The following is a 72,089-nucleotide window of genomic DNA, read 5'->3' as shown; positions in this document are numbered from 1 at the left end:
GAAAGACGGCTATATATTATACATGTTTGGTATGACTTAACAGAAAGACGGCTATATATTATACATGTTTGGTATGACTTAACAGAAAGACGGCTATATATTATACATGTTTGGTATGACTTAACAGAAAGACGGCTATATATTATACATGTTTGGTATGACTTAACAGAAAGACGGCTATATATTATACATGTTTGGTATGACTTAACAGAAAGACGGCTATATATTATACATGTTTGGTATGACTTAACAGAAAGACGGCTATATATTATACATGTTTGGTATGACTTAACAGAAAGACGGCTATATATTATACATGTTTGGTATGACTTAACAGAAAGACGGCTATATATTATACATGTTTGGTATGACTTAACAGAAAGACGGCTATATATTATACATGTTTGGTATGACTTAACAGAAAGACGGCTATATATTATACATGTTTGGTATGACTTAACAGAAAGACGGCTATATATTATACATGTTTGGTATGACTTAACAGAAAGACGGCTATATATTATACATGTTTGGTATGACTTAACAGAAAGACGGCTATATATTATACATGTTTGGTATGACTTAACAGAAAGACGGCTATATATTATACATGTTTGGTATGACTTAACAGAAAGACGGCTATATATTATACATGTTTGGTATGACTTAACAGAAAGACGGCTATATATTATACATGTTTGGTATGACTTAACAGAAAGACGGCTATATATTATACATGTTTGGTATGACTTAACAGAAAGACGGCTATATATTATACATGTTTGGTATGACTTAACAGAAAGACGGCTATATATTATACATGTTTGGTATGACTTAACAGAAAGACGGCTATATATTATACATGTTTGGTATGACTTAACAGAAAGACGGCTATATATTATACATGTTTGGTATGACTTAACAGAAAGACGGCTATATATTATACATGTTTGGTATGACTTAACAGAAAGACGGCTATATATTATACATGTTTGGTATGACTTAACAGAAAGACGGCTATATATTATACATGTTTGGTATGACTTAACAGAAAGACGGCTATATATTATACATGTTTGGTATGACTTAACAGAAAGACGGCTATATATTATACATGTTTGGTATGACTTAACAGAAAGACGGCTATATATTATACATGTTTGGTATGACTTAACAGAAAGACGGCTATATATTATACATGTTTGGTATGACTTAACAGAAAGACGGCTATATATTATACATGTTTGGTATGACTTAACAGAAAGACGGCTATATATTATACATGTTTGGTATGACTTAACAGAAAGACGGCTATATATTATACATGTTTGGTATGACTTAACAGAAAGACGGCTATATATTATACATGTTTGGTATGACTTAACAGAAAGACGGCTATATATTATACATGTTTGGTATGACTTAACAGAAAGACGGCTATATATTATACATGTTTGGTATGACTTAACAGAAAGACGGCTATATATTATACATGTTTGGTATGACTTAACAGAAAGACGGCTATATATTATACATGTTTGGTATGACTTAACAGAAAGACGGCTATATATTATACATGTTTGGTATGACTTAACAGAAAGACGGCTATATATTATACATGTTTGGTATGACTTAACAGAAAGACGGCTATATATTATAAATGTTTGGTATGACTTAACAGAAAGACGGCTATATATTATACATGTTTGGTATGACTTAACAGAAAGACGGCTATATATTATACATGAGTAGCCCCTGATGTTGCTGTGACAGCACACAATGGTGTACCGTATGTTACCTATTAAAGGAGTGTCCCATCCCTTGTAAATACACTCTATTCCTTTTTCTGGTCCAAACATCCCATTCATTCCCAATGATTTATAGACTGCCTTGAAAAAGTATCTATCATGGCTATGCTGGGAAAACTTTAGAATACTTCACAATCATTGTAAATTGTTTCCAAGGTGCTTATGATCAGGTGGAATCTGGAATAAGGCTATAAAATATTTTTTCAGTTTTGATGAGATTGCTGAGAATAAAATGTACTTTAGGAAAGTGTTAAGTTTCCAGAATTATTTAAAAAATTTAAGTCAAAGTTCTTCCAAAAAATTTTAAGGATTCAATAAGAAGTTTTTCTGTCAGAAAGCACTAAGGAGACATGTACATTCACAATAGCTTGTTTAGAAATGTTGCTTGGAAGTATTACAAATTCACAGCTGATAAACTAAACATGTACTTTTAACAGGTCACAGGGGGCAGCAAGAGCTATCCACAGAACAAATGTACGCCATGTCTCGACATGAGGGGTTCAATGAAGTTGTCCGTGGCAGAATATTTGCTGGAAATTTTTTCCTGTTAAGGAGGTACTGTTATATGTCTTTCTTTGTTTCTTTTGTATTTTAAATTTCTATTTTTTGCATTATTTTATGCAACAACATTGACAAATACATTTGAAGCTTTCATAATCCTGTCAAGATCTAGTGGGAATATTGTAATCACACTTCTGTCCAACTAATGCTGTTTCTGCACAATAAAGTTCAAGTAATTGCCATATCTTCTCAACACTTTATACAGTGCCTCCTAACTGAAAGGAATTGCTTATGATTGCCTTAAGATCCAAAGGTCATCTGTCAAGGTCACTGTTATAATTGATAGATCAATTGCTTAACATCTAATATCAAAGGTCAAGTTCACTGTGACCTTAAATGTAAAATTGGTTTCATTAAGTAAACTCATTTCCCATGAATTGATAACACTAAAATCTTATCAACTGCTTCCTTATCAAAAACATGTAATTGTAATCGCCTTTCAGGTCCAGAGGTCAAAGGTCAAGGTCATTCTTACAAGCTCAAGTGGGCCAATCATACTAAAACTTCATAAACTTCTTCTTCACCAAAAATACTTGCTTTAAATTGCTTTTCAGATTACGATGACAGGTCAAGTTCACTCACTATAGAGCATTTCATTCTGCACCACACAAATATGTTGGTATCACAAATCAAACTCCAGCCTTTAATTGTACCGTGATCCTTTTATTACAGATGGTATATTCTGTTTGTAGGAACTATGAGCAGTACTTCCTGAAAGCTCAGCGTGTTCGTCGTCTGATCAAAGATGACTTTACTCGTGTGTTTGATGAAGGAGTTAATGTTCTACTGACCCCCACCACACTTACAGATGCACCTCGCTATGACTGGTTCACTGCAGCCGATAATAGAACCCGGAACGAGGAGCAGGATATCTTCACACAACCCATCAACATGGCTGGTAAAATCTTCTTTGTTGGTTTGCTTTGGTTTAAATTTCCCAATCAAAGGCATCAAACCCTTAATTCAGCAAAATGAAAAAACATCCCTATACAATGATACATGTTGTGCATGGTGATGTCAATCTGTCTGCCAATTAGTTTTAACTTTGAAAGTGTTCGTACAATAACCTCTGAACAGATGAAGAGAATTTGATGAAACTTGGTAGAGATTGGTTACCAAAAGCAGATGATTTATCAGATTGGGAGAAAAACTCCCCAAGTTTGTAGTTTATATATAGGATCTTACATGAGTTTCCATTTCATATGAGATTTATGAAACAAATCTGAAGAAATTTTCAATTTAGCAAGCCTCTGGTGAGCTAAAAGGAAAAATTTGTGATGAGTTTCATAAATTTCATATGAAATGATAACGAGTGTAATATCCTTTTTATCACATAGTTGTCTTAGACTTGACGTTACAATTGAAACAATTGAAACTTACAGCCAATCACAGGGCTGATAGGTCATATAACATGGGTTAATACGCAAAACAAATATGACATGAGTATATTCACTGGATAACACAGTACATTATGTGATAAATTGTAATAAGAATTGTGTCATGAGATTTGATATCTTTCTCAATCAATCTTCTATTGGGTATTCTCTATAAAGTGGATGATATTATTAGGAAAGCTTCTAAAGCAAACTGATAGTCAATTTTAGTAATTGATTTTTTTCCAGGAATCCCTGCGGTCACCGTACCAGCGGGCCTGACATCCAACGGACTGCCTATAGGTCTCCAGTTCATAGGCCAAATGTTCAAGGACAAAGAAATGTTGACTGTTGCTAAATGGTTTGAACAACAAGTGCAATTTGAAAATTTAAATCTGGATCATCTAGACAATTGAAATCACGATATTATGACTTTAAATATGTGTTTATTAGTCAGTTGAATTGTACAAATAAGGAAGGCGAAATAAACATGTGTTTTCTGAAACTGCCTTGATCATTTGATGGTATAGTGCTGCAAGATTTTAACAAAGAAAAATACTTCAAACTCAACTCCAACATGTGAAATAGATTTGGTTTTGGTTGGAATCTGCAGGGCCAGATGTCTGAATTACAACAGATTTTGTCTGGCAGACTGGGCCAGATATCTGAATAATACTAGAATTTGTTTGGTGTCTGGTAGACAGTGCCAGATATCAGAATAATACTAGGATTTGTCTGGTAGATGGGGCCAGACGAGACATCTGAACAACACTAGATTCTGTGTGGCAGACAGGGCCAGGTCAGACATCTGAACAACACTAGATTCTGTGTGGCAGACAGGGCCAGGTCAGACATCTGAACAACACTAGATTCTGTGTGGCAGACAGGGCCAGGTCAGATATCTGAACAACACTAAATTTTGTCTGGTGTGTGGCAGACAGGGCCAGGTCAGATATCTGAACAACACTAAATTGTGGATGGTGTGTGTCAGACAGGACCAGGCTAGATATCTGAACAACACTAAATTTTGTCTGGTGTGTGGCAGACAGGGCCAGGTCAGATATCTGAACAACACTAAATTGTGGATGGTGTGGGTCAGACAGGACCAGGCTAGATATCTGAACCACACTAAATTTTGTCTGGTGTGTGGCAGACAGGGCCAGGGCAGATATCTGAACAACACTAAATTGTGGATTGTGTGTGTCAGACAGGACCAGGCTAGATATCTGAACCACACTAAATTTTGTCTGGTGTGTGGCAGACCGGTGTTATGCATAAAAAGTACCCCCCTATCAAAAAGTATCCGGATACTTTTTATACCCCTACCAAAAAGTACCCCCCCTGTATAAAAAGAATCCCCCTATGAAAAAACCAAATGTTTCAAAAATTTTAATCAATAACAGTTAAGAAGTTGATGAGAAGGTTACAGTTGCATGTTTATCACCGCTACCCCACCAATCCCCACCCCGGGGCCCGGAAATTATGCCAATTTTTTTTTTAGACACTGGACACAATAAGGTTTGGGGACTCAAGTAGAAACATTTACATTTATGTGATAGTCATTACCCAACCTATATTCAACTCCTCACCCCCCCGGATACTTTTTATACACCCGACCAATATGTACCCCCCCAGATACTTTTTATTCCCTGACCAAAAAGTACCCCCCTATGAAAAAATGATTTTTCTCTTTTTTTTTTATCCAATTGAGTTCAGAACTGGAACAGGACATTACAGGGGAATATTAATCCACCCCTACCCGACCAATCCCCACCCCCGGGGCCAGGAAATGATGCCAAAATATTTTTTAAACACTGGTTTGGAGAGTCATGAAGCAACATTTACAGTTATGTTATAGTCATTACCCAACCTATATTCAACTCCCCATCCCCCCGGATACTTTTTATACACCCGACCAATATGTACCCCCCCAGATACTTTTTATTCCCTGACCAAAAAGTACCCCCCTATGAAAAAATGATTTTTCTCTTTTTTTTTTTATCCAATTGAGTTCAGAACTTGAACAGGACATTACAGGGGAATATTAATCCACCCCTACCCGACCAATCCCCACCCCCGGGGCCAGGAAATTTTTTCATAGGGGGGTACTTTTTGGTCAGGGTATAAAAAGTATCCGGGGGGACATTTTGGTCGGGTGTATAAAAAGTATCCGGGGGGGGGGGAATTGAATATAGGTTGGGTAATGACTATCACATAAATGTAAATGTTTCTACTTGAGTCCCCAAACCTTATTGTGTCCAGTGGTTAAAAAAAAGATTGGCATAATTTCCTGGCCCCGGGGTGGGGATTGGTGGGGTAGCGGTGATAAACATGCAACTGTAACCTTCTGATCAACTTCTTAACTGTTATTGATTAAAATTTTTGAAACATTTGGTTTTTTCATAGGGGGATACTTTTTATACAGGGGGGGTACTTTTTTGTAGGGGTATAAAAAGTATCCGGATGCTTTTTATTCTGCATAAAAACTATCCGGATACTATTTAAGCAGGAGGTACATTTTATGCATGACACCGGGCCAATTCTGTGTGTCAGACAGTGCCAGGTCAGATATCTGAACAACACTAAATTTTGTCTGGTGTGTGGCAGACTGGGCCGGGCTAGATATCTGAACAACACTAAATTTTGTCTGGTGTGTGGCAGACAGGGCCAGGCTAGATATCTGAACAACACTAAATTTTGTCTGGTGTGTGGCAGACAGGGCCAGGTCGGATATCTGAACAATTTGTCTGGTGTGTGGCAGCCCGGACTAGACCAGATATAATCATACTAGATTTTGTCTCGCCTACTGAAAGTCCTTGTAGATTTTATCTGGTGTCTGTTGGGGCTGGATGTCTGAAATTGTTGCAAACAACTACCTGTAACAATTACCACCTTTCACGTGGGATTGTCATTCTGCTTAATGATAAATGATAACACATTTTTTTTTCTTTCAAGTTTTAATTAGAGCATAAACAGATAATCACAGCATGTATATATATATATAACAGAGATAACCATAGAATCACCATGACAACTATAACAGTTCTGAAAATGCAGACCTCTCACAAATCCCTGATCTGCCATTTAACTTAATGATCAAATTTAAATGTATTGATTTTTTTGTTAAATTTATTCCTTACACATTATCCTGGAATTCTCTGATCAGTTAAATACAAATTCATAGGGCCAAACGCCCTAATTGGAAGAATCCAAGACATTTCTGCAAAACTATGTGAACCCATGCATAATATGTATACAATGAAAACCTATCTTGTGGTGAAGATTTTTTTTTATTTACCTATATTCTGTTCATAAAACTGCATGCTCATATTTATGCCAGTAAAAAGATACCATGTGCTCCTACGTAATTTGAAAACAAATGTTATCTACCGTGGATGTGTCTCACGATAAGGTAAGTAAAGGGAGGTAACTATGGCTTCTTTATTTGCCATAATTTCATTCTATGTACATGTGACAACTTGAACACCTTTTGTATGAGAGTATTATTTCTTCACTATTATTGCTGTTGTGGTTATGAAGAAGGGACAAATATTGAGAATTGTTTTTATACATATACAATCTATCAATTGGGGACAAGTTTAATATACAGAACACATGTATAATACAGTTATATTAGATAACTACCGAACTATACTGGAACAAAGTTAGCAAGGGCTGTGCCAATTCTTATCCAGAACAGTCACTTAATAGACAGGAAGGGCATTGCAATGTCATACCAGCATATATATATATATATATCACACAGGTATACGATACCACATGTACTAGCCTTGTCTGTCAGTACACTTAAATATAAATGATACTATAGTTTAGGTGTATTGACAGATGAGACTAGTACCAGTAATCTCTCAGACAGGGATATCCCATGTGATACCCTGTGCTTAATTTTTCTATCTCCTCAATTTTGTCTTGCATCGATTTGTGACATTTCCTAGAAACTTTCACACAGGGATGTAATCATCCTCACTAACGCTCAACATTGACCATTCACATTATAGATATTCTACTGTTGTAATATGTATTTTTCTACTTTGTTGTAATATGTATTATTCTACTTTGTTGTAATATGTAATATTCTACTTTGTTGTAATATGTATTTTTCTACTTTGTTGTAATATGTAATATTCTACTTTGTTGTAATATGTATTTTTCTACTTTGTTGTAATATGTATTATTCTACTTTGTTGTAATATGTAATATTCTACTTTGTTGTAATATGTGTTATTCTCATGTTGATAGATTCCTGATGTTGTAGATAAAACATAATCTACACTGTACATGTGAAATATATGCTTTTACTTCTTTGTAAGGAGAGACTACATTGTTTACACAGAAGCATTTAAAACATAGCTTTAGTACTGAAGAGGCTTTCTTTATACGAGGCCCCAGACAGGATACTTGTAGATAATAGCAAAATTGTACAGGTTTTCTAACTAAAAGGTATGAAAAAAATTACATTACCTGTAACCTAGCGAGATCAGGTTAACGTTATCTCAGTCTCTGGTAAGATTCTGTAACATTCCAACTACGGCTTAGGCCTTGGTTGGGATTATGTTACAGAATTTTAGCCCTCATTCCAATCTCCCTCAACTACAGGTTAATACAGATTTTCTCCCTCAACTACAGGTTAATACAGATTTTATAAGTCTTCATATATATATTTGTATGTATCAATACCTGTTGTACTGTATGTGTGTATGTATGCATGGTATTCATGATTTCTACTCGTACTAAATATTACTAGATAGAAAAGAATCTGATAGCACATCTCAAACTGAAATTAAAAATTACTACAACACCTATCAGCTTGTAATTACATGATTTAATATATAAGAATAAATATTTTGATGTTTAATTTGCATGCCCTAAACAGGAAGTGTATAACATAACACATCTTACGTGTCACACCACTGATTAGAAGATTATTTTTTATTAATTTCAATAAACAACCAGTAATAACACGAGGCCCAGAGAGCCTGTATCGCTCACCTGGATAATAAAGCAATCCCTTAATCCCTATGGTAGAAGAAGAATTTTAAAGGTTTTACCTCAATTCCCCTATTCGGCCACACCCCTCTGCCCCCTGGAGGGCAACATCCACCGTTTAAACAAAATTGAGTCCCCTTGGTCTAAGGATGCTCCAGGTTAAATTGGGATAAAATCCTTTAATCCCTATGGTAGAAGAAGAGTTTTAAAGGTTATACCTTTATTTTCCCCATTGGGCTCCGCAACTCTGCCCCCAGGGGGTCCACACCCACCGTTTATACAATATTGAGTCCCCTTAACCCAAGATTGCTTAAGACCAAATTAGGATAAAATCCCTTAATTCCTACAGTAGAAGAAGGATTTTCAAGGTTTCACCTCTATTTCCCCTATTCGGCCCCACCTCTCTGCCCCCAGGAGGGCCACATCCACCGTTTATACAAAATTGAGACCCTTGGCCTAAGGATGCTCCAGACCAAATTTAGTCAAAATCCACTGGGCCGTTCAGGACAAGTAGCTTTTTAAAGGAAAAGTTGACGGACGGACGGACAACGCCATGGCATAAGCTCACTTGCCCTTCGGGCAGTGTAAAAATAATAAGACATCACAGTAAGTAAAATGTAATGTGATTCTGGATATATGGAATAACAACTAGTATCCTGTACAATTAAATAGTCAAAACAATTGAAACGCTCAAAATAAATATTGTGCAGATTTGGCCAAAATTGTACTATCCCAACACAGACCTTTACTAGATGTATCAGCAGATACACTTGTACTTGTTGCTCCTACAAGTGTAGACTATAGCTACTCTGTATATTGCATAATCATTGATAAGGGAACTAGACAATTATATTGCAGACACAGAAGATATATAATTATGTATAATAAATATGACTAATGTATATATAACATGTAAACATGTTTGATTGATTCTATGCAGGTCTAACGACAAAACTGATTAACATAACAGACTTGTTAACTTTTTCTAAATTGGATTTTAGTATACATTGAACTTCAATTGGATTTTAATACAAAATGCCCATCTGAAATTATTTTTTGTGATTTATATTTACATGTATATTGGTAAAGAATATAACAGCACAGTGAAGAACACATTTACTGCACTGCCCAATCCCTTTAGTATAAATTAGATGCAAATAAAAATATTTTTAAATCAAATCAAATACAATGTAGTACACACAGGTAAATTTTCAGTAATGATTTTCAGTATATGGCTGAATTGTATTATATTTTTGTATACCTGAGTGATACGTATATTAATGCAACACCTACATAAGCTTGATTATTATTTTAAAATATTGAAGAAGTTTGAGCAACCATTTCAATTTCGGCTAGTTATATACATGTAACAGCTGGCTTCCCCTCAGGGTATGTTAGAAATTTTACAAAGGATCACCCATTGTCATAACATCTTATCAGCATTATACATCTGTATATATGTACATTATCATAAACTAGTGAAGTTGTATGCAATTCAATCAGAGTTGAGATACAGTGAAAAAAATAGAGGCAAATTAAAATAAAACATTGAGATTTCAATAGAAAAAATAACAGTGAAACAGAGTAAAAGTTCTGTAAACATTTGTGACAGCATGATAAAACATATCTACCTATTTTGAAGAAAAGTGAGATCTTTTAACTCTAGATCCACTTAAAACATAATCACTCAACACAAATGATACAGCTCAAAAGTCAGACTGTGTTGTAAAAAATAATGAATATAAATTAAAATATACATGTACAATAGTTTAATATTTAAAAGTGTGTAATTTGAGCCCTATACAGACTAAGAACAACCCTTACAGCTAAGAATCTGAAAACTTGAGCTTGGTATATGGATTTCTATTTCACAAATTGTAGAAGTTTTAGATCAAATTTTCATAATCTGTATGGTAATTTAATGTTATAATACATACGCTAGCTGCATTGGTTTTGCGTATAAATAAAATGAAAATCGATCAACATTTTTTTATTCTCTCATCATCATAAATGGCTTGTGTATTATAAAGTATACAGATTTGTGAACAGATTGGTGGGATCTCCTCAGGGGCCTTGTGTGCTTCTCCTTCTGATTATCTCCGACAGCTGTACACACACAATGTATAATCTAGGCTAGAAAATACACCAGCTGTTCACACATTCTTATCTATGACTTCTTTAAAAAAAATATGTGATTAACAACAAGATACCCAGTACATTATACATGTAGTCGGGACATATACGGGCGGATTGGACTTTTTTCTAAATAACATAATGTTCATTAGTACCAGATCTTAATTAAACAGGTAACATAGTTATTATAGATAGAAAAGCAGTAAAATTACATAAAAACTAAGAATCGGTCTACAAAATTGTAATGCTTATATTTTATATTGGTTTTATTCACAATGAAGACAATAAATATAAAGAGAGGATGAATATGTCAAAAAGTTTTTATCGTATAATGAATGGGACATTAATTTAATTTCCAAACTTGTGTAAGACCCTATATGTACTGTTATGTTAATCCTCTATTATCTTTCTGAGGTGAGGTGAGGTGAAGTATAAGTATTAACACACAAGGGAAGAATTCCATCCCATCATATTACACAAATCTGGAGAGATCATATTTGAAAGACTGATGTTTAAAATGCCAGAAATACCTACTACGGACATGTAATGGAAAAACTTGATAAAAATATATGAAAGGGATGGCATCGTGCATTAGATATTGTACAAATTAAATAACAAAATTGTTCAGTTGGTCAAATAGGAGTCGTGCACTCTAAAAAACTATTTGCAAGAGTTTCCTTAATTCATAGGCTCTTGATCAAAGAGTTTAAATAAATAGGAATTACTGCACATACCTGGGAGCCTATACCTGTAGGCTGTATCTACAGAAACATAATACATTGTAGCACAGAATTCTTGATGAAGCTTTAAAATATATATGTTCCATCATTATCACATCAATTTCTACTGGAGGAACATGACTTCTGAAAATTCTTGTCTGCACAATATACCTACATGTATATACAGTTCAAAAAATTCCAACAGAAATCATGACTTAAAACACTTGTAATAAATACCCTTTTGACAAATGATAACAATTGAAAAAACATTGGTCCCTTAGATGTCACAAAACAACTTTAATGCAATTACGAAAATATAACAACCATTTTTTTCTGTTCCTGTTTTTTCTCATAACTATACAATTTGATATGGCTTATAACTGCATTAAACACATCCTCAACTAAAACCTCAATCTTTGTAAAAAAGACAAACAAAATGAATATAACAAAACAGATCTGTGATTTTTAAATCATAACATAAAACGAAATAACTTATGATTCAAGATTAATAGCATCTTCCCCTACCCTGAGGGTGTGACATAGAAATGTTCAGTAAAATGTACTGAGCAAGGCTATACCATTACACCATTACAGTGGTACCCCCAGCACACACACACACACTCACACAGGTACTAAAGAGGATTGTGTGGTAAGATGGCTGTACCATTACACCTATACAATGGTACCCCCAACACACAAACACCATCACACAGGTACTAAAGGGATTGTATGGTAAGATGGCTGTACCAATACAATGGTACCCCCAGCACACAAACACCATCACACAGATACTAAAGGGATTGTGTGGTAAGATGGCTGTACCACTACAACAATACAATGGTACCCCCAGCACACAAACACCATCACACAGGTACTAAAGGGGATTGTGTGGTAAGATGGCTGTACCACTACACCAATACAATGGTACCCCCAGCACACAAACACCATCACACAGGTACTAAAGGGATTGTGTGGTAAGATGGCTGTACCAATACAATGGTACCCCCAGCACACAAACACCATCACACAGGTACTAAAGGGGATTGTGTGGTAAGATGGCTGTACCACTACACCAATACAATGGTACCCCCAGCACACAAACACCATCACACAGGTACTAAAGGGATTGTGTGGTAAGATGGCTGTACCAATACAATGGTACCCCCAGCACACAAACACCATCACACAGGTACTAAAGGGGATTGTGTGGTAAGATGGCTGTACCACTACACCAATACAATGGTACCCCCAGCACACAAACACCATCACACAGGTACTAAAGGGATTGTGTGGTAAGATGGCTGTACCAATACAATGGTACCCCCAGCACACAAACACCATCACACAGGTACTAAAGGGGATTGTGTGGTAAGATGGCTGTACCACTACACCAATACAATGGTACCCCCAGCACACAAACACCATCACACAGGTACTAAAGGGATTGTGTGGTAAGATGGCTGTACCAATACAATGGTACCCCCAGCACACAAACACCATCACACAGGTACTAAAGGGGATTGTGTGGTAAGATGGCTGTACCACTACACCAATACAATGGTACCCCCAGCACACAAACACCATCACACAGGTACTAAAGGGATTGTGTGGTAAGATGGCTGTACCAATACAATGGTACCCCCAGCACACAAACACCATCACACAGGTACTAAAGGGGATTGTGTGGTAAGATGGCTGTACCACTACACCAATACAATGGTACCCCCAGCACACAAACACCATCACACAGGTACTAAAGGGGATTGTGTGGTAAGATGGCTGTACCACTACACCAATACAATGGTACCCCCAGCACACAAACACCATCACACAGGTACTAAAGGGATTGTGTGGTAAGATGGCTGTACCATTACACCTATACAATGGTACCCCCAGCACACATACACCATCACACAGGTACTAAAGGGATTGTGTGGTAAGATGGCTGTACCAATACAATGGTACCCCCAGCACACACACAATCCCCTTTAGTACCTGTGTGAGCGTGTGTGTGCTGATCAAGAATGGCTGCTCTCTCGAATGTACGTATCATCCATTCAATGTACGTATCATCCATTCAATGTTAAGTACCACGGAGTAATTTCTTTAACACTATACCTATGCAATGCATTAAAGTATTACAGATCAGATGCTATATATGATATAACTTTGAGTAAGTTTTTTGAGACCATACCTATGTAATGTATAAAAACAGATTAGATAGGTATGGTCTCAAAAAACTTACTCAAAGTTACAGCATTTGAGACCATACCTATGTAATGTATAATAACAGATTGGATTCTATACTGTATAATGTTGTGTAACTTAGAGTAAGTTTTTTGAGACCATACCTATGTAATGTATAATAACAGATTGGATGCTATACTGTATAATGTTGTGTAACTTTGAGTAAGTTTTTTGAGACCATACCTATGTAATGTATAAAAACAGATTAGATGCTGTACTGTACAATGTTGTGTACCTTAGAGTAAGTTTTTTGAGAATGTATTAAAATGCTACAGATCAGATACTATATAATATATAACCTTGAATAATAAGTTACTTAAGATTATACCTATATAATGTGTTAAAATAGTAACATATCAGATGCTTTATAATGTTGTGTAAGTTACTAGAGATTATACCTATACAATATATCATAAAGATAATCAAGTGATATAAATACAGTACAATTTGTTCTGAACAAATAACCAACATATAGTTCTAAATGTGATTTTAAAATCGTCATCAATTTCTCCAATCAAAAATTATACATGATATACTCTATAAAACTTGTTTGATATGTCAACCAGCTAAATTTATATTGTATACTCTGAAAAAAATAAAATTATTATATTATTATTATGAATAACTGTATCAATGTACAGCTAATCAGTTCCATTTTCAATATAGTTCTCTTTCTGTGTAATTGGTAAGCATTAACCCTTTCACTATACTGTAGACTATAATGGACTCATCTAGATCAATGCATGGTAGCTAGAGTCTATTAAAGTGACATAGGGGTAGAAGGGTTAAAGAGACGAGAGCTACATTGTACGACAATGGAGCTGTTGGACACAGCTGGAGTCTATATGTATGTCAGTAACTTATTCATTAAACCTGTGATAATTGGAGATTTTGATATGGTTAGAATTTGTTTGTCAAAGCCAAAATGGGGTGTTTATAAATTTCAAATCTGGCATCAGATTTTGAGTGAATTTTTCCTATTGGTTTTTAAGTGTATCAGATGATATTATAAATTATAAATTTAATTGAAATGTATCTGTCCTATATATGCTGTATAACAACATACATGATCAACAGGTGCTTTGTAATATTTATTCAGTTGTCTACCCTTACACACCTGTATTATATGATCTACCTGTATTTACACATATGACATACCTGTACTATTTATACATATGTCCTACCTGTATTATTTATAAATATGACATTCTTGTATTATTAAAACATACTTGGTTCTGAGGTATTAACAATACTATATAGTGATTTGGCAGGCTGTCAGCTGCACAAAACTCATTTGACCACTAGAAGATTTACAAAAACTACTTAAGCTACAGGTTATAATGAATACAGTTATTCTAAGAACTAGGACTCCAGATATTTTCAAACTATATCCATGCATCATCTCTCCCTATAGACAGTACTGTTTATCTAACAACTTCTATGTATTGATACTGCATATTCTTTATCTTATTACATTTACAATATTTCAATCTACAGTACAGACCCGTTCCACTTTCAGCGTACCGTTTGCGTAGCATTTCCGTACCGTTTGCGTAACACTTGCATACCATTTCTGTACCATTTGCGTAGCACTTCCGTACCGTTTGCGTAGCACTTCTGTACCGTTTGCGTCCAAGGTGGAACAGCGAACGTGTACGGGTCTGTATCTCAGCTAAACAGTCACAAACAACTACATCTATCATTATAATTATCATGTATTACTTCTAGGACTGTTTATATGGCATACCTGGTTTCTCTAATATGTATTCATCAACAATAAATTATCTCAAATTGCCATGCTTTTTCTATTTGACCTAATGGCCTAGGTTGTGTGTGAATAAATATTATACATGTTTTCAAACAAGGTAACAAAGGGCCATTATTGGTAATTTGGATCTGTATAAAGAGCAGATTTCAGGACATGACATTCTTCCTTAGCAAGAGGTACACACTTAGGTTCAAATTATGTGTGACTGTAGGCGACATGATTTAAGAGATATACACCCAAAAAGTGATTCAGGGTGAACAAAACGACATAAACCCGTACAGTACGTAGTGGGGTCCGACTGACTGATGAACAGACAGTACAAACCTGGTCCCCTTTGGTAGTACCAGAGGGGAACCAATAAATAAAATACAAATATGAATAAAAACTACACGTGTATATGACAGTGCCTTAACTTCAAAACCAATTAGAGTGTATATGTGCTGCGCTAACTCACCATAAGCAATTTAATTTGTTAAATTTGTCCGTTTTTTCAGATTTTAGAAAATGTTACAAAGTTTAAGCACACAACACTAATTCATTTATAACGATCTACTTACATTGCCATCATTCATTTGTCCAGCAAATAAAGGACATTATATGGGGGGCTGTTGAAGGGAAAAGTAGGGAAACATCTATAGAAATAGGTTGAAAGTTGAACTACAGTACCAGTACTATAAATCCAAGTAAACGTTCGACACAGGGAGAAAAAATTGACATCATACTGAGATTATTATATTGTGAAATAAAATTCATGTACGTACCGGTTTATGAATTGTAGCAAGTTTTCAATATATTTATATCGATACAATAAGCATCGCATGGGACTACATTTGTGTCATTGAAATATTTGGCAGGGAATCCGTTGAACCCAAGCATGGACAACAGGAAATAAATTCTCATATCTGTTTACTTGCACGGAAAATCTGGAGAAAAGGCAGAATACTTTCATGTTATGATTTTCATTTCAAACCTGTTTTATGGCATGCTAAAACTTAAAATTGATCTGGACAGACAACCGTGATACCGAAGGTACATCAGGTAAAATGGAATTGTCATAAATTAACTTACCAAGGCCTATATTCGTGAAACCATTCTCATGCTGTTACACAGATTCTGGGCTCGCATTCATGAAACAGTTTTCATGCTCCAACTCAGATTCTGTGCTCAAGCCGTTTTTTTCTGGTGATAAATTAATGAAACTGACATTTTATCAATCATATGGACGACATTGAGGAGATATTAAGCCAAAACTCGTTTTGTTTGAATTTGAATTTTTGATCCTGTGACATGAATTTAACCAAGCACATAACAAAATGCATGCTGGATAATGAAAATGGTTTCATGATCTTTTCTTAACTCAAGGGAAATTGTTGGACTCAGCCAAAACGTTGGTACATGACTGAACATGCTATTTGGATTCAATTCTCTCTAAAGTTCCTGCAAATCACTGGAAAAATGTTGAACTTGAAAATTTAACCCTAAAACAAGGAATAGGGTTTGAGCACAGAATATTGGTTTGAGCAGGAGAATTTTTCCATAAATATTGGTCAAAAAAAGAAGTTTCTTATTCAAATCAGAAAAATTTGAGCCTCATTTTCTATGTGTTTCTCTTTTTTCTTACCGATAATTTTCTTTTTGAGAAATAGAGAAATTCTTCACCAAAGAGTTTTCTCCCACCTCTTATCCTATATTTTGTTAATTCATGACATCAGAGATGCAAATTATACAGTACATATAGAGCACAATTTCTGTATAATAAACATATAAACTAATAACATATTTGAAAAGAGCAGAAAAAGTATGATATATCATAATTATAGCTCAAACATAAAGGAGACCTTCAGAGTAAGCTTGTACATATACACGAATGATTATTTCTTAGGTTGACGTCAGTTGCCAGGCGACACTATGACAATTGTCGGTCAAAAACATTTCGATAGGCTTTCAATTTTGTGATATGATATTGTAACATCGTTGTCTGATGCAATAACAGTAAAGATGACTGACTGTGGGACACATACTCATAGGAGTGTTCCAGATGTATATTAAACACACATCTTGTAAACATGGTAGAAGTGTGAGACAGGATTGGAACCAGTAGTCAGTCACATTGCTCCTTGTCCTTGCTCTGTGTTCCTGGAATGCAATATATGATTTGGGACTCTTGAGTGCATACCTTAGGGAAATCATCCTGATTGGTAGCTTGAAAACACAGTTTTGACCTAACCTGGTGCAGAAGTCGCATCTGTTGGCTTTGAGTCCCAACAAAGATGAAGGACAAGCACTGACAGGTCAGTCTAGATATACCGACACATGATAAGGCCTCAATCAGCTTCGTTTCTTGAACATAACAAGGCGGCAATGTTGTTCACATAAACATCAAAACACCTGTCAACTTGACATATAAATAAACTGGATAGATATTGATTCAGATTGAACACAACTTTGCAAGCAAGTGCTGCTGGTGTCCACAACAACAAGTTGTAACTGGGTTTGCAAGTCCTATTGACCCACTGCAGACTTCTGGAACTCTATCTCACTGTCACTATCGTCGTTCATACTGATCAGAGTCTGTCCATTGGCACCTGTATGTATCAACCGTTTCATTGCCATTTCATTTTCATTGAAATCTTTAAATCTTTTATGAAAACATGCCACGAAGCCTCCTATTGCTAGCATTGTTAAGAAAACAGCACCACAATGCCAGGTAAAGAACATTGTCGCTATCATCAATGAATCGTGGTCCTCTGGATTCCACTCTTCTGCAGCAGGTGACGGATTGTAAAGGATAAAAGCCACCTGCCAAAACCATGTTCCTTGTAAGAAAATGAAATAGGTTCGTGCCAATGCGATGAGAATATTGTTCCTCCACTTCATCTCTGCTGTGAGTGTCAGCAAGTTGGCGCCAATAGTGTAAATGAGGAGTGTGTGAAGGAGGACATCCAGTTCATTCCTGCCATGTAGGTGGAACTTAAAGAGGATGCCCTCCACTAACACAGCCAACCACATAGTAACATAATCAATGTCTTTAGGCACTGGAGCTTTGAAGTATAGCAACAAATCCATGACACCTGTCAGTCCAAAAAAGAAGAACATAGTGGCATGTTGTCCATTTCCAAGAGCTGTGAACTTTCCATCGTTAAAACCGGTATATATTTCTAAACTAAAACCGACGGTAACAAAGAATAATTTCACCACTGGTTCCAATGGCCATTCTGCCAATTTCCCACAGAGACATGCACAGGGATATGTTGCTGTGGAAAGAAAGCGTGCATTTCTTTGACGACAACTATAGTATCTATGAAACATCTGAACTGTCCACCATAATGCAAACAGGATGAAGAATGATCCTGGAAGGGTGTGACCTCCAAAACTACCCATGTTTCCTCAGGTTTTGGAGAATGTCTTGCTTGTTTAGTTCTTCAATGAATCAGGATCTGAAATAGAAAACATATTTGTGACTGTATGATTAACGATTTTCAAACCAAACTCTCCATACTTCCCCTTCCTTCCAATTATTTCTGAGAAAAAACTATAGGTATTAATACTTTTGAATGGTCAAGGTCATTCAGCAAACTTGATGCAGTGGAGTGAGAAAGCCTACAGTATGATACAAACTTAAGCCACATACTAGGTACTACTCCTCACCTAAGACTCGTTGTTGGAAGATTCACACTAATTTTACTCAAGTGACCTTCAAATTGGGTCAAAGTACAGATACTTTATCTGAACAAACTTGACAGCTTATCATTCCAGCAAATTCAAACTAAAAATCACTGCTCTCAGAGAAACTTGTGTTAAAAAATTGAAAGTGGGTCAAGGTCATTTATCTTAACAAATGTGACTGACTTCATCTGCACAAGCTACAGGTGAACATCATAACTGCAGGATTAGAGGACCTTTAGATGAAGTTGTTGAAATTCATTCCATCAATTAAAACTACTGGCCAAATATCATAAATAGAGTAAATTAGAGGACTATTAGAAAAGATTGTTAAGATTTAAACATATCTGTTAAACATCTGATGCTGAATGTGCAGAAAAGTTTTCTATTCACAGTATTATTGACCTGGACACTGACCTTCCAACCTGAAAATTGATCCCAAGCAAACATTTTATGGTGAAAAGCAGACGTAAGAAGTTTGAGTATTATAAGTCTAACAGAAACTAGAGCAATTATGTGGAAACCAGTTTTCTATTATTGTACCAATATAATGACTGATCTTTGACCTCCAGACCTGAAAACCAATCACATGCAGAAGCTTTCCATCAGATAGAAGTGTATAAAGTTTAGTGTGATTGGTCTGAATGGGAACTTTTTCTTATTTGATTTAACAGTGACCTTGACCTTTATGAAAGTTTGAATGACCAAAGAGAACTCAAGCTATTGTAACAGTGAACTTGACCTTGATCATCAGACCTTAAAAGCAATCTCAAGTAATGCCTGATTTCCAGTAAAGAAGCACTATATGAAGTTTACCTATGATTGAGCCAAAATAATAACTATTCAATAGACAGACAGAAGAAGTAATACAATGTAAAAGCATAGCAGACAATATACAGACACCAATACATTAAAGCAAAACAGACACTGCTTAACCATAAACATTGCCAGATCTACATGTCTGACAGGTTTTTCAGTAATTATATATAAATATACATTGATCTATAAGTACACAGATAATTCATGCTGTAATTTTGACTTAAGAACAGTGAGAGTTTATTCTGTGCTCAGATCCCAGAAGTAATCTCACCCTGCTGTTTATCACGCACTCCATACCAGCTGTGATAAGCGAGGCAGGGAGAGAGAATGCATGTCCACCTTATAGGAATGACATTAATCATTGATGGTAAAACCAGGAACTTTGATCTATAAACCTGTAATCAAAGAAGCAAGATTTTCTGGCAAAATTCAAGCTGTGTTCCTAAAAACAACCTATACATATGTATACAAACATATGTAAGGGATTGTGAATGGGTTGATTGCTGGTCACAAGATACAATGTAGTTCACTAAATACCAGGTTACTGAAGGAGAAATAGTATAAAACATACCAAAAATGACTGATTATCTGGAGAGAGATAATGCCCCATCCTGTTATAAATGTATCCTATGTGCTTGCAATGTACATTTGTAACGTCCAAGAGGTAATCTTGATTTACCACTTAAAAATATTATGCTAACACAATTAGGCATACCGGTATGCTAACTGTAATTTGTTTATATTTGTTTCCATTGCAATGATATTGTGAGTGCCGCAAGTCATTGATGCAGTAAATCAATCTATCATATTCTTATAATGAGCTAAAAGCTGAGTAAGCAAGAAACCTAGGTTGTACAGAAACCCAGCATATTACCTTAGATTTTTTTATTGTGTTATTGTGTTCATTTTCATCCCATTTTCAGACAGCAATACATATATATATATCATTGTGAAGAATCTTGGCTCTATTCTTAACATGTCATTGATGCTTTTTAGATACATGCCTTCTATATATATATAGCATCAGGAAAGATACAGGTACTTACAGCGACCGTTGGGATGCTGCAGGTACACAGTATATGTAACGACATATGTTAGCCCTTATTACAGTGTAATAAACCTTGTCATGTGTCTTTATCATAACATCTAGTGATGTCAGTAAAAACAACGTGAACTGGAAAGCAGGTACACAGTATATGTAATGACATATTTTAGCCCTAATAACAGTGTAATAAACCTTGTCATGTGTCTTTATCATAACATCTAGTGATGTCAGTAAAAACAACGTGAACTGGAAAGCAGAACCTATCACATCTGTCGTCCCCTACAATATACAGCTGGTGGAATATAAATTTAAAGAACAATTTAGACAGATGAGTTAAGTTGCCACACACTCCAGCCCTAATTCCACAGATATATCGTTATATTTGGACCCTAACAACAACTGAGGTAACCAGAAACAATATTAAATATTTCCATTTCTACTGAACTTGGACTCAATATACCTACTTAACATTTTAAAGGTTATTTTTCAATGAACTTTTCAGTTGGCGTATGAATACATCAGCATATTATCAACCTGATTACTCTGTTATTCCGCGGAGCGCGGGAAGTAGTTCCATTCTTATATTTTTTTATATATCTATTAATTTTGTCAGAAGTATTCAATTGAATTCAAAAACTAATTTTCATCTTAATTTGCTTATTCATCTTACCAGGACGACATCTCACAGTGAGTTATGACGTCATAAGTTTTGATACCTTCCATGGTGTTAAACTTGCACAAGACCGATATTTTAGAAATTATCCGAACAAGTATCAATATCTATCTGAATGTAAATATAAGGATAGAATCCCATTTTGTTGAGGTTTATGGGGTATAAACCTCAATGGGTCTTGAGACAAATTCAAAATGAACTGCTTTGCAGTTCATAAAATTTGTCTCAAGACCCATTGAGGTGTATACCCCATAAACCTCAACAAAACAGAATTCAATCCTTAAATAACATCAGTGAGTCATATAAAGGTTAAAACTATTCGTCTCAGACTTTTCCTTTAGTATTTATAAACTGTTGCTGTACATATACATGGTAGTTTGACAAAAGACTATATATTGAATGATTCTATATACAGTTCAAACAAGAGGCCTAGAGGGCCTGTATCGCTGACCTGGAAATGTAAGCAAAATTGAAGTTGAAATAGCCAGATGTTGCTAGTAGTGTACATACATGTATTACATGGTAAGTCAGTGGTTATATTTATATGCAATTGGACAAAATCCTGTCATTCCTACAAAAAAAGCAGGATTTTGAAGAATTTGCAATGTTTCCCCTATTGGGCCCCACCCCACTGCCCCCAGGGGGGTCAGACCCACCGCTGATACAAAATTAAGTCCCTTTCACCTGACTGGTACATTTCTGATAGGTTCATTATTATTCTAATTATGAATTTGAATGAAAAGTCCATTGTCAGCTAGTTTAAAATGCAGAAATAGCAAAGTTTCAAAAAGATCATTGATTTAAAGTGCAACAAAAGACAAATGGGGTTGTTCATGTGGATTTTGCTTTTATCAAATTGGTGGAATTTGGTTTCAATGAATTTATAAGGAAATGATAAGTTAGAAACTTCTAACATAAGACAACAACTTATTGAGTGTCTTTCAAATGGAATCTTTGATTTACTTAAAAGAGGAAAATCAACAAGAATAGGAAAAGGAAGAACGAAGTCTTCTAAATCCTTTGACATTTTTATTGATTGTGAAGCAGATGTACAATGTCCTTGATGACATGCATGGAATCTTGTGATGCTGGCTATGACAGATGGTTTCATGAAAGACGTATGTGTTGGTGATCAGCCAGATTTACTTTTTATTTTTATTTGAATGTGTGATAAATATAAGTGTTCTTAAGTAGGAGTAAAAATAGATAAAAACTATTTAAGTATTATATATCAATATTCTGAACAGTTCAGCATTTCTGGTCACAGACAGTCTTACTAATTACTCATATACTGGTGTATGTAATAATAAAACACAATCAAAGGTATTGGGTAAAAAAACAAGAGATCCCAGAGGGATCTTGGTGCCCACCATTGTACCATCTTCATTAATATTAGTTCTTTGTCAGTTCGATCTTTTCTCTCCTTTTCTCTAATCTGTTTGATCGAGTCATGCTAACAGTAAATGCACATTGAGATTTTTTTTGATCTAAATTTAATACTGATGTGTATGAAAGACAACCTTCAAAGTGAGTTTGTCATTTCACATATTTACTAGTACAGTACTTAACGTGAAAGAAGTAGAATCGATCATTGCAATATGAGAAAGATCTGTTTAGTTCTTCTTTAAGCCATTTTGTTTTTATGATCGGTTTAAAAATATAACATGCACAACAAGGGATCAAGGGGAACCTACATATCAAATTTGAGAAAAATCCCTGAAGTTATTCCTGAGAAATAGTACTAACTTCCAAACCTAAGCTTCGATCTTAACAAAATTGACATTTTGATGTAAACACAATTTTTTATCAATGAAACTTACCGTATATAATGATGATGAGAATAATTCTTTTGTTCTATAAATTGAACGAAAAATATAAAATGAAAGTGCTTTGGGTTGTGAGTTTGAGGCCAGGACAGAACATGAGTAATACCATGCAAATGTCTTCCTTTGTCACTTGTATTTGTTGTATTTCGCCTGAAGATGGCCGTAAGGTTTGAAAACGTTGGTGATAATCATCAACATTTCCTGTGTTGAATTTGTATTGGTATAAGGTTATCAATCAATGATTGACTGGAGCATGCAAGTTTTCACATGAAATATAAATCAAGCAATTTCTGAAATTCAAAAAATTATCATTTGCTCAATGAATGTGTCATATGTGAAAAGAATAATTTTATAATTAATGTTAAAAATATACCCAGGCAACCCACATCCTGTTTCCGATATACATGCAGACAATGAAACTGTATAAGGGTATCTTGTAGTGAGACGAGTCTACATGGTTGTTGAAAGCACTTAGGAAATCTATCATCATACACCACATCCCAAACTTCAGGGTGACTATAAGCCGGGAGTGCAATCTGACATCAAAATATTCTAGAGTATACCATTCAGGAGCTTAGTCTGTTCTTTCTCCTTTGGTAACCACAAACCTTCTAATACTACCAGCTACAATGTAGATCAAGCTGTCTTGGATTATTTCTTGACATCATAACAATAACAATAATTTGGAATTGACGACTACCTGCCTTCTTGTAAATCTGGAGCCAGATCTGATCGGAGAATAGAAGGGCCTGACCCTGAGGAATCGATGACCTGCCTGGACAATGACAGCTAGGGTTGTGTCAAAGGGTAGAAGTGAATGAGGAACTAAACTAGGCTTAGTCACAGCAGCTGGGCCTATCGAGCAAATGACGCAGAATCTGAAGGTGGGCAGATTGTTCCCTCCCCCTAAGAATCTTGGTACAATCCACACCAATAATAGGGATGTTGAACATAACCACTTCAGCTTATACATCCTCAAACTAAACCTTATAGGAAGACAATGCAAAGTCTAAAGATGAAGCTTCCAAAATGAGTCCGTTGACATGAGAGGACCAGGGAGACATGATGGCTCCACTGAATTCCAACAGTCAATTTGCAATCTGAACCACCAGAAGAGACGAAGCAATGATCAAAGGAGCTAACTCCAGCAGAATCAAATCCAACTCTGAACACTAATGTTTATCACCAAAACGTTAACCTGCCAGCAGTGGCGACTGCCGTAGAGGCACTACCTTCTCAATAATCCAGGGGTTACGTAACGCTCACTTTCTTTTTCCGCACCCCTGGAATATGTCATAAAAAAACAATTGAAGGCACGCAGTTGAAGCTAGCTGTTTGTGTCAGGTAAAACATCCTGACCAATCGCTAGGCTAATACCTGTCCTTTGAAGATTACAGAAGAGGGACTCTCGATTTCAAAGCCAGTTAATTTTACTGTTATGTTATGTGACTGACAGATTCTTTTGATGTTCATCAAAGAATCAATCTAGTTGCAACCTGTTGCACACCGAGCCTTCGTTTTTGCTAAGGCATATTTCAGGGGTGCAGAAAGCGAAAGTGAGCGTATACGAACCCCTGGAGTATCGAGGATGCCTACTAGTTTCTGGCTGTAAAGACCCTGAATGGGAAGTTTGTTGGTCTTGAGGGAAACCAACAAACTGCTGTAATACTACCTAAATAACACATTAAAATACATTAAATTTACAGGTAATTAACAGTGGTTAACAAATTATATGAAACTCTACATAAACCTTCTGAAGTGATTCAAACTTTTACATCAGCTAAGTGAGAGCATTGAATGTAAAGAAAGTGATGTGCCATCTGACATATTAATTAACTGAAGGATGGGTTAATTCTACCTTCATGTAACGTCTACTTTTATACAATGATGGTATCTGGCCCCTACCTATAATCTGGGCACATAGAACCTGCTTTTATAAATGCATATAATAAGCAAGTGTTTAAAAGCTCCCTTCCTAATTTGTATCTGTTTCAATATTACTAAGTTTGAACTACACAACACTTTTCAGATTTTCAACGAAGTGAGCATCAGCAGAGCTTTTGTTTTTAAAATAACTCTATGTAATGTTATTAAATATCATAGGCCATTTCAATTTAGAATATGTATATAACCCATCTGGTCTTAGCTGCTTGTACATGTATATATATATATGTGTGTGACNGCTGGGTGTCTTCGGCAGAATGTTTCAGTGAGGTAGCACTATAAAGTCGGCATCAGTTTCGCGCTATCACAAGGAGACAAACACGAACATATCGCAGCCTCCCAAAATACACACACATACACTACACGCATGCATCTTGCACCCAGGGGAGGCCGTCCTTAAATGACCTTAGCTGTTAATAGGACGTTAAACAAAATCAAACAAACAAACAAACAAAGTGTGACAACTGGCTAGCATGAGAAATTGTTAGATGCACATAAAGTTTAATTATTTAATTTTTAAAAATCAGCAATACAATGTATGTTCATATACGTATACACATACTATCATCTGTCATTAAAACAACAAAAATAAGTTACGATATGCTTCCCTCCTACAGTAACTGTACAGTAATCAGTAAAGGATCCGTGTCACATCCCTCCTACAGTTACTGTAAAGTAATCAGTGAATGATACCTGTCGCATCCCTCCTACAGTAACTGTAGAGTAATCAGTAAAGGATCCGTGTCACATCCCTCCTACAGGTACTGTACAGTAATCAGTGAAGGATTCCTGTCACATCCCTCCTACGGTAACTGTACAGTAATCAGCAAAGGATCCCTGTCACATCCCTACTACAGTAACTGTACAGTAACTGTACAGTAACTGTACAGTGATCAGTAAAGGATCCCTGTCACATCCCTACTACAGTAACTGTACAGTAACTGTACAGTGATCAGTAAAGGATCCCTGTCCCATCCCTCCTACAGTAACTGTATAGTAATCAGTAAAGGATCCATCACATACTTCCTACAGTAACTGTACAGTAACTGTACAGTAATTAGTAAAGGATCCCTGTCACATCCCTCCTATAGTAACTGTACAGTAATCAGTAAAGAATCCCTGTCACATCCCTCCTATAGTAACTGTACAGTAATCAGTGAATGACCCCTGTCACATCCCTCCTATAGTAACTGTACAGTAATCAGAAAAGGATCCATCACATCCTTCCTACAGTAACTGTACAGTAACTGTACAGTAATTAGTAAAGGATCCCTGTCACATCCCTCCTACAGTAACTGTATAGTAATCAGTAAAGGATCCCTGATACATTGTACTGTGATTTTTCATATACTGTAACGTCCCATTAATTTTGTTTTGAATATAACTGTAACACAACTTAACCAGGACACTCCTGTTAACTAGCTGATCAGTCGGAAAGAGTGATATTATAATGACCTGAAGTCCAGGGTTGGAATCCAGATATAGCCTTGCTGAATCTTAACATTCAGACTAGTAACCATGATGTGGATTATATTTTGGAATAACTTTTTCATCGTTAATAACTTTTTCATCGTTATTATTTTTTCATAATAGTCCTTAGCCCAAAAGCTATATACTGATATATGATATTCTTTCCAGAAGTGATGAATCAAAACTATAGTCATGCTGGAAAAACAGCGTCAAATGCATATATATATATATAGTTATACAGTTTTTGGCAGTGGTACTGGGATCCTTGATTAGAAAGAAGAATACTTACCACATCAAACCTTCTGGACACGTCTTTTCACCAACTATAATATAAAAAGGGAAGCATATATGAGTCAAGAGTCCTTCTACCAACCAGACGCACGTAAACTTTAAAAGTTCTTTTTATTTATGCCGACGAACCATGACTACACCTGTTCCAGGCCCTGTCATATCTAAGTCAGTAATTAGCCTTCATGCCATTCTTGTTCAACGATCAGAGTGAAGATACAGCACTCCATTGATTTAAAACAACTAAAATGAATTAAAAAATACTTCTCTATCCTACATTCTTTCTCTAAATATTAAAAATCTTATAAAGTTTGAAGTAATCTAGATCATGTTCTAATATATATACCTTGATCTCTGGAAAAAAATCAGAACAACACTATATATATACCCTGTGATGTTCAGTGTTCCCTGGCAGTTTGAAGCTATTTTTACCCTGCCTATATACTATCCAAATATTTTTTAATTTGAATGTGTCAAAAGGTGATTTGCATATCCTTTGCCCAGTGAAATCCAAGAGGCAAAATATGTTCCTTTCAGATACCAGTATTCATGACCAAAATTATCCTATTAACCACAACCTTGATATTTGTTTTAGAAAAAGGTCCTATAGCTATAGGTCATAAAGCAATAGACCACTGATCAATAGTCACTATAAAGTAAATACACTGTAGTAGGATAGTTTAACACTCGCGAAAGTGATCAGAGCACACCATTATAGGTAATCACTGACCTAGGAAATAACAAGCACAGTGCCATACCCTGTTGGCATGGTTCCCAATAATGCAAACGTAATATTTACATAGATCTAGTTGGCACTATATGATTCTGTTTTCTGATCATGACACGTTTATGAAAAACATATGCAAATGATCATGATAAACAGGTATAAATTAAAGCCACAACTGCTGATTAAGATTCAAAGTAACTAAATTCTTTTTTATAATTCACAAAAAGAAGAAAAAGCAGGAATTTGATGGATATTAGCTTTATTAACTGCCTCAGACACTGACATAAGCATTTTTTCTATTTCAAAATGCAATATAAATTTAAACATTTGTTTCATAACTATGAACAGATATATAGAAGTGCATTCATTATATATATAATAATGTAATACATATTAAATGCACTTCTTTTCTGTACAATTTTATAATGATTTTTGAAGGTATCCTATAAATCTGTTCATATAGTTATGACACAAATGTTCAAATTTATGTTGCATTTGGTATATGTAAACAGAAGATATTTGTTCAAATATTATGAAAATCATTTATGAAAAATACAAAAAAAAAGAAAGATTAAAACACTGTGTTCTGACATCTACTTTCACTTCACTTCAATGTTGTGTTCTGACATAGTGTCAACAACCAGCTCCAGAATGGAAAATTTGCTTTGTTTGCGGAGGCATATACAAAAGGCAAAGACAGAAGCAGGAAACGAAATTCGGTCAATGTAGGAAGAGATTTCAAGAAAAAAAGACATGTACAAAATATAATTTTATTTCCTGGTGTAATTGACTGAAATATACAGTTGTATTGGCCAATTTTTGACATTGTGCCAAAGTCACAAAAAAGGAAATATACAGAATGTATATTAATATGCCAAGAGTTCACTGACAAGGTTTGCAATGTGCACAGTCATGTGATGCACTAAATCTATTATTGCCCTCTCCCTCGAGAACAGTCACTCTCATATTGTTGTCTGGGGAAGTGCCCTAGCCCTCTGTATCGGGCAGTCTAATACCTCTCTGACAGCACTACAAGAGAACAGTTCATACATGGTAATAGTGCGCTGTGCACTGCTATCATTGGCTCCTTACCCACACAAAATACATTTTATGTACAGCAGACCTCAAATACCCCTGCTGACTTAAACATCACCTACAGTACAAATTGGTCATCATTTTTGTGTTGGATTCCTTACAAACCTGATATGGGCCTATTTAGTTAGAGTAAAGCTGGTTTTACTTTTAAGTATTTCTTATGTTGATCACATTTATTCCACCTATTTAGAATTATCCAACCTCCTCACAACACATCATTCAACCATATAATATATGTAATCATGTGGAAGCTAGAGTAAATAGTTCCACTTAGGCCGATCAATGGGGCACATGGATTTAACTTGATGTCACGTAAATTGGATCTTCAAATATTTACTATCAAAGTATATGTCAGACCTGTCACGTTTTTTATTTGTCTATGGGCTTAAATAATCTACAGGGTAGATATGAAATTGTTCCCCTGATAAGATTTCATTCCATTGTATATACATTGCATGTTAGATGCCTTTCTACCATATTAGATGCATTCTTCCATATCAGATATAATAATCCTGCACATAAAACATCATTTCATAATATAAGATAACCATAATATATATATATACCTCCACAGATTCAGCAGAACACCCCATATATGTTACGATCTAGGGCTCGTATATATTGAAGAAGTATGGTTTTATAAAACTGTACTTCTTGTAACTTATAAGGCTAAGCAGTCTACTCCTCTATCTCCAGGGAAGTCTCACCCTTTCTAAATATAAAATTCAATCAACCTAGTCCTGTTATCATGGTGTACACTGTGTCCAACTCCCTTAAGCTGTTCTAGTGATACATACATGTATGTAGACTAAAAGTTAACAGACTCATGGACAACACACCATATTGTTACCCTGGTAAAATAATAGCTGCTTTGAATTCCTACCGACTTGGCTAGGGATAATTTCTCTTTAGCTCATTCGGTAGAGCGTAAGACTAGTAAGTCAGAGGTCCCCGGTTTGACTCCATGAAAAAATAATGACCCCTGTTAAAATATCATAATATATTAGCTATCTTGACCAGATATAAAAATATGTTAAAAATAATTTTGATTCACATATAAAGTACATATATCCGTCTTGCCACGATATTTATGAAAATTTGAAGGAATAATTCTATTGGAATATACTATTGTATTATTACATCTTTACGTTGTAGTCAATACAATATTATAACAAGCATTAGTCTTCTATGAAATTACCGTACACCTCCCTTGGAATTCTCATACATCCCGTATCTCCTGCCCTGTCCTATACACACCGTTCTTCCTTACAGGGACCCGGTACATATCTTCAGTATTCTTCACTTTATTTCTAGGTTGATATTATTGTGGATAAATAGATGACCACATGTACATTAAATCAAGTTTCTATTGATAGTAGACCAGGAGAGATGAACACATGACCAGCCTTAAGGGTGGAATCTATTTATAGATTTAAACGTGATCACAATTTTGATCTCAAGTGAACAAATCCAATTGTACAGCAAGGAACCTATAGCTATATGTGACATAATTATATCATATACCTAGCTATACAAAGCTGGACTACAGACAGAACATAGCCGGACACATATACTCTTAATTGTTATATTTAATTATTTAATTGTTATATTGAGGCAGGTCACAAACAAGAACTCTGCACAACATCAATTATTCAGTACCAGGTATAAGGAGGATGTAATTGATGACCAGTTTTGGAACTGTCTGTTGACAGTATTATTGTTTTTATCTAGGAAGTGATATTTGAACATAGGATTTTCATGTACATTGAAACAAAAAGAAAACAATAATTCAAAAAGACACTTGAATGAATAATTACCTACAGTTTGGGACATAGGCAGCCAAGCCAATTGGTAAAATATAGACTGCAGCCTGGCCCAATATTGGTAGGATAAGTACAACATATTGGCACATAGACTGGGCCCATTGGTAGAATAAGTACAACATATTGGGACAGATACACTTCATTTAGTAGACTGGCACATAGACTGGGCCATTCATTTAGTAGACTGGCACATAGACTGAACCCATTGGTAGAATAAGTACAACATATTGGGACAGATACACTTCATTTAGTAGACTGGCACATAGACTTGGCCCATTCATTTAGTAGACTGGCACATAGACTGAACCCATTGGTAGAATAAGTACAACATATTGGGACATATTCACTTCATTTAGTAGACTGGCACATAGATTGGGCCCATTCATTTAGTAGAATGGCATATAGACTGGGCCCATTGGTAGAATAAGTACAACATATTGGGACATATACACTTCATTTAGTAGACTGGCACATAGATTGGGCCCATTCATTTAGTAGACTGGCACATAGACTGAGCCCATTGGTAGAATAAGTACAACACATTGGTACATACACTTCATTTAGTAGACTGGCACATAGACTTGGCCCATTCATTTAGTAGACTGGCACATAGACTGAGCCCATTGGTAGAATAAGTACAACACATTGGTACATACACTACATTAAGTAGACTGGCACATAGACTGGGCCCATTGGTAGAATAAGTACAACATATTGGGACATATACACTTCATTTAGTAGACTGGCACATAGATTGGGCCCATTCATTTAGTAGACTGGCACATAGACGGAGCCCATTGGTAGAATAAGTACAACATATTGGGACATACACTTCATTTACTACACTGGCACATAGACTTGGCCCATTGATAGAATAAGTACAACACATTGGTACATACACTTCATTTAGTAGCCTGGCACATAGACTGAGCCCATTGGTAGAATAAGTACAACATATTGGGACATACACTTCATTTAGTACACTGGCACATAGACTTGGCCCATTGATAGAATAAGTACAACACATTGGTACATACACTACATTAAGTAGACTGGCACATAGACTTGGCCCATTGGTAGAATAAGTACAACACATTGGTACATACACTACATTAAGTAGACTGGCACATAGACTGGGCCCATTGGTAGAATAAGTACAATATATTGGGACATACACAACATTAAGTAGACTGGCACATAGACTGGGCCCATAGGTAGAACAGTTTAAACACTTAGAAATGTAGACCTGCATGGCCCCATGATAAACAACCATTGTAAATCTGACATGAATCAAGCAACTGTTGTTTACCAAAGATCGTTAAGGCAGATAATCTAGTTCACATCACAGGACAGATACAGGATATTGGAGTTACTATTAATAACCCAATATTTGGTTATTCATGTTAAATAATTCCTGTCTGAACACAACAAAATACCTGTTTTTTTCCACCACATTTCTGTGACGTCTGTCCTATTGTTGACAAAATTGAGTTTTCCAGGTTTTATTTATTACTTTTTCAATATATACAGTAATCTTGTATTTTCTTCATGTATACAGTAAGATCCCCTTAATTTCGTTCTGGATACTAAATGAGGCACAGTACAGTAGTACTGCAAGGACACTTCTATTGACTGGATAGATCGACAGTTGGTTAGAGCTGATATAGTATAACAATCTGAAGTCCAGGGTTATAATACCTGTAGAGAGACTGGGTCAGGGAACCACCGCTTCTCACATAATTTATATATTGTGATCAAAAGCTCTGGACTCGATTCTCCCTCTGGTCCAATCTCTTGCACATTTACTCTCAGAACAATGTTGGTTATTTTGTTTTGTATGTTTTATCTGCCACATGTACACCAGGCATGGTTTTCTATCCAGAAATGATTTATCGAAGCTGCTGCACTCATGTCAGTAAAACGTTTCCAATCATAGTTAGAGTTTTGGCAGATAGTTTTGGCAGTGAGTTTGGGGATCCTTAAGTCACTAAAGGATCAATATATCTGTATAACAAGTTCAGACCATTGTTGATGTATCGTGCTGCAGTGAAGCTGTACATGATTTATGTCTGCCCATGGAGGGACTAATGAAACAGGCATGATATAGACATATATATATTTAACATATACTAAGATATAATAATATAGTATATTATACAATGTACATATAATAATAATCCAATATATATTAAAGAATGACATAGAAACACAAGTGCTGAAGGACGATGCTTGTGTGACCTATGCTCTGTCTGGGCCTCAAACTACAGCACCAAAATCGCCTAGCTGAGAAATATCCTCACCTCCTACCACTAAGGCCTACACCAACCAACCTTCAATATATCACTATATAATTATATATATTGCGGTCAGAAATAGACTGGGTCATTCGCTGGCTATCATGTAGGTAGAGCTCTATTGGCTAGAGCTTCTGGCTAGATTTCTGAGGTCATGGGTTTGAATCCCTCAGTGTCTGGCCATTTGCAAAAGATTTCCTCTCTTGTTACAGTCACGGGTGCCTGTGACCAACCCTTGTTTCAAGTACTTGGTATACACTTGGCAGGGTGATATATACCTGGGTTGTAATAGTATTGTCTTCAGGAGCGGAGATTAGGAAATGGGAGAGGAATGAAGCTGATCTGAGGTAGCTCAAGAGTTTAGAGCATCATTCTAGCGTTTTAAGTTTGGAGGTACTTGTTTCGATTACCAGTATATGGTCATGCATTTTTTTCCTCAGTTACAGTACGTGGTATCTATGACCTGTGAACTCTAATGTTTAAAATACTGGTTGTATGCTTGTATGCTTGTATGCTTAGCAATTCAAGGGGATATCCAATCCTTACCTGGCCCCGTTTGTTACAGTTCAAGCGGTGCCTGTGATCAACCCACCTTTCAAGTAATTTTAGTATTCTTTTATTTAGCATTGGTTGAAACTTTTGATCAAAATATTTATGTTGGGAAATTTGTGTCCTTATTCAATTAATTCATCCATCAATAAGACATTAGTTTACTTTTTGTAACTTTCACTCCAGTATGGATGGCACTGCCTTGAAATGGATATGGAATACCTGTATTTGCTGCATTGATAACACCTGTATACCATGAAAGCTTTGCTGTTCAATCAGCTTTGACTTCAACTATCAAGTCATGGTATTCACAGCCGATATGAATGCCATCAGAATGTTATTGGGTTATATAGTGGTAATGTCATAAGATGGTAAATATATCTGCATAAGTCTAGCTATAATGCATTTATAACAAATACATGATGCTAACAATGTATGTGTAAAATTATGCCTTTATAATTATATGCCGGTATATATATATGTTATATTACCGGTATGTAAGATTACCCATGCAGTAACAATGTATGTGTAAAATTATGCCTTTATAATTCTATGCTGATATATACATGTTATATTACCGGTATGTAAGATTACCCAGTAACAATGTATGTGTAAAATTATGCCTTTATAATTCTATGCTGATATATACATGTTATATTACCGGTATGTAAGATTACCCAGTGACAATGTATGTGTAAAATTATGCCTTTATAATCATATGCCGGTATATATATATGTTATATTACCGGTATGTAATATTACCCAGTAACAATGTATGTGTAAAATTATGGCTTTATAATTCTATGCCGGTATATACATGTTATATTACCGGTATGTAAGATTACCCAGTCTCATTCAAACATGCACGTGGTAGATCCTCTTGTCCAGGCAAACAATCTTGACCCTTAGAGATTTCTCCACTGCTTTCTGCAGGTGTACTTACTGTAGTGAGATTCTCTTCCTCTCTGCTTCAGAACAGCCTGCACTCAAAAGTATAACTTTAGGTCTTGGAAACTGACAATTAAATCCTGAATATGAATAAACATCTGCCACCTTCACATCAGACAATAGAGCAGTTTAATTGTGGTGACCATTGACCAGCTGACAGTTCCCAGTCAAGTAATTATCACAGTTCTCCATAAAAGTAATTCTACAGCCACACAGAGATTTATACCATATACTCATGCTTGGTTTGTCCGCAAGGAAATTAAAGCAATATTTATATTATTATACAAATCTGTTGTAGATTGCATTCATGAAAGGGTGGTACCCCTCAGGGAATACAAGTAGCTACATGTATAGGTGTATGCTAGCTATCACATCTTAATCTCATGCATGGGCAAACTGGAAATATACGACCATTAAATACATGAATGTGTGTTTAAGCTTATACTTCCAACATTTCGGTTGCCAATTCTAACTAAGGACATTTACATTTTTTAAGGTCATGCAGTTAATTAAGTCTCAATTGTTAAAAAAAGGTGTGAATCTCACCAATTGATCACACATTGAACTTGAAGTCAATTTTGTGTTATGTTCCAAAGACATGTTTATACTGGTAAATTTTTGCCACTATCAATGGTTATTTTCCTTTTCCATAGACTAGCTCACTTAATTATACCCCGTTCACACAGACGCCGCTTCTACTACAATGGAAAAGCGTCCGAGAGCATGGCCAATCGGGGCCAATCCTAGGCCAAACATGGGAGGATCTCCATTAGCGTGGTTTGGTCGGGCCGAGATCACCTAGGTAGATAAGCTGCACGCTCTCACCACACTTATTTCGAGCATGCACAAAATAAGCATAGCCGGGTCATGGCCAATAAAAATCAGGGCAAAGTCTTATTAAGACCGTAATGGGAACGCCATTATCGTACAAGCAGCGTGATAGCATCGAGGTGAAATCTCTGTGGTCATAATAAAAACTATTTCGAGCCGTTGTTATTATTATTAGGCCAAGAATGTGGCCAAACGGGTCCTGAAAGTTGGGAAAGAATGGTAGAAATGCTTGAACACCCCTGATTTATATAGACATAGCCACAAATCATACTAGAAGCGTAATATGGTCAGCCCCAGCGTAGCGACTTCATCCTAGTCTTCTAGGTCTGTGTAACAACGTAGCATGGTCCTGTACGTCGTAGGGCTGGAACGGGTAACCAAGTACCCGGTTGCAGTTCGGTTACAAGTACTATCAAATTGGCAAATCCACGTACCCAAAAACCATCCCAAAAGTCAGTATTTAATGGATTCCCAAGCAAACTATCACACCTGACTGCTGATTGACAGACCTCAAAAACATTCATGATCAGTACACTTGCTTTACTATTGCATGTAAACAATAAATTTTGAATGTAAACATATAATCGACCAGTGTTCTGACCGGAAGTGATGCACAGAGATACGTGCACATAGCCTTGACAACACATATGAGTGAATTAAGTGAAACTACGAAAATGTCCGTCGGGAGGCTAGCGATATGTAACCAATTCATAACGATTTTGAGAATTTGCAACGTTTTACAACTGTATTCACCAGACATTGAGTATTGAGTTATCTTTGTTTGTGTTTATCAAATTGCTAGTTTTTGATGGCTTTAATGCCCCGATTTGATAACTTTTTTTAGATTGGGGTCATCGGCATGGTCTTTGTAAGGTTTGTGTGAACGGGATATTAGGGAATTCAAATCTCAAAAAAAGGAAAAGATTATTTGAAACACTTGTATCCATTGCTACGACTGTAAACCACATCGACCTACGTAATACGTAAGTCTCGACACACTTTCTAACGGATACAATCAAACTTCAATGATTCGAACTTTGCGGGACCATCAGGAAAAGTTTGAAACATTGGGACTTCGACTCAAGAATATGGAACATCATGATCATGTCCATAAGACAAAATGTGACTCTTATGTGACGAAACACAAGCTAAGAAATTTCATTTCAAATGCATAAACATATATTTACAGAAATAAGAAAAGAATGTTGATTAACACACTGAAGTTTTCAACTTGTATTTGTGATATTATCAAATTCAACATTTTTCGTTTGTCAAATAAATTTCCGACGCCTATACCTTGTGTTGATGTGGCTGATCACATACTATGTTGCTGAGAGTGATTCCCGTTGGCCATTTGTTTTCAAAAATATAAATAAATGGCTATCAATTTTATCAAAAATTCACACAATTAACTAGGTTAATTTAATTGCGTTAACAATAAACCAATAAACATACATCAGAGTTGTACATACCATTTCCTTTGACAAAGGCCATGTTTATGATGGAGTACTTCTTACAGAAAGATCAATGCTAATTGATTATCACTAATAAGTCTAATATATACTTCACACTGCTCTATTGAAGAAACCAATAGTGACTCTTCACTTGATACTGCAACAGTACTAGTGAAGGGGTTAAAATGACTGCGGGTCATTACATTGTTCTCGTACAGGTAAATATTTTACTTTGTTTTATTGGTTGTAAATTTGAACGTTTTCATAACAAACGGGTCTTGTTTAATGTTTATACTTCAAAACAGCATATCACTGGCTTAATATCGTCATCTCCAGCTTCTTGGTTATTAAGAAGAAGTCTTTAAAAGATTTTAACATATTTGACTCATGTGACCTTGAAAATAGGCGAAGGTCAATCATTTTAAGAAAATTGGTAGCCCTTCATCCCAGCATATGTTACTGGCCAAATATAACACCCTATAAGCCTCCTGGTAAAGCAGAAGAAGTTGTTTGAATGTTATAAACAATTTTGACCCTTGCAACCTTGAATATAGGTAAAGGTCATTCATTGAACAACCTTGGTATGTGACTTCATCTCAGCGGTTTCTGGCAAAATATCATCACCCTAGACCTATTTGGTTATTAAGAAGTCGTTTAAAGATTTTAACATATTTGACCCCTGTGACCTTGATATATGCAAAAGTCATTCATTTAAACAAACTTGGTAGCCTTTCTGGGGAAATCCAGACTTTGTTGTAAGTTCAACACATCGAGAAATTTGAATCTTCGAAGTTTGATTTATGAAAGTGTACAATTTGGTTGTAATCATTGGTGTTTCGATTAATCTACTTTGTCGGCATATCATGATTAGTTTGGCCAATAGAATGATTAATTGACTACAGAATATAGAATCAATCTTAGTCTTTATACTCCTGATTATATTATACAAGATTACTAGTAGAATTCTCCTCGTATTATACAACAGTACTAGTTTAGCAGTAGAATTCTCCTGATCATATTAGTAGAATTCTCCTCGTATTATACAAGAGTACTAGTTTAGCAGTAGAATTCACGTCATATTATACAACAAACCTCGTTTAGCAGTAGAATTCTCCTCATATTATACAAGAGTACTAGTTTAGCAGTAGAATTATTGTCATATTATACAACAGTCCTAGTTTAGCAGTAGAATTCTCCTGATCATATTATACAACAGTACTAGTTTAGCAGTAGAATTCTCCTGATCATATACAACAGTACTAGTTAAGCAGTAGAATTCTCCTCATATTATATAACAGTACTAGTTTAGCAGTAGAATTCACGTCATATTATACAACAAACCTAGTTTAGCAGTAGAATTCTCCTCATATTATACAACAGTACTAGTTTAGCAGTAGAATTCTTGTCATATCATACAACAGTACTAGTTTAGCAGTAGAATTCTCCTCATATTATACAACAGTACTAGTTTAGCAGTAGAATTCTCCTCATATTATACAACAGTACTAGTTTAGCAGTAGAATTCTCCTGATCATATTATACAACAGTACTAGTTTAGCAGTAGAATTTATTCCTATATTTCCTGCTGCTATATATATTGGCATCATCACGGTCAAAGGAAGGAGTTTCATAACATTATATTATTTTCGATCATTAATCAATCTTCGTTTAGGTTATATGATTGCTACCAAAGATCGATGATAACATTTCAATCGATTCCCATTTCAATGTACACTAGTTATAATAGTTTGACTACATGTAAATACCTCCTATAATCACCTGCTTATGACAAAGAATAAGTTCTGTTTCTGTTGTGATTATCTAACTAATTATACCATTCACAAAATGAAATATGAGGTGTACAACTGCCTGTTGTGTCAAAATTTCCAGCTAAAGTTTATTGGTCAAGTAGTTTTAGAAGGAGCTAACGAGATATACAGTCTCTAGAAATATTGAAATGCTGATTCAAGTATACCCCGTTAAGGGATGTTATAAAGTCAGTTTTGTCATAAACGAGTGTAACTTAGATTTGAAGGAATGCCTGGCTGATCATTTTTAATATTTAATCCTGCTGTAAATGCCAGTATAAATCTTAACTTATCTGTATGCAGAGTGCATAACACAGTATCGGTAGGTATTGAGAAGATAGTCAATCTCAACATTCATCTCCTAACATTAATGTGTACAGTTAAATCAGAGTTATCAATATATCATACAGTGAACTTCTATTCAACCATTACTGAAACCTAATGGTGTTATAGTATAGTCACATTTAGAGAGTGTTTCTGCAAAGTGTATGGCCTGTATTGGTCGATTGATTTCTCTTCCTCAGGTATAACGGTATACATTAGTGTTGAATGTGTAGCTAATGGGATTGTTACCATGCACACGATACAGGGCACCATATACCCGTACAACATAGGAAACAGCAAGGGGCACTGACTTAACACATCACACTGACTGGCCTTTAATTAAATATTAATGATACCTACATGCTAGGCAAATGTTTAATGCAAGAATACATGTACAAATGTACTGTTTATCAATACTGAAATCATGCATGTATAACACATTCTTATTTAATCAAAGAGACAGCGAAGGGCAAATCAAACTACTAAATTATAAATTACTCTATGAAAAGGTCCCTTAATTTGATCAAGGTAATAAATTACTAGACAATAAGGAATACAGTGAATTAAGTCATTTATACCTAAACATATAACTTAACAAAACATCTCGTCCTTAAAGCACCCTTATTCTTCTTCTTCTAGTTTGCATGATTGTCCCATCCCTAATACTGTCTACCATACCATGGCAATATTTGTTGAGAGTAAATATATGCTTTAAAATTTGAACCCCATAATATATTAATGAGTCATATTGAAAAGAACCTGTTTAAATTGATACCACTTGTGAAGAAGAGGTTAACGTTGAACTAAATGTTTTCAATGGTTTTGGTCAATATAATGAATCATGACATACAGATGAACATTAACCATGAAAGATGCTTGGCAAAGTAACTGACTTAATATATACTGGTAGTCAAGCATAAAAAATACCAAGTATAATATTATGAATAATTGCTGCTGTAATACATGGATGATGTATACATGATGTATACATGTAAAAGACTTTCTCAATATGGCAGTAACTTGTTCGTTAATCTAAAACTTGTATAATTTCAAAAAGTGAATTAATAAAAAAAGACACTTTTTTCATTTAAGTACTGTATCACATAGGGGAGTGGAAGCAGCCTATATTTATAGCTTCTATGATCGTGATCATCCTGTAATATGAAATCTTGTTATAAGGCCAACTTCTGTCCTCTGTGATTTTGGCGGTATAATGAGTTTGGCGGTATATCAGGTTTACCGTTAAGAACCCAAGTGTTCAAACAACAACTGAATTTATGCTATAGAAAATAATAATAACCTTCAGAATTTTATTTTTTTTCAAAATTGTAATTTAATGTATCAAATTGTTGAGCGTGCAAAACATACAGCTGATTACCTGGTCAGTCGGCAGTCACATGTAACAATACAATGTACACACGTACGTAACATTCCTGTCATCGGAATACACCTGTACTCGACTCAAATTGGCGGTATTTAACGAGGTCAAAATAGTGTGATTTTAACTATTTGTTTTGGGAATATATGATGCTGAATGGCAGTATGCAGGTTTGGTGGTTTAACGGGTGGCATTACTGTACATAATTATTGGGAATCTTCCACTAAAATTTCACCACGATAACATTTATTATTATAATTAAAAGGGATTACCTATGACAAGAAACAAACCAATAAATAATATTTCTACTGATAAAAACAAATTGCCTGCCTCGAGATAGAACAAGTGTACCTACTTATGGTCTAAGTTTGCCTCTAGTTCGATCTGTACATTTCCTGCCAAGTAAAACCTAAATGTATTAAACACTCTGAACATCACAGTTTGGCTGAAAACTACAGTGCGGTCTGCTGTTCGTGTAGATAGCTATAGGCTTTTAAGGATCCACAGTCATTGCAATAGAATTATTCCAACCAATATTTGATGTTGATCTGTGGGTACAAGCACCAATCGAAGCAAGCATACATGGTTGTTACAAATTCCTTTAGTCTGTCTATCCTTATCAATAGAAAGTGGCACACACTCACTTGTAATTCCTTCACAGGCTGCCTAGCTTTTTCATTATTATTGCGTTTGGGCTAGAAATTTGCATGTAAATTGGCAGTATTCATGGATTCTTTCTCAAGAATTTGGGAGGATTTTCTTGGATACAACACTGGATATATGTATATGTGCCAATACTCTTCCCTCTATCATTCCCATCTTTAGTACACCATGCCATGTCACAGCTCACTGTTGACATGTAAATCTATCAGAAATGATTCCACATTTCAAGATAATTACATTTACATCACAAAGGCTTTATGTGTGCATGTTTACTCTTGTTATTTCTTATATTCCTCTTGACATATCAGATCCGTCAGTTCAAGAGACCTTGTTTGACCGAACCATATATCCTAAGGGGACCAATCACCATGTCTGACGGATATCTGATTCATCAAAAAGCATCCTTAAAGGAACTGACTTTGTCAAATTCATCATGGATCCTTCAAGGAACTTTGTCTAGTCCAACAAATATCCTTAAAGAAACCCTGTCTGACAGACAGTGGCTGATGGCAGTGACCAGCTGCCATATCCCTAAAGAGACCTGCACTGTAAGACATACAGTGTCTGACTAAGGATCAGGCATCCTTAATGGGCCCTTGTCTGGCATCCTTAAAGGGAACTGGTCTGATAGACAGTGTCCAAATAGTGATCAGGCATCCTTAAAGGGAACTGGTCTGATAGACAGTGTCTTACTACAGATCAGACTTCCTGGATCAGGATCCTATATCATGGATATGCTCCTGTTGGTCTAAATTGGGATGAACCTGCACAGTAAGACATACAGTACTGAGGATCAGGCATCCTGAAAGGGAACTGGTCTGATAGACAGTGTCCAATTAGTGATCAGGCATCCTTAAATCATTCACCCCTGAAGACACATTTGAACTCTTCCAATTCAAAGGTTGGAATAGTCCATTATGAAATTTCAGGGGTGAATGAGTTAAAGGGAACTGGTCTGATAGACAGTGTACAATTAGTGCTCAGGCATCCTTAATGGAAACTGGTTGGATAGACAGTATACAATTAGTGCTCAGGCATTCTTATAATGGGAACTGGTCGGATAGACAGTGTACAATTAGTGCTCAGGCATCCCTGATGGGAACTGGTCGGATAAACAGTGTCCGACTAAGGTTTAGGCGTCCTTAAAGGAAACTTGTCAGATATAGTGTCTGACTAATGAACAGGCATCCTTAAAGGTAAATGGTCTGATAGACAGTGGCTGATTAGTGATCAGGCATCCTTAAAGGGAACTGATCTCAGACAGAGTCTGCTTAATCATCAGACATCTTTTATCGGAACTTGTCTGATAGACAGTGTTCAAATAGTGATCAGGCATCCTTAAAGGGAACTGGTCTCATAAACAGTATATCTTACTAGAAATAGCGTAAAATAAACATTCACTGTCAAATATCCAAGATAACCCCTTATCGGCCATTATGTTCATCAAAACCACCTTGAAACTAAATATGTTAAATAAGAGACTAACAGGAACCTACATAAGAAATTTGAGAAAGATCCTCGAAGTACGTACTTCCTGAGAAATAGCCATATCAAACATTCAATGTCAAAATCCAAGATGGTAACCTGTGATGGCCACCTGACGGTCATTTTGTTTCTCCAAGCAATGTCAAAATTAAACATGCTCAATGAGAAACTAAGGGATATCGTCTGCTGGACAACTGAACTACTCGTTAGTGAAGCGGACGTTACACCAATCATTCAATCAATCAAAAACTAAGGGAAACCTACATATGAAATTTGAGAAAGATTCCTCAAGTCCATTCACTGTCAAATCCAAGATGGCCGCCTCCCTGCCATTTTTTTTAATTGGACCCATCTTAAAAAAATTATGCACAATCCTAATTAATAGCTGAATTTATTTGATCATCATTTTGTACATAAAATACCCCTGCAAGTGTACATGTAATAATTATATGCATCACTGGCCATTTGTATGATAAAGATGATAGAGTAGGAAATTTCTATCTTGCACGCCATTTCATGCGACACGACATCACAATGGCTCGACAATGACATGACGTCACGAATTTGGAACTCTCCAATGCTGCAATGCGGAAAAGGCGACGTGATGAAATTAAAAACCTTTTACGATATATTTAGCGTACACGTTAGAAAGTTGTGATTAATTTTCCTGCGCAAACAAAGTTTGCCAATATGGGATATGCTTAAATCGGCTGGCTGATTTGTTTTCGTCTAAAAAGCTCTGGGGGTAAATTGATATTTTCAAAATGGTGGTGGCCAGTCCAAACGCGTTTTCATGGTTTCTGAGCTTATTCTGGTGGTTGGAATGAGAGAATAATACACTTTCATGCCCAAGGGTGTAGGATAGGAAAATTCCACCCTCAGGATTTTATCCTACACCCTTGAGCTTGAAAGAGTCTTATAATATTCAAAGCTACACAAATGTTTCAATGGTTGTGTTATATGGTCCTGATCTCTACGATCCATATTTACCAACTGAAAGTTTGATTGTCATTTCATACATATGCTAATTTATCCTTTAATTTGTCTGATGAAGGTGACCATTACAGTTCATACCATACTGGTGCTGCTATCATTCATTAAACCGTCACACAAATATATCAGGTCCGTATTCATGAACTCGTTCTCATGCTCAACTTTCAAGCATGGATTTGTGCTCAAACCAACTTTCTTGTTATTTGCTTAATGCTTAAATCATGTGACAGCTGGTCAGATAGCCAATTGGGAACATTTAAGATTGAATGTGTCTTGCAGTCTCTCCCAAATCCTTCCAAAAATTATGACATAATGTGATTTGTTAACTAATTAATCACCAGAACAAGAATTATTAATTGGGTTTGAAAACAGAAGTTGATTTTGAGCATGAGAACGATTTCATGAATACGGGCCCTGATTGGCTGTTCTAACAAACCAGTATAGTCTATATTTATCCATCTGAAGAATTGTTTCGAAATACATTAGGCACATATTGTAGGTAAAGTGACAACCGAGGCTAGCTTAACTGCGAAGACATTTAATTTTGTAATTATGTGGAAATTCAAAGCAAATTAGTTTTATCTACAACAAACACCATGATTATTTCATAACTGACACTAAGCTAATTGAAACAGTGTCTACTCGAAGTGTGAGGGAGATCCAGTGCCTACACCAACGTAAACTCTCCCAGTGAAAATATGAATTATAATTTCGATTCCGTATGGATTTCAAACCAATACCAAAATCATCAGTCGGTAATGATATAATTTCACATTTTTACATATTACGGATTACAACACTAGCATCACTGTCCACTTTCACTGCTTGTTATGTTAACCATTTGGATCATTTCAATGAAGCGTGGTGACCCAGTTTTTCACCGCATTAACTCTCAACTTGAATGAATGTGTAAATCCTACCGAGGGTTAGGCCTAGTCGTAAACCTATGTACTTTATCTGTAAGTTCGCTTTCTAGAAAACAACATGAATACCCCGTATCCGTTAGGTATTAATCAGTTATTCCTAACTTCCGTCTACTTCATACAAATATGCTATCTTACCTGAGTAGCCCGTCAAACGACCATTTCGAATGCTCTCGTGTTTATCCGCGTTGCATATTATGCCACCATTATGCGTGTCACATGACTAGTATCAGTAGAGAGCCCGAAATGGAATCGTCCAATTATAGGGAGGATTACTAAGTCATTACCGGTCAAATATCAAGAATAATGGAACAACATCTTACTTAAACTACACAAGAATATACATATAGATAATTATACGGATAACAGAACTGAAATAACACACCGAATGCGTCATATGAAGGAACTCGACATAAATCATGGTACGTCTCTGGTACAGCTGACCCACATAAATGTGAAGCCGTCCTTCTATTTAATTTTTACGGTAGATCATGTGACGGCGTGTTTTTTTATACGTGTTTTAAGTCACGTACGGTATATGTGTGTTCTATCATGCCTCGGACAGAACGCAGTGGACAGTGATTCACTCAGTGTGCCATGGTAACCGCGCTATAAACACAAGTTAATTATAAATACCATTCATTTATATTTCAATGGAATATAAGGAAAAGGACATCAGCAAGTCTACTACGTCTACGAAAGGTTGTGAGTGTGTGCATGGCAACGGATGTGTACTCGTGTGTATGAAATATTTATGATTTAGAGAGTAAAGTTTGGTTTTAAAAGTGTCTGAAGTTACCAGGTCAGGAGGCAATTTAGTCCAATTTGGGCCGCTTTACAGCGAGGAATCTGATAGGAGAAATGATGAAGTAAACATTCATTTTCGAGAATAAATGCCTCAAATATCTTGATTATGTGATAAGATAAAAAGGATCTTACAATCGTTTTCATTTCATATGAGAAAAAAACTTAGACTCGTTTCATAAATCTCATATCAAATGGAAACTTATCTAAGATCCTATATATATAACAAACGTAGGTTACCCTCCGCGTTAGACATCATGTCATACAATCTGATTAAAATCACATGTTACATGGCTTCGTTAACTTCGTACTACGCCTGAACATCGATACGTGTCCGTACATTTCAGGGAACTGTCTCCGTTCACGGTGTGAATGTTTAATAAACTGTCATCTTTGTGTACATATGTCTTTGGGTTAATGTATATTCGCACAAGAAGAAACCCACACAAATACTGGTGTGACATGTGATACTGGGGCAAGTTCGGCCTGGGTTAAATAATAACTCGAGGTTCCTTTATACCGCTTTATCACAAACTAGTTCGTAGGAATTCTCAAAGCGGATCATAAATGAAGTCATATTTTTTGTCTTGCAAATATTTACAACTTTGAGTATCCTAGCAGTTCAACTTGACTGGGCATGGACATTCACGCGAAAAAGTGGCGATGGAAACTCAATTATGAAATTAATAAATGCCATTAATAAAAGGGAGAACTTTTGAGGGGATAGAAAGAAAATCATTATTTAACTTCTTTATAATGTTACAGGAGAAAGAGAAATGTACGGCTAGACTGGGATTCGAACCAGCTGCCCTCCAAACTCGAGACAGACGCGTACGATCGAGTTATACTTATGTAACACACTGACAGACTTACCTCGGACTGTCTGTCTGAACTTGCCCAAAGGCGGGAAAGGTTCGGCCATCCAGTCTATCGAAAGTTTTTTTTTACATAATTCTTCAAATACGGACCTGTTTGCCATTTCGATAATTATTTTATTAAAATCATGGAATTTCTGATCCAAATGGTAGATTATATGCACATATGAATTTCAACAAATGCCATACTGTCAAGAACGACTTTATTAAAAATAGGCCGAACTTGCCCTAGTCTCCCCTACCTTACAGGACTTTTATGAAAAAATAATAAAGATGAAATAAACAAAATATAATTAACAAACATGTTGTGAGTGTAAAATTTGAGAGAAGATAGACCGGGATTCGAACCTTTTACTTCAGATTGCTCTAACCAATTTAGTTTCCTAGCTGGTCAATCGAAATGTCCTAGCCCAACTGTGCTATAGTCTAAACGAAAGTTTCCCGATATTTAGGCGAGTTCTTTGTTTATATAACTTCAATTTGTTTCCCTTTGTGGTGGCGATGGTGCTTTCGTAAGGTAGTCGTGAAAGGTGAATAGATAATCATGTCTCCCCTAGCTCTTTTACAGGCCAACGTTGGTAATTGCTGACGTTGAGGTTTGCTTTGTGAAGGATAGATTAGCCATTCCCAGTATTAGCACAGTAGTTTTTTTGGACGTTTTCCGTAGATTCATCAGATGTGGACTACAGACTTGGTTTGCATATTCTAGATGTGGCCTCACAAGTCCTTCATATACATGTAGAGCTGAGTAGTCGGATCCATTTATTCCATTGTTCTCCTTCTCAATCCCACAATGGAATTGACCTTGTTGATTGTTTTAGCTATTCATGTAGACATTGAATGATAGTTTATTGTCGATAGTGGCTCCAATATCTTATCTTTTTCATTTTCAGGTACCTAAACCTGTGTGTTGTAAAAAAAAAATCTACCAAAATGTAAAGGCGAGTAATTTACATTTCGACCTTGTGAGACCACATTGAATTATGTCGTTGTTGATGAGACTACAATTGACAATGTTAGACATTGTAACATAATGGACGATGCCGATATTGAGATTGCGTTAGACCACCTATTGATCTTTCTTTTGCACACTTGACCTCAATGCTCCGAGTTACAATACGCGACCGAAAGACAACACGAATCATACAGCATGGAGCAACGCCACTGTTGATCGACTAATTTTGAATCAATTACTCTCGCTTCAAAATTACGTACCATCTGTGAATTTGATATGTCTACACAGTTTGGTACAGATGTACTATATGAACAAATAGTCTTATGTTTGACATTGTCGGCTGAAGAAACGATTCCAAAAAGACGTTTCAGAGAATACCTCAAGCCATATTGGACTCTATAGCATTAGAAAACGCGCACAATGCAGCTCTAGCGAACAGGAACATGTCCTACAAAAACGCTAAAAATATCTTCCGGAACATGCATCGCGAAGCACATGATAAAAATATATGGACAAGATCAATAACGAGCTAGACGAAACAGCCGAGGTGGATACGCGACTGATTTGGCGAGTTGTACGGAAACGCAAGAATAAAAAAAAACAGAAGTATGCACAGCAACATTAAGGCACGTGATCCACAAAGCATTGTAGAGTCATTCGCAAGTTTTTATGAAGAACCTTACGCTGACGACATAAACATCGATGACGTATATACGTACCTTTCATAAAGAAAAACGACATGGATAGCGCATTCACATTCGAGGGAATTGTTGACTCATGAAAGCTCCTGGAAAAGATATGATAACTTATGAACGCACTCGCTATGGAGGAAAAGCTTTAATTGAATTCATCCAAAAATGTTGAACTCCATTCGCAACACAGGATATATTCCGAAAACATGGAATGTATACACGAAAATCTGGAACAAAATAGCAGTGTTTATGTGGCTTTCTTAGATACATACAAATCTTTTAACGCGGTGCAACCAGAGACGTATTACACAGGTGAAGCGAGTCTCGCGATATGTCTTCCGGTTACCAGTGACCAGTGGTAAGACCAAGAGCAAGTTGCCAATCTCTGTATTATACGTCTCTGGTGCAACACAATAAACTGTATAATATAGTGTAATATAAAGACTCTATGAACTACTAGACCGAGGGAATACCGAACAGTCGTAACTTTCCCTCGCCGCGAAGTAATTCATGTGAATTTTGTAATTATTTTCATTTAAATTTATATCTCTTGTACTCTCATTTTTGAGGAATAAAGAATGAGGATGCAGGCGAAGTGCGAAGTTAACGGAGCCATGTTACAGATGGTTTCCAGATTGTCACTCGCAGTCCTGGGTGTTCAAGATGAGATGGTTGATTTTTTTATCATCTGTTTTAGTGTCCGTGCTTGATGTATCCGGGAGGTCATTTCACAAATAAAACTGGTCCTAGGGCAGATCATTGTGGAATGACATTGCTCCATTCCTTCCAGCACCACGACGTGTCTCATTTACTGTTATACGTTGTTTGCGATTTATACAGCTCGTAATATAATTGAACAGGCAAAACCGAACATGCTCATTATATGACCGAGTCGATGGTGGGGGACTTGGAATTTTGAAAATTACTGCTGAACTTGGATAAACGATCGATACAAAAAGCCTTCCGCATATTCTCTCAAATAACCTCCTTCCCCGTGCATCTTAGAATAAATTTGTAGTTTTACTCAGAATAAAGGTCTATTAGATGTTTGTTGTTTTTAGTCGTATTTGCGGATTAATTGACTTTTGGCCCCTGAACTAGACTTTGGCTATACTTTAAATCAATTCTTTTTCGTAGCACTAAAACCCGTGGTGTTCATGACGGCTTGTCACAGGAGAAAATGAAAGTATCACGGGTTTGTTACGAGCTATATGCAGGGCGTCACGTCAACACGTAATAAGTAAAATCATACGACAGAACTAGGCACCAAATAGGTTTGACAGGATGCAGCTTACTATGGTATCAGCTTTAATCATGATGGATGAATAATTAAGGACACACATACTCTCAAATGTTTGACCTTGACCTCGGGAACTAAAATACATTGTACTGCAATACAGATTTCCAAATCATGTTTCATGAATGGGCTACAAACCTTTGAGATATATGAGGCTGGGTATATATATCAGACTAGAATTATGAGGATATTTTGTTTCTTTTCTGTTCTTGCTGTGAGATGATAAACTCGCAAGTGGCGTAAGTGAGAGGTAGAGTTTCACTTATCCAGTCTGACCTCCTTAAAATAAAAGCAAGGCGATCTTTAGATTTTCATTCCCAAAGTGATTGTTTGGGAGAGATCGAGCCTTTTTATACTCATCACCATAGTGATGGTGCTTTGTCTAACTGCTTGACCAATAAATGCAGAACTTCACATCATGTGATCCTGGTCACCAAGGGTCGGTTTGGTACCCTTGTTTTGGTGATAAGCCCGGGATAATAATTAACTGACCATGTCACTATGTCCTTGTTTAACCGTATTATATAGGAACAAGTTGGACGTGACTGTTTACATATAAATTTATACATATATCAAAGTACAAAGTCGGAAAGTTCTGGACATAATGACCTTAGTGTTAGGCTGACTTAACAATTATTAGTCGGCTTCATTGTGTACTTTCCTTAATCCTTGACAATCGTATTCCTAATGAGTGACTTTTTAATCTATCAAATGTATGAATCCGACGACCCTTGGCATTGGATTTTGTTTGATAATTCCATAGGCAGTATCAATAGCATGTTCACTAAACTTGATTTACACAATAACAGAATATCTCGAAATATATATAAATTCTTCATAAAATTGTTACTATACAATAATCACAACAAAAATATAAAATCCATCGTAATATATATATATATGGAGGGAGCGGGGGTATCCGTGGAGCTCGAGTAAAATGTAGTTTTCTTTCTATTCTCCTTAAAGTAACTTTTCCCCTTTCAGTATTTTTATAATACAGTTTCCCACACTTTTTCCGTATAAATGATCCGTCTAGTCAAGTAAATCGCTAAGATTCTCAAAATTGAACATATTTACTCCTGACCAAAAATATCAGGAGTGGCCGAACCGGAGACGTATAAAGGTCAGTAACGTTTCTGGCCGAACTTACCCTAGCTTGTCTCCCCTATGAGATACGGTATACTGACCGATGTTACTGAAAATTAACTTAAATGATTAATGTCAGCAAAGTTTAAAAAAAAAGGTTAATCCGACTTAATTTTCGTTGTAATAATGATGAAAAACGACTGTTATTTTGTTTTCTTCTAACGTCACGTATTTTAGTATGAGTGGATCTGTATTACAAACGTGATAGTATCAAAACCGGATCGTTTAACCGACAAATAGGGAAACGGGCTTAATCATGATATATTAACCTGCTTCGGTTTCCGATAAAAGCTTACCGAGAGCGGATTAAGGAATTTTAAAAAGGGAGTACTAGTGATCACGGGTTTTAAAATTGCGTCTATGCACTGCTCGGACTGAAGGCGCAAAACCCTTCTGAAGGGATTCGGGAGCTTGCACGTACCCCAAAATCCCTAAAAATGTGATATTGACGATGTGCTGGTTCCTGTTTTGTCGTGTTCTCCACTGTCTGTGATATTGACGATGTACTGGATCCTGTTTTGTGGTGTTCTCTACTGTCTGTGATATTGACGATTTGCTGGTTCCTGTTTTGTCGTGTTCTCTATACTGTCTGTGATATTGACGATATGCTGGTTCCTGTTTTGTCCTGTTCTCTACTATCTGTGATAATGACGATGTGCTGGTCCCTGTTTTGTCGTGCTCTCTACTGTATGTGATATTGACGATGTGCTGGTTCCGGTTTTGTCGTGCTCTCTACTGTCTGCGATATTGACGATGTACTGGATCCTGTTTTGGCGTGTTCTCTACTCTCTGTGATATTGTCGATGTGCTGGTTCCTTTTTTGTCCTGTTCTCTACTGTCTGTGATATTGACGATTTGCTGGTTCCTGTTTTGTCGTGCTCTCTACTGGCTGTGATATTGACGATGTACTGGATCCTGTTTTGACGTGTTCTCTACTCTCTGTGATATTTACGATGTGCTGATTCCTGTTTTGTCCTGTTCTCTACTCTCTGTGATATTGACGATGTATTGGTTCCTGTTTTGTGGTGTTCTCTACTGTCTGAGATATTGACGATGTGCTGGTTCCTGTTTTGTCCTGTTCTCCTCTGTCTGTGATAATGATGATGTGCTGGTTCCTGTTTTGTCGTTATATCCACTAACTGTGATATTGACGATGTGCTGGTTCCGGTTTTGTCGTGCTCTCTACTGTCTGCGATATTGACGATGTACTGGATCCTGTTTTGGCGTGTTCTCTACTCTCTGTGATATTGACGATGTACTGGTTCCTGTTTTGTCGTGTTCTCTACTCTCTGGGATATTGACGATGTACTGGTTCCTGTTTTGTCGTGTTCTCTATACTGTCTGTGATATTGACGATATGCTGGTTCCTGTTTTGTCCTGTTCTCCTCTGTCTGTGATAATGATGATGTGCTGGTTCCTGTTTTGTCGTGCTCTCTACTGTCTGTGATATTGACGATGTACTGGATCCTGTTTTGTCGTGTTCTCTACTCTCTGTGATATTGACGATGTACTGGTTCCTGTTTTGTGGTGTTCTCTACTGTCTGTGATATTGACGATGTGCTGGTTCCTGTTTTGTCCTGTTATCTACTCTCTGTGATATTGACGATGTGCTGGTTCCTGTTTTGTCGTGTTCTCTACTGTCTGTGATATTGACAATGTGCTGGTTCCTGTTTTGTGGTGCTCTCTACTGTCTGTGATATTGACGATGGGCTGGTTCCTGTTTTGTCGTGTCTGATATAGTTTAGAATGTTTGGAGGGAGGCAAATGTGATACCATATGACTGTTATTCTCTGCTCTTTTGTCAATAGTCTATTGCATGTTTTCTTTTGAAAACAATGCTGTAATATCACTGCTTAAAGATGGCATTATTAGGCATTACATAGAAAATTAAACAATCAATAACTAAATCCGATTATTAAATGATATTTAATAATGTGATTATGTTAAAACATACACTGGCAAGAAAAAGTATGAGTCAGGTTCTGAAGTAAATATATTCAGCATCACTAATTAATAGAGTACAGCCTTGTGCTGTAGTATATCATAAACATTCCTTATACAACCAGGACCTCTATTCCGAAGAGAAACAACAGTGCTGCACAACAGAACAAGCTAATATAGAACTCTACTGGCACATAGACCCTGAATACTGTCAAACCCCCAACCATAACAAGTATATCAAGTAAAACATATCTACTTACTGATACATTGTATCTAAAGTTAACAAATATCAATACATTTTATGATCACCACACAAAATGAATACATTGTATGTATAATTACTGAATATTGATACATTTCATGTACATCAGCATAAGCGACTATTAGCCCTTGGGCTGTTCGTAATCCTCGTTAAACAAATAAAGAATTATATAATAGTATACATTGTATGATTGCCACATCAAATATTTTTGTTACATTATATGTTTATTTATTACCTAGTACTGAACACCAATTTTGACACATTGTATGTATAATTACCAAATATTTTTACATTGTATGTACAGTAATATTGTCTAATTACCCAATAGATACATTTTATGTTTGTTACACAATAGGTATATTTTACGTTTATCACCAAATATAATTACCAATAATATTATTGATAAATTGTTTTTCATACTAACTATATATTGCATTATTACAATATATTTCTTCTTGACAGAACTGCACCTAGAATACTATTGCAGTCATAAAAATAATTGAACAGCCAAATGGTCAGGGCACAAATCAACCAGAGATGGTGTCAAAGCCACCAAACGCTCGCCTGTTTAAAATTTAACTGTTTTTTTTTTGTTTTTTGGTAAAAATGTAAAGTACAAAGCAGGTAAAAAAAAATCAAAATTTGAGTGAATTATTTGTTAATTTTTACTTCACTATATCAATATTATACCCCACAGGAACCTCCATGCTAAATATCAGCATCCTAGTACACATATTTAATGAATGACAAGCTTCTAAATAACTTGCAGGTAAAATTTTAACATTTTCATGCTGACGCTCACACTGGGGGTATAACGCTATAACGCTACAGCTCTCTGTTCTTTGAACAGGCGAGCTAAAAACTTAAGAGCCTATTTTGAAGCAGACACAAGTAGAAATGGAATTTGAACTCGTCTAATAATTCCCACATACCAATGTAGTCTAGGCCTCACAGCAGACTAGACAGTTTGCTTTTGTGATGCAAACGTATATGTTTTACAATGTCAAGTATCGGAAAAAAATGGCACATAATACTAAATATTGATGGAGTATACACGATACATTATTCAGGTAATGATAAATTGATAGTGAATTGTTTTGTGATACAAACCTATATGTTTTACACTGCAAGTGTATNACCCTAGGCCTATTGGTTATTCAGAAAAATTTGTTTAAATGTTTTAAACATATTTGCCCTCTGTGACCTTGAATATAAGTCAAGGTCATTTATTTGAACAAACTTGGTAGCCCTTCATCCCAGCATGTTACTGGCCAAATATCATCACCCTATGTCTCTTGGTTATTCAGAAGAAGTTGTATAAAGATTTTAACATATTTGACCCATGTGACCTTGAAAATTGATGAAGGTCATTTATTTGAACAAACTTGGTAGCCCTTCATCAAAGCATGCTTCTGGCCAAATATCATCACCCTAGGCCTTTTGGTTACTGAGAAGAAGTTGTTTAAAGTAAAAAGTTGACGCCGGACGGACGACGGACGGACGCCGCACCATGCTATAAGCTCACTTGGCCCTTCGGGCCAGGTGAGCTAAAAATGGCACAAAGTACTGATATTAATGGAGTATACACAACACATAATTCATGAAATGTTAAATTGTTGGTGAACATGAACAGGATGTCTTACAAAGATATTTCAATAACATATATATAAAAGCAATTCAAAATATACTTAAACATATATTTCAATAACAGATCTCAAAGCACTTTAAAATGTACTTAATTTTAAGATTAGCATAGGTTTGCCATGAAAAATATAAAGAGCATATCAAAGAAATAAATTATAAGTCCCAATATATAAAACAGTACACCATATGGTAAAAAATAAATCTAAACACCATTCCTTTGTATAGGACATCACTGGAGTGGGCAGCATTGGAGTAGCTTTACCGGAGCTCTGTTGACCTAAGGATATGTCATAAAAACTTGGTTAAAATCCTTTTATTTTTACTTGAAGAGTAGACTTTTAAACATTTATCATCGTTGGACCCTGCTGTTATACCATGTAGTGTCATACGCTAAATCTATTATGTTGGATTAGGCTACTATAAATAGTACCAATTTGTGTTGAAATCTCATCAGTTGTATTTATCTCACCACTTGAAGATTTTCCCCTATTTTCCTTGTTTGCCCAAACTTTTCTGCACCCATGGGGGTTTCCATTTCATTCATGAAAGGTTAAGTGACCTTGGTACCACGTGACCGATTAGCTCATTAAAATTCTCACCAGTTAGGAGCAGTAACCTTTGGTTGCCTATATCTAGGTAATGGGACACTTAGGAACGCTCATTGAATGATGATTCAGTATTAATTTAAGTGTAATACAGGTTTCGCTTATTTTTACAAAAAGTGAATTATCTTGGCCAAAATCCGTTACTACCGGTATTAGTACAACAATAAGGTTAAATCCTTCATGAATACTGAAGAGAACTAACCACTAGATTTCCCGCCTTTTAACATTACCCCTCTTCCCACTAGAGAAACCAGAACTTTGAACAAAGTTGAATTCTCTTAGCAAATGGATACTCAATGTCCAATTCCATTCTTTCCTATGTAAGGAGAAGACCTTTGTTCCAGGCCCCTTCAGGCCATGTGAGCTTATAGCAAACAACTTACATATAATTTAAGCTCCTAAAAGAACCATACCTTTAAACAGACAACTTGATTAAATCTTATACATGTACCCCAACATTGTGAGCTTAAATAATTCTAGTGAAAGTACAAAAAGATTTAGTGGATCCAGCCTGAGATTTTGAGAGATTGCCACACCACCAAAGTCTTTTTGAAATAGAACGATAACATATAGATGTTCAATGTTCTATAACCTTGACATTGGAAAATGACCATGCCATTAAGTATTGAATTACATGTATGATTATGCCAGCTATATGTGTATCAATTTTAAAGTATTCTAAATATTATTTTCTGAATAACAAAATACAAAATTGTATTATAATCGACAAAACCATGAAAGAGATATCTTCAATCCAACCCCTTGGTAAATCCAGAGCTACTGGTACATTAAATCCTGTCAGTTTCTACCGACATCCATGAACTACTTACACAATGCATATATCTTTAAGAACGTTAAGGCATGTAAGACAGTTAGGAGCATCAATACATGTACATGTAGGAACTCTCTCAGATAACAAAATGGATTCACCTGTAACTTTTGAAAATACTGGTATTACATCTCAATGTACATGAATCTATATCATTCAATATATATACATTTTAATATAGCTCAACAATAAACATTACAGTGGGGTTTTCCTGCAGACAAAGGCAAGACTATCAATCTTTAATATAACTTACATGTACATACATGTACATATTAAAAAATAAAACAATTGATATATGATAAGATGTGTAGCAAGGTTATAAAAATGTAGCTTGGGAACTCAACACAAGCTTCATTGCAGGATTACTCCTGCTGTACAGTCCATAATTATTTACCTTATTTCTACATGAAAAAGTAAATACAAGGTTCCATTGGACATCTATCTACAGAGGTACTTCTATATACCTGGATCACTGTAAAAGCATAATCTTTTATTGGGGTGTCCCGTGATATTATTTTGGGAGGGGGGTGGGTAAGGGTTCTGTAGGTGAACATTTTTTTTAAATTTCATTTCATGGACTTTGCTTTGTTGAATTGTTAACTGTTTAGATTATATGTGTGTTTATTCTTGCAAATACATCACAGAAATCATAGTAAATGTTTAAAAAAAACACAATAAAATACAAACGAAAAAATGCCCCTGCTCCAACAAAAATCACTTTATATAAAATAATTATATGAATAGTGATGATTGCCCTAGCCATGGTGCACATTGACTGATGGCTGAATGTAATTTTAGTGCCTCGTAAAATATAATCACTTAGCTTGGAATAGTCTAGACTATCGGTCAACATAAATTGATGGTATTATAAACCAGATGTAATTGTTTACCAATGCATGTAGCCTAATAATTAACCAATGTTCTGAATAAAGAAATGTTTCAATTGGTCTTCACCAAGATGTAGATAGTGACAGCTCAGTTCTTCAACACTACTGAAACCTTGCTTCCATGTGCTTCCACATGTACAATTTGTACATGGCACTATATATTTATTACATGGTTCACACAACACTTAATTTATTATTATAACTGCCTTCAATTGTAGCTCTTAAAAGAAAATATTTCATTAAAAGAGTTCCAATAAACAACTGAATTACGCAAAAATTGGAAATGCTATCTGTAGGATTCAATGATTCGAGGCATAGACTTCTTTACTGACTTAATGTAATTAATATGTGTATGCTCAAAATATTGCGCTGACTGTTTGCATTTAATGATTGAAGTAAAAATATGGCAATAATATGGATGGACCTGATAGCATTACTCAGATATTTGATCAAAATATTGCTGTGGTTTTGTATTTCCTAGATTTTCTTAATCCACAAAATAAATTAAGATTAAATCCCCAATAAAAAGTTTTAATTTTACAGTAATTTGGTAAAACGTTGACATGATGAGATTCCATTTAATACTTACACAAACACTAATTTATCTGCTAACACAATGATCATAAAACCCTAGTGTATGTAGTCATTTCATTGCAGAAACTTAAAAGCCTGGTGTCTTTGTTCATCAATCAATAATGCACATGATAAAACTAACACTACTATACAGTCTGTTTTCAACCGGGCACAACAGATGGACACATTATTATCTTAGATCAGCAAAGACTTCACTTCTACACCCAATTCTTCTGTTTTGTGTCAGCATCAGGATATTTAGTCATTGCAAACTCATATGACGGAGGGGGCTGACCTCCTGCTTGACCTTGGTTGTGGTCTTGTGGATAATGTGCATGCTGACCTTGACCTCCCTGAGGGTAATTCATAGGCTGCGCTTGACCTTGTGAATAAGGCATATATTGACCTTGATGATAAGGAGGTTGACCTTGCCCTCCTTGTGGATAGTACATTTGTCCTGGACCTCCCGTAGGGTAGCCAGGTTGTTGTGGTTGTCCTGACATCTGAATGTGTGTGTTGAGTGTCTGCTGTAGGGTTGTAACTTGTGCTTGAAGGTTCATAAGCATAATGGGAGCACCTGCATTATTTCTCTGAGGAATAGATGCTGCCTCTGTCAACCTTTCCTGTATTTCTGTGATGTAGCCTTGAAGCTGCTGCAGCTCCTCATTGCTACATGTGTTTCTGTCTGGATACTGTGCATGCATGTTGAGTATGTGCTGAATAGCAGGAACATCTCGCTGCACCTGCATTAACATCTGGGCCTGATGATATATCCCGAAGGACGTTTTGTAAATACAATAAACAACAATGGAAGCCACTGACATCAATCCAAGTGCGATGCCAAACAGAATCATAAAGATTGCAAAGGTCCTGACTTCAGTTCTGTAGGAAACACATTGTCTGAAGTCCGAGAACCAAGAATCAGCGTCTGGAGGTGGACCAGGATCCTCCATACAGGTGCTGTAAGTACTGCCAGCAAATCCTGAGGCAATCACACATTGTCCCAAAGCAACAAAGCTCAGCACAAAGTTACCAATGATCTGAAATAAACAAATGATACAGCTCTCATGGAAACGTATTTCAGCATAGCTCCCAACTTAGGAACTCTGATCTTAAGCACTAAAATCAACTAAAATAAAACTGATTTCTGTACATTAAAGGGACGTTCCGTCAGAAACATTATTTCAGTTACTTATATTTTAAGTATTGAATGTACGTGGTGTCTACACTACCAATTATATTTCCCTGCTATCCCCAAATTCAAAGTCAATTCAAAATGTCTAGTTTGACCACTCGATTTGACAGGAAAGCCCCATTAAATATAGCAACAATGACGTCACATGACGATTTTGAAACCAGGCAAAATCATTGATAAACACAAGCAGTGACAAAGAGGTCCCCGCGAGATGTTTTTGAACAATTTTTTATCCCACTTTGAAACCAAGGAACAAGATTTTATCTAATCCGTGTTGAAACTTTTAATTTACATTAATTATTATATAACATCAATAATCACTATAATAATACTTGTTTCTTGAAATGACCCTGGTCTTTATCAGGTACTTACCAAGCTCTTGGAGCATCCCTTTGCCTCGGACTCCACAATGGTTCTTGAGGCACAATATTCACACAATCCACCAGCTATTCCCTACAAACATATCACAAGAGTGTATTAAACTAATTGTCAGATTAGTTAAAAACAAAGTGAGCTAGGGCTCACTAAGGTACATCTTGCTTCCCCTTTCCTTTTAATGATACCTTCCACCAAAGTTGCAGTTTGTGCACAAGAAATTTTCAGTTAGTATTTCAATATACGCGATACCCAACTAATAATGAAAAGTTAGGTAAATATTGATTTCATTTCCCAGTTGGAAGTGTCACTCATGACTATTTTTGACAGATCATGGAAACACTTGCCATCAACTCATGTAGCACACAATATATTGCCTGTACATGTATATAATACTTAATAATAATAACAATAATTTGAGGTTCTCTTATACCGCTTTATCACAATGTAGTTTGTAGGTCGTCTCAAAGTGGTTCACAAATTATTATCTGTGGTTATGGGGCCTTTGCAACCAGCCAATATCTTTCTCAACTCCCTGGGGAGCATGCAGCTGGTGCTGCCATTTCGATGCTCACAGCTAGCACAAACCAATTCTAGCACTACCCAACCACATACTCATTTACAGCTGAGTAGACTGGAACAAGCGGCGTAAAGTATCTTGCTCAAAGATACAACACAGTGCCATGCTGTACATGTATATTAAAATTTATACAACGTACAGGTAATTACACACTTATTTATCAACTGCCCTTCTGTTAAGCTATGTAACCCATTATACATGAAAGAAGTAACATGCAGAAAGATATGCACATGACAATGACAGTCATTGACAGCACATGTGTAATGTGATGTAATGGAGCCATGGTTTCCTTGTCAGAAATCTAGCGTTTACATAGAGTAACACGGGACAAGTGTCAGTAGAGATACAATTAACAAACTATATACAGTTACAGAAATACATGTTGTTTATTTACAATTATCAAAAGAACACATCCCTAAACATTTTTAATTATCTCTCCATTATCCACTCAGCTACATACATACAAACACATATTTCTATACAACATAACCAACATGAACACCACAAGACAAAACATGCACTGGTGACAAAAAACATTGAAGTATTAGGTTATGTTGATTTTATCAGAACTATACATGAAATTCCATAATCTAGTGTCATTGAAACACAAGTTAAGTCATGGATAACTGTTTCCGGTTCAAATAAGCAATCACGGTTATCCAGTTGGGATAACTATTGCAGCCCTAATCCAAAATGATCCTCTGACATCAAGAACCATATACATTTATGTATATATATTAATATCAACAAGAGGCCCAAGGGCCTTAGCAGTCACCTGAGTTATATCATAGGTACTGGTAGCTTTATTTTATTGTTTAGATGTGATGTGGAGGAAACCAGCATGTAAACTAAGTGAAATACAATACTTGTCATGTCATCAAAGGATAAGAATTTCAAAATATTGGTAAATGTTCCCTTTGGGGCCCCACCCTAGCCCCTGGGGATCGGGCAGGAAACCTAATTTTACAATGTAATTCCCTCATTCACCAAAGATGATTCTGACTAAGTTGAGTAATTTTCTGCTGAAAATGAATAAAATATACCCAAAAGTGTTATTTCCCTATATAAACTGTAGTAAACTTTACCCCCTCCCAAAGAGAGAACGGATAGCTCAGGGGTCCTGAAATTTACATTTTCAATAAGCCCATGATGACCTTTCTGTTTATGCACTGAAATTGAATGTAGTACCTCTGAGTCTGGTGATGAAGATTTTTGAAATATTGGTTAATTTTCCCTTTGGGGCCCCACCCTGGCACCAGGGGTTGGGGTAGGAATTCCAAATTTACAATTTGAAACCATCTTCCTCCATGCAAGGATAATTCTCACTAGGTAAAAATAATTTCCTACAGAAAGTTGTCAAAATATACCCAAAAGTGTTATTTCCCTATATAAACTGTAGTAAACTTTACCCCCTCCCCAAGGGAGAACGGATAGCTTGAGGGTCCTGAAATTTACAATTTAAATAAAGACCCTAATGATCTTTCTTTTAATGCACTGCAATTGAATGTAGTACCTCTAAGTCTGGAGAAGAAGATTTTTGAAATATTGGTTAATTTTCCCTTTGGGGCCTTGCCCTGGCCCCAGGGGTTGGGGTAGGAATCTCAATTTTACAATTTGAAACCATCTTCCTCTAAGGATAATTCTCACCAAGTAAAAATAATTTCCTACAGAAAGTTGTCAAAATATACCCAAAAGTGTTATTTCCCTATATAAACTATTGTAAACTTTACCCCCTCCCAAGGGAAAACGGATAGCTCGAGGGTCCTGAAATTTACAATTTAAATAAAGCCCCTGATAATCTTTTTGTTTATGCACTGAAATTGAATGTAGTTCCTCTGAGTCTGGAGAAGAAGATTTTTGAAATATTGGTTAATTTTCCCTTTGGGGCCCTGCCCTGGCCCCAGGGGTTGGGGTTGGAATCCCAACTTTACAATTTTGTAGCCTCATCTACCAAGGATGATTCTCACCAAGTTTGAAAAAAATCCATCCACTGGTTCTTGAGAAGAAGTTGAAAATGTAAAATGTTTATGCACGACGGACGATGATGGACGGAAAGCGATTAGAAAAGGTCACTTGAGCAAAATTAAAGCTCAGGTGACCTAAAAACTAAATAAGTATATCTTCAACAAAATTCATCAGTTCAAAAATATGAAACAGGGATGGGATTTGGGCAGAGGCGTGGCAACAAACACGTTCCCGTTTTTTATTCGTTTACTAGATCATTCTGGACATCATACATGGTGGATGAATGTACACCCTACAAGAACACAATGACACACGTACATGTACAGTAGACACCACCTTGTTACTAAAACATTATATATATTACACGGTACCTATTACAAGGTATCATATCATTATCTGTGTAATTACATTTATTATTTATCTATTAATAATATTTCATACTTATCATTCATTTCACAAAATATTTAATGATGTCATTGACTTAATAGCTAGACTTTATAACCTATTTAATTGGCTAATATATTACGCAATACTAAGACCAATAACATATATAATTTGTAATATACATTTAATATTTATATTACATGTATATATAACTGTAATGAACTTACTCTATCAATGTGACAAGGGATTCCAATATGCTGATAATCCAGTATATATAAATGGCAGTTTGGCTAACTGCAAGCAAAGCTGAACAAATACCCAATGACTCTTTACAGTACTTGCAAGAACAATCAAAAGCTGTCACATAGTAATATATAATGATTTAGTCCGATATATACTAGCGGAAAAAAGAAACTGTGCATGCGGAGAATTGTTATAGAACATGTATTACCAACTGTATATACATGAAAATTCACACACATGACCGAGTATGATACATACACACTATCCGTGTGTCATTGACAGTTTTTCCCGTGCAGTTTGCTCTCTATAGGCGTCGACCAGTTTGTACGTTTTTCTCGTCCAGCCATCCAATTCGACAATAAAATTTTATTTTTCAACTGTTGGGTCACTCTGTTGAGACCAGTGAACAGTAAAAACAGCATTATAACGTTTTAATTTGTGATTAATGCTATGCCGAGGATCAATGAAAATGACCGCCTCCAGATTATCGGTATGCTTCAAGCTGGCATGGGCCAAGCCGTTGTCTCTACACATTTTCATGTCCATCGAAACACAATCCGGGATTTGTGGAGACGACAACAACAGTTTGGCCACATCGGCGATCGACCTTGTGCGGGACGTCCACGTGTGACGTCACGTCGACAGGACAACCATATTCGGCTTGTCTATTTGAGAAATCGCTTCCAAACGGCAAGTTTGACTGCACAGACAATCCCTGGGTTGCTACCAATAAGCCTGAATGCTGTACGGAACCGATTGCGTGAACTAGCTATCCGTCAGCGACGTCCTGCAATCTGCCCAGTTCTTCTGCCATGTCATCGTGTAGCACGTCTGGACTGGTGCAGAAGGCATCTGCGATTTGCTCGACAGGATTGGGCAGGCATTTTGTTTACGGACATGTCGCGAGTCCACCTTGATAATAGTGACGGCCGTTCCAGAGTGTATCGTCACGTTGGAGAACGTTTCCGTGACGTGTGTGTGGTACAACGACGTTCTTTCGGCGGAGGCAGCGTTATGTTTTGCGGGGCATCACAGCCAACGGGAGAACGCCTCTGATGGTTGTTAACGGGAATTTGAACGCGCTACGTTACCGTGACGAGATCCTCCGAACTCACGTCGTTCCATTCGTGCAAGGGCAGCAACGTCACATTACGCTACAGCAGGACAACGCCAGGCCACACACAGCTCGTGTCGCTATGGACTTTCTGGCCCAGCAGAACGATGACGTGTTGCCCTGGCCTGCTGTATCCCCCGATCTGTCGCCCATTGAACACGTCTGGGATGAAATGAAGCTCAGATTACGGGCATTACCTAATCAACCGTTGACGCTGGCTGATTTGGCTGCAGCGTTGGTACAGATCTGGAATGCCCTCCCACAAGCATTCTTGAACCGTTTGATAGGCTCCATGCGTTGACGTTGCCAGGCTTGCATTCAGGCAAATGGTGGACATACGAGGTATTAACTTTGTAAACTTATTGATTCCATAACGTGGAAAATGGAATGCAACTGTTAATAAATAACAAATAAATTGTCCCTGAAAACCTTGTTGTTCTACGTCATACACATTTATTTTTATAACGCATTTTAGGCATGCATAGTTTCTTTTTTCCGCTAGTATATTTACATTATCGTTAAAATAGACATAGAAAAAGTTATTTCAAATTTCCAAATATTCACAGAGCATATAGCCTGAACATTACTCAGTACATTAATGAAGTACACTATAATAGTTACTCAAAATATCTCATACTAATTTAGAGAGTTAATACAATTTGTTTTATAATTAACTATTACATATCAACAGTATCTTCAAAATTACATTAATTTTGAGCATAGTAACTCCTACCTTTTCTATAAGATTAACCCCTCCAACATGTCTGCCAGAACCATTTTTTTACTCATGTGAATAGCATGGGCAGGTAAGGAAGGTCACATGACAAACAGGTAAGTAGGGGGGTTACAGGTCACAAACAGGTTACAGAACAAAACATAAACAAAAGTACATGGCACTGAACAACTGACACATGGACAATGAAACTGAACAAGACTAGATACTACACACACAATATATGTACACCTGAACAAACCAGACATAATCACATATTAAACTCCACTAATAATATTTCCTTCATCCACCTTTCTTAAAACATTATAATTTAATTGATAACACTATCCATGATACTTGGACAGGCTATCCCTGCCACAAATATGTCACATTGAAGTTTTCCTTTATACACAAACAATGCACATAATTAATATGTTGCAACATTTTATTACCAAATAGTCCCTTTGTCAAGCTATGACTGAATGAGCGATTTGTATTGTTTACCTGTACAATGATGTGACAAAATTGACGTTTCACCTATCAATAGAGAATGTATTTACTGGTTGGGTGTAGATCTAGCCCCCACTCCTGATTAGATCAGTAATGAGTCATACAGAAGACTGAGTTGGTGTCCCCCCTCATCTCTGTTCATGTTTTGAGTTTTCCTGATTTTAATTGCTCCTTGGTTTTATCTTATTTTGGTTCATTGTTCCCTTTAACTTATTTTGGCTTTGTCCCAGTTGAAGATGTGAATTTGGGTGTTAGCCTGATTTGTAAACGCCGACTTATTGTACTGGGTGGTATATGTTTTGCATGTGTTTCTGATCAAATTTGTACTGCTCATCTTTTCTTTATTCTTTTTATGTTCTTTAAGACATGTTCCAAATTTCCCCCCAGTTTCTCTTATATATGATTGCTGATCATTCTAAAATAAATATATTTTTGGAAAGTACTTTCTTTTAAATATGATTAGATTATTTTTAGTCTTTAATCACCCTTAAGCAAATGAGCCATGGGAAATGTTGAACATATATTAGATACCTCAACATCACTTGGGCGAGCGAAACACATGGGTTCAGGGCTAGAAATATTTTTTTCAAATTCTCTAGTCGGGATAGTAATAATAATAATAAACTTTATTTAACGAGGATGACATGTTTAGCGAAAGGCTAATCTACCACATGGTCCTCAGTACAATGTAGTTTATAACTTTACTAATCCATGCGCAAATTCCATTAAGCTAATATTATTCAACATGATGACAAATAACACCTAATTGTTTTAGTCAATTTAGATAGCTAGGGGTTTTCACTAGTCTGTGTCTATCGGCCTACCTTTATTGTCAGCCCTGGGAATGTGTGTTGGTATATATATTTAATTATTCTTACTAATATCTGTAACCACCATCAAAATGTGCTTTGATTGCCCTTGTGACCGACCTTGAATACATAACCTACCAACAGTGCAGCAAACAGTCCAATAGGTACGGTTCCTAGGTGAAGATTTTCACTCTTGTTCACATAGGCTACAAACAAGGAACTGGAAATCAGTAGTCCAAGGGAGGTAACTAGCATGGAAACACCAACCCAGTGGAGATGCTTAGCTCCCTTCGCCCGCTCCTCCCGCAAAGCCTCTGATGACACAAATTAACATTAGATGTTAAAATCACTACAGTGACACCATTTGTTTAAAATTCTGATAAAATATTCATGGGGCTAACTGTTATTTAAGAATAGAGTTTGATAATTTTATTGATATTTTTCCTTAATTAAACAAAAGAATCATCTTTAAACAGAGTTTAATGTTTGTGGTAATAAATCTGAAATTTGTCGTGTATCTGTGGAGTAATTATTAATATAACATTCTTAATTGTCCATCAACAAAAAATAAACAGGTTTGTTTTCTTTTCTAACAGCTATATTTACCCTTTTATGCATGCAAATTTTTTAATGAAATACTTCAAAATAATTATAGCAATACCAATTCTTTGTGCCTCCAATAATTCAAAAATAATCACCTGCTTTCTACATCTCACAACCAAATAATTAATGTTGAAAATAATGAGCAGGCTTACTTGACTTTTATAGACCTCATAGAAAGGTTAGTAAAAGATGGACTTGAAGCATAAAATAAAAACACTTCTTTCATACATTTGAGTTTTTTTTTCAGAAATATTCTTTTTGTAAATGATAATAGAATTAGTTTTCATAACATTTTAAAGTTTTTCACAGGACAACATTCTGTATATCATCTGAGGACCAGTTTCTGTGCTACACCTGTTATGTGCCCTGAACTTTTGCACATTGCTGTCAATGCTGTGCACGTACCACAAGTTTGTTGTTGTTATCACGTTTTGGGTCGTGAAATTGAATACATCTGGCAGGAGAATGAAGAAAATGAGACCAAATTTAAAACACATGATGGCATCAATTCACATTGTTTTACTTAAATACTTGAAGAAGTGTTAATGCATTGTATTACGTAAACTTCATTTAAGAATTACATATTGACAATATAATACCTTCTAATAAAAAAGTGTTGGCTAAACCAAATGACTGCACCCATAGGCAAATATGGAAATATTTTAGGTAGGTAGAAAATACCTCAGCTTACAGATAATGCAAAGTATTGATAAAAGAAATCTTCTTTTACAAGCCCTTTCCTGTATGTGGTATTGGGGATTCGTTAAATTTTAGTGTCATATTGGAAGTCCTACATGTAAGGTATTATTAGGTAAGTAATTACAGTCTCTGCCAGTTGAGCTATAGGGAATTTCATTAGCACAAAGCTAGAAGGTGACCATATCATACTTGCCAACTTGATAATACCCAGCTGGTCCTATTACATAGAACAGTGGCTCCAACCTCCCCAGTCGAATGTACCAGAGACATAATATATTACATACATGTATGTATTATACTTCTCTGGCCACGCCAACAATTGCGCTAAAGAGAAACTCCCTCTAATCTAGCTTGATCGAAGCTAAGATGACTGTTATCCATTATTCAATTGTAACAGGACAGGAAAAATGCACATGCATTGGCCGTCAACCATCAACCCAGTCCAGTCCTGCTACATTCCTCCCTCCTTTGCTCCCGAAGACACAACTATATTTACGACCCAGGTTAAGGTATCCCCTTGCCAAAGGGTACACCAAATGCTTGAAACATTTAGGGTTGCATGGTCACCTAGTCACCACTAAAGTACTGTAACAGGAGAGGAAAAATGCATTGCCAGATCGGAGTTCAAAACCTGGACCCATTGAATTATAGACGGACGCTCTACCAGATGAACAATGTATCAATATGGCAGATGAACAGACTGAATAATATTTAGAAATTAAAGAACAGATGTTTTAGTTGTAAGAATAGTTTCCCTGAGCTAAAGTTACATTGTTAATGGTACAAACACGACTCTAAATAAAAATTCTTGTATCTTGTATCTAGATGCATGACCATACAGATATGTCATTTTGTGTTACCTCGTTAAGATATTACCTTTTTTGGCGGCTTTCTGTTGTTTGAAAGCCTGAAATTCAGCGTTGTGAGTTGACATCTTGCCGTTCTTGTTGTTTGCTGTAATAAGACAGTACACTAAAACTCATCATCTGTTATTTCGTAACCCAGTGTCCATCCTACATCTGTACATTACAACATGATATATGAAACATAACATACTCTAATTGGCGCACGAAAAGGTATGACATCATCAATGACAAACATACTAATGACATTTGTTGTTGTTGTTATCAAAGTGTCCACCTGACCAAAAAGCACTCCCAGATCTTATTCTAGAGGTGCATACAGTAATATAATTGTACCTAGAATGACAAGCAGCCGACAAGACTACCGCTTACTGAGTATCGGTATTATACTGACAAAGGTTGATTTGTTGATTATTAACATTTGTTTAGGTTGATGTTTATGTGGCAGAGACGATATTTGTGATATCTATATTTATAATATTACGGTATATACATATGTTCTGATATAGTAATAGCGATCTTCATATTGTGGTATAGTTAGTTCCTTATTTTGGCCTCTTGGATTGGTTTGGTTATATATGTTTTTATCATTGGTCAGTTTTGTAAGTTATCCTGTTGTCACCTCTTGGGTTAGCCAATGGTCAAGGGCTTCTTTGTTTTCTTTGTGTGACCGGTGGCTTTTGGCGCGATATTTATCAGAGACTACATGACGTCTTGACGAAGCAGACAAGACAGGACACTGGTAAGAAATTCACTAACTTGCACTAATTAATACTTCTAATTCTAAATCATCTGTTTCCATTTATATTGTCAAATTGATAGATACGATCATACTAGTTAATTCTTGATTCGTTATTAGCTGTACGGTATATATATACTGCGTCATTTTACTTGTATTTTATATATACGTGTTTCTTTGTCATACAGAAATTACGAGTACACGTAATAACCTCGGATAATTCCGTACGACTTCAAATGGCCCTGTTCCACAAATAGGTACAGTTTTCTATTTTAAACTTATAGTAATGTATTGATGAATGTATTTTATTGTACTCTTTGTATATTTATTAAGTAACCTCCGTACCAATAAATACTGAGCTAAGATAAGATTTACATCATATGTTCAATATTACATGTGTATAAATATCAGTAAATATAATGTAAATCTAGATGTAATATAACTTTTATAACTTATAGAACTATAATCTTACATGTAACATTTCAAGATAACTTCTTGTAAATTCAGTGTGCTACATGTATATGTGCGTTATGAATGAGTTGTAGATCCCATACATATATCTGAAATGTAATTATTATATGATTGCAGGGTTTAATCATTTATGTCTAAGGAATGGGAACTACGCACAATAAATCGTGAAGAACTCTCACAGTGTTTGTTGATGTTTATCTACAAAATTCACCACTGCTACATTTACAATTGCTTCACATACTGTATTACTGTCTGTACTGACATAATGGATGTAATCATTTTCATTGAGTTTACCTTTTAGAAGGCTCTTGGTCAATATTACATCGCCAAGATTATGACAGTGCGTCCATCTTGTAAAACTTGCGAAAGGGGCAAGGGTAAAGTCAGGAATAATTTAATTAAATAGAGCAAGAAAATGCATTAAAATGGCCATATATCCCTTATGTTTATTCATTTTTTGAGTAAACAACAATTAATAAAAAAATAAATATATTCTATGAAATCATGTCAGTCATATTAATAAATATATGAAAGCTATTGCAAACGGGTGACAGGAATTACCTAATTACAAAGTAATGAATACACACGGTGATTTCGAACAAACAACACAATCACAAAGTTATTAGATCTACTCAATTTATATCGGTTTGAAAATCATTCGAAGTAAGATAATAACATAATATTTCAGATGATATGAGTCATATTAAGTAATATTACGAATCCCTCGAAAAATCGTGACAGGAATGAATCCATCCAGTAAAACTAGAAATGTAAGCTACATGCTAAACTTTAAACAAATAACAGAAAGTTCCTTAGCTCCATAAGAGATAGTCAAAGTAAGAAATAATATCGCTTTACTGATCCTGTATGCCAGGTGTCATCGAATTCGGTTGAGTAAGACAAGTCAACTTCCATATGTAACATTTGCTGATACATATAAAGAGAAATATATCAAATATACATTTGGAAATTTTATAAATCGGAATCAGATATTTCTATTAATTGTGGATATAAAAGGAGCACCAGTGTTTATATAGTCTATTTTTAAAGTAAAACAGGAATGGGGCATTTCTCACGTGGATGGTAAGAATGTGAATGAGTGAGCCCTAGCACTGGTTTCACATCTGGTGTTGAATCACAGGGACCTGAAAATTACAGTAGTTACAGCTACATTTGGACCTAAACTAAGGTGTTCAGAATAATTTTACATGTTAGGGGTTTATATCGTCTTTCGGTAAAAATAACACCCCAATGTTTATATATAAATGGTCAAAATATAGCTGTAACTAATTATCATGTCCATGTGGACGGTATATCTGGTGACGACAGCGTTTTATTTTATCATGGCAAACTGGGATCTGGATAATCAGGGGCGGGTCCAGGTGAGGGCGTAATGGGCGTACCCCCCCCCCCTTTTCAAAAAAAAAAAATAAAATAAATATCGTCATCTGCAAATATTGTATTGAATATGGCAATTTTTCATATTCATTAATTAAACACATACTCTGATTTCTTTTTATACTGATTCCCCCATCAAAAGACCTTAAAATTTCACAATTTTAGCAAAAAAAAGGTCCAATTTTTTGTTTGCCTCACTCCGCTCGGCGAAAGATTTCATTCTACGCCCCCTCTTTCAAATATCCTAGAAACGCCCCTGATAATATCGATATCGCGATAACCAGATTCATGGAAAGATATGGTTACAAGATACATTTTTTCAAATTTAGAGTCGTGTTTGTAACAGTGCTTACGACTATATATAATAATCAAAATTAATAGAAACAACAAAATATCACAAAGGTAGCATGCATCACAGATAGTTGATAGCACGGAAAGATTAAAGGTCATGCAAACATAAAGCTCAATGGTTCACCCATTTCCGGAAATTATCAAGAATATCGAGTGGTTTTTTTTCAAGGCGTGCCAAAAAAGAAAAGGCAAAACACCAAATTGGCCGTAAAGCTGTGGACAGATTGGGCCATGCATCGGAATGCCATTCCTCCAACGTATATATATATATATATATACAGAAACTTGGCCGTAAAACTGTATATATATACAGACACCCTGATTTACCAGAGCCAATCCAATTGTCAACAGCATCGGTGTATATTTAAAACTTTCTTCGGCCAATCATGATCAGCGCCCTAGATTTTCCAACTTTATATCACTTAGGACCAGCTACCCGTAGAACGCTTTTTCTCAGTAGACGGCAGCTCTACGCGATAAAGAATCGGAAAATCTATCGTGCTGATTGGTGAATAAGTAAACCTTCCTCTCTACTGTTCTACAGATCATACCCGGAAAACAGATGGCTTCTGACACATATTGGTTGGTATGATTGATCAAATTCAAGTTTGAGTCGAAAGTAACATCAATGTCCTGCTCGCTTGTGACCGACTGTAATCCATGAACTATTTTTGTATGATTTACGAAGTGACCCGAGTACAGTACCTTGCGGGATTCCGCTTGTTATCTTGTTGGTAGCTGATTCGCTGTCATTGATCACCACTCGGAAAATCTCTCATCCATCCAAGAATATTACCCTAAATACCATAGCCTTGATCTTTTATCATTCTTTTGTGAGGTACCTTGTCAAAGGCCTTCTTATACTTCAAGTAGATGATTTGGGTTGGTTTGCCGTCATCTGGGGCCTTGGTCCAGTCATCCATAATTGAAGGACACGTGCAGTACATAGCATATCATTCCGGAATGCAGGCTGTTTCTGTCCAAATGGTCCAAACCTTATGACGTTGGAGCAGTTTTTCTGATGCCTGATGCCATGCTAATGAGCCTGTAAAAACTCTGTATAGTAAGTTTGTTTGTTTGTTCGGGGTTTTAACGTCCTCGCAACAGCCAGGGTCATATGAGAACGGGTGCTTCTGGAGACACAACCGGAAAGTAAAAAATAGATAGGAAAGAAAGACAGTATAGACAGGAAAGATAAGAAAGGAAAAAAAATATTCAAACGTTGCAATGTGGATCAATTTTGGCCCCATGCTCTCTTCGTATTAGACACGAAAGGAAATCCCCGCTTCAGCAGGCGCACGTTAGACGTCTTTCAATATACACATGCAGCGGGATACAATGTTAGGTTTAAACAGGAGAAAAGGAGGAAATCACACTCGATTCTGCAGTGGCCCAACAGTAGACGCCTCTTACGATCGTTTCCTTACGTCTCTTACGTCCTTCTGGTTGCCCTTTTAAAAACTGGCGTTACATTTGCTAGCCTCCGGGATTTTGGTTAACTTGTTCTAAATATTTCTGTAATATGATTTTAATGGTGTCATTAATTTGGTTGACAGTTTCTTTCGTGTATTTAGGATTCTTGCTGTTTGGTCCTGCGGATTTCTTTGGAGGATTAGTCTTCCAATGACTTTGATAACTTTTTCCTAAGTAATATCAATCTCCCCTATATCCTCGTATCGGGTTCGTGGTTCCTAAATAGAGGTATACAGTCTGTCCTTTTATGTTAATACATCAGCCTGGTCATTTATGGTAAGTTCACCATTCCATTTCAGTTGTGTTATATAACCCTTAGTTTTAGCTTTGATATCACATAGTTCAAAAATAATTTGGGTTCTGTTTACATTTTATACAGAAAGAAACTCCAATACCGTTTCTGATGGCCCTAGTGGCGTTGTTTCTGGTTGTTCTTTACGGCGTGTTGAAGATATT

General features: G+C 36.0%; 3 protein-coding genes across 4 annotated transcripts in view; 1 reads left to right on the top strand and 2 right to left on the bottom strand.

The window, feature by feature from the left end:
- The window catches only part of LOC110467275 (glutamyl-tRNA(Gln) amidotransferase subunit A, mitochondrial-like), a 46,040-nt gene extending 41,797 nt beyond the window's left edge, over nucleotides 1-4,243 (top strand). For both annotated transcript variants that reach the window (XM_021524333.1, XM_021524334.1), the window contains 3 exons: nucleotides 2,246-2,363; nucleotides 3,062-3,267; nucleotides 3,992-4,243. In XM_021524333.1, coding sequence (XP_021380008.1) covers nucleotides 2,246-2,363; nucleotides 3,062-3,267; nucleotides 3,992-4,158 — 491 coding nt within the window. In that variant the 3' untranslated portion in view covers nucleotides 4,159-4,243. The remainder of the gene's footprint in view (nucleotides 1-2,245; nucleotides 2,364-3,061; nucleotides 3,268-3,991) is intronic.
- Nucleotides 4,244-14,988: 10,745 nt separating this feature from the next.
- Nucleotides 14,989-44,858, bottom strand: LOC110467329 (transmembrane protein 45B-like). Its single transcript, XM_021524431.1, has 3 exons — nucleotides 44,778-44,858; nucleotides 27,346-27,379; nucleotides 14,989-19,053 (listed from the first exon to the last, which is right to left on the bottom strand). Exon 3 carries the CDS (start codon nucleotides 18,995-18,997, stop codon nucleotides 18,119-18,121), a length of 879 nt encoding a protein of 292 aa, XP_021380106.1. The 5' UTR covers nucleotides 18,998-19,053; nucleotides 27,346-27,379; nucleotides 44,778-44,858; the 3' UTR covers nucleotides 14,989-18,118.
- A 10,333-nt stretch (nucleotides 44,859-55,191) lies between these two features.
- Nucleotides 55,192-68,778, bottom strand: LOC110467290. Its single transcript, XM_021524357.1, has 5 exons — nucleotides 68,706-68,778; nucleotides 67,215-67,292; nucleotides 65,175-65,350; nucleotides 58,717-58,797; nucleotides 55,192-58,189 (listed from the first exon to the last, which is right to left on the bottom strand). The coding sequence occupies exons 2-5, from the start codon at nucleotides 67,270-67,272 to the stop codon at nucleotides 57,368-57,370; spliced, it is 1,137 nt and encodes a 378-aa protein (XP_021380032.1). The 5' UTR covers nucleotides 67,273-67,292; nucleotides 68,706-68,778; the 3' UTR covers nucleotides 55,192-57,367.
- Nucleotides 68,779-72,089: the final 3,311 nt, after the last annotated feature.

Source organism: Mizuhopecten yessoensis, unplaced genomic scaffold (assembly GCF_002113885.1).
Source record: "Mizuhopecten yessoensis strain PY_sf001 unplaced genomic scaffold, ASM211388v2 scaffold11169, whole genome shotgun sequence".
Taxonomy (NCBI): Eukaryota; Metazoa; Mollusca; class Bivalvia; order Pectinida; family Pectinidae; genus Mizuhopecten; species Mizuhopecten yessoensis.
The sequence above is the reverse complement of the archived record's forward strand: the minus strand, read 5'-3'. Positions and strand labels throughout refer to the sequence as shown.

Bases quoted from the DNA above. Each gene is read 5' to 3' on its own strand.
- LOC110467329 (XM_021524431.1), bottom strand. From the start codon at position 18,997: ATGGGTAGTTTTGGAGGTCACACCCTTCCAGGATCATTCTTCATCCTG.
- LOC110467290 (XM_021524357.1), bottom strand. From the start codon at position 67,272: ATGTCAACTCACAACGCTGAATTTCAGGCTTTCAAACAACAGAAAGCC. The intron at 65,351-67,214 runs GTAATATCTTAA...TTGTGTCATCAG, and splicing joins ACAGAAAGCCGCCAAAAAAG to AGGCTTTGCGGGAGGAGCGG. The intron at 58,798-65,174 runs GTAGGTTATGTA...ATATGTTTGTAG, and splicing joins GACTGTTTGCTGCACTGTTG to GGAATAGCTGGTGGATTGTG.